Raw genomic sequence first — 72,089 nt, 5'->3', positions numbered from 1 at the left:
ACAGCCAAACGCAAAAGCAGCAAACATCTCGCTGTATGTCCCACATCCAAAGTGCCAAGAGAGAGCTTGCTCTCCCTGTCTTTGAGTACTGTTTTCACTGTCCCGGTTACCTCTTGGCTAACATTCTCTTCAGAGCTGCAGTGAAACCAGGAACCGCGTGGAGAAGGCACCCACACTGAAAGTGCCTGGAGGGAACATTGGGGCTTCTTCTCAGTGTCTCTGACATAGGGTTTCACTGTCCCGGGAAAGTCTCTGCTAAAACCGTGCAGAGCGCTGTGCCCAATATACAGAAACGTCTTGCGGTATCTCCTACAGGGAAAGTGCCAGGAGGGAATTGTGGAGCTTGTTCTCAGTGTCTCTGAGAATTGCTCTGATTATCCCTGTGACCTCTTTGCTAAGACTCTCCAGAGAGCCGTCCTCAAAACCAACACACATCTTGACATATCTCCCACATTGATCGCAGTGTCTCCAGAAACGGCATTCAAGGAGCCAGGACCTTTTCTCCCTACACTGTCCATTGAGTTGTCCTCAAAACCAATATACATCCTGCTATATCTCCCACATGGAAAGTGCCAGGAGGGAGAAGTGGGGATTATGTTTAGACTTTCTCGGAACTGCTTCAAATCAACTAGATATCTTTGTGCTGTAAATCTCCCAACAGCCAAACGCAAAAGCAGCAAACATCTCGCTGTATGTCCCACATCCAAAGTGCCAAGAGAGAGCTTGCTCTCCCTGTCTTTGAGTACTGTTTTCACTGTCCCGGTTACCTCTTGGCTAACATTCTCTTCAGAGCTGCAGTGAAACCAGGAACCGCGTGGAGAAGGCACCCACACTGAAAGTGCCTGGAGGGAACATTGGGGCTTCTTCTCAGTGTCTCTGACATAGGGTTTCACTGTGCCGGGAAAGTCTCTGCTAAAACCGTGCAGAGCGCTGTGCCCAATATACAGAAACGTCTTGCGGTATCTCCTACAGGGAAAGTGCCAGGAGGGAATTGTGGAGCTTGTTCTCAGTGTCTCTGAGAATTGCTCTGATTATCTGTGTGACCTCTTTGCTAAGACTCTCCAGAGAGCCGTCCTCAAAACCAACACACATCTTGACATATCTCCCACATTGATCGCAGTGTCTCCAGAAACGGCATTCAAGGAGCCAGGACCTTTTCTCCCTACACTGTCCATTGAGTTGTCCTCAAAACCAATATACATCCTGCTATATCTCCCACATGGAAAGTGCCAGGAGGGAGAAGTGGGGATTATGTTTAGACTTTCTCGGAACTGCTTCAAATCAACTAGATATCTTTGTGCTGTAAATCTCCCAACAGCCAAACGCAAAAGCAGCAAACATCTCGCTGTATGTCCCACATCCAAAGTGCCAAGAGAGAGCTTGCTCTCCCTGTCTTTGAGTACTGTTTTCACTGTCCCGGTTACCTCTTGGCTAACATTCTCTTCAGAGCTGCAGTGAAACCAGGAACCGCGTGGAGAAGGCACCCACACTGAAAGTGCCTGGAGGGAACATTGGGGCTTCTTCTCAGTGTCTCTGACATAGGGTTTCACTGTCCCGGGAAAGTCTCTGCTAACACCGTGCAGAGCGCTGTGCCCAATATACAGAAACGTCTTGCGGTATCTCCTACAGGGAAAGTGCCAGGAGGGAATTGTGGAGCTTGTTCTCAGTGTCTCTGAGAATTGCTCTGATTATCTGTGTGACCTCTTTGCTAAGACTCTCCAGAGAGCCGTCCTCAAAACCAACACACATCTTGACATATCTCCCACATTGATCGCAGTGTCTCCAGAAACGGCATTCAAGGAGCCAGGACCTTTTCTCCCTACACTGTCCATTGAGTTGTCCTCAAAACCAATATACATCCTGCTATATCTCCCACATGGAAAGTGCCAGGAGGGAGAAGTGGGGATTATGTTTAGACTTTCTCGGAACTGCTTCAAATCAACTAGATATCTTTGTGCTGTAAATCTCCCAACAGCCAAACGCAAAAGCAGCAAACATCTCGCTGTATGTCCCACATCCAAAGTGCCAAGAGAGAGCTTGCTCTCCCTGTCTTTGAGTACTGTTTTCACTGTCCCGGTTACCTCTTGGCTAACATTCTCTTCAGAGCTGCAGTGAAACCAGGAACCGCGTGGAGAAGGCACCCACACTGAAAGTGCCTGGAGGGAACATTGGGGCTTCTTCTCAGTGTCTCTGACATAGGGTTTCACTGTCCCGGGAAAGTCTCTGCTAAAACCGTGCAGAGCGCTGTGCCCAATATACAGAAACGTCTTGCGGTATCTCCTACAGGGAAAGTGCCAGGAGGGAATTGTGGAGCTTGTTCTCAGTGTCTCTGAGAATTGCTCTGATTATCTGTGTGACCTCTTTGCTAAGACTCTCCAGAGAGCCGTCCTCAAAACCAACACACATCTTGACATATCTCCCACATTGATCGCAGTGTCTCCAGAAACGGCATTCAAGGAGCCAGGACCTTTTCTCCCTACACTGTCCATTGAGTTGTCCTCAAAACCAATATACATCCTGCTATATCTCCCACATGGAAAGTGCCAGGAGGGAGAAGTGGGGATTATGTTTAGACTTTCTCGGAACTGCTTCAAATCAACTAGATATCTTTGTGCTGTAAATCTCCCAACAGCCAAACCCAAAAGCAGCAAACATCTCGCTGTATGTCCCACATCCAAAGTGCCAAGAGAGAGCTTGCTCTCCCTGTCTTTGAGTACTGTTTTCACTGTCCCGGTTACCTCTTTGCTAACATTCTCTTCAGAGCTGCAGTGAAACCAGGAACCGCGTGGAGAAGGCACCCACACTGAAAGTGCCTGGAGGGAACATTGGGGCTTCTTCTCAGTGTCTCTGACATAGGGTTTCACTGTGCCGGGAAAGTCTCTGCTAACACCGTGCAGAGCGCTGTGCCCAATATACAGAAACGTCTTGCGGTATCTCCTACAGGGAAAGTGCCAGGAGGGAATTGTGGAGCTTGTTCTCAGTGTCTCTGAGAATTGCTCTGATTATCTGTGTGACCTCTTTGCTAAGACTCTCCAGAGAGCCGTCCTCAAAACCAACACACATCTTGACATATCTCCCACATTGATCGCAGTGTCTCCAGAAACGGCATTCAAGGAGCCAGGACCTTTTCTCCCTACACTGTCCATTGAGTTGTCCTCAAAACCAATATACATCCTGCTATATCTCCCACATGGAAAGTGCCAGGAGGGAGAAGTGGGGATTATGTTTAGACTTTCTCGGAACTGCTTCAAATCAACTAGATATCTTTGTGCTGTAAATCTCCCAACAGCCAAACGCAAAAGCAGCAAACATCTCGCTGTATGTCCCACATCCAAAGTGCCAAGAGAGAGCTTGCTCTCCCTGTCTTTGAGTACTGTTTTCACTGTCCCGGTTACCTCTTGGCTAACATTCTCTTCAGAGCTGCAGTGAAACCAGGAACCGCGTGGAGAAGGCACCCACACTGAAAGTGCCTGGAGGGAACATTGGGGCTTCTTCTCAGTGTCTCTGACATAGGGTTTCACTGTGCCGGGAAAGTCTCTGCTAACACCGTGCAGAGCGCTGTGCCCAATATACAGAAACGTCTTGCGGTATCTCCTACAGGGAAAGTGCCAGGAGGGAATTGTGGAGCTTGTTCTCAGTGTCTCTGAGAATTGCTCTGATTATCTGTGTGACCTCTTTGCTAAGACTCTCCAGAGAGCCGTCCTCAAAACCAACACACATCTTGACATATCTCCCACATTGATCGCAGTGTCTCCAGAAACGGCATTCAAGGAGCCAGGACCTTTTCTCCCTACACTGTCCATTGAGTTGTCCTCAAAACCAATATACATCCTGCTATATCTCCCACATGGAAAGTGCCAGGAGGGAGAAGTGGGGATTATGTTTAGACTTTCTCGGAACTGCTTCAAATCAACTAGATATCTTTGTGCTGTAAATCTCCCAACAGCCAAACGCAAAAGCAGCAAACATCTCGCTGTATGTCCCACATCCAAAGTGCCAAGAGAGAGCTTGCTCTCCCTGTCTTTGAGTACTGTTTTCACTGTCCCGGTTACCTCTTGGCTAACATTCTCTTCAGAGCTGCAGTGAAACCAGGAACCGCGTGGAGAAGGCACCCACACTGAAAGTGCCTGGAGGGAACATTGGGGCTTCTTCTCAGTGTCTCTGACATAGGGTTTCACTGTGCCGGGAAAGTCTCTGCTAACACCGTGCAGAGCGCTGTGCCCAATATACAGAAACGTCTTGCGGTATCTCCTACAGGGAAAGTGCCAGGAGGGAATTGTGGAGCTTGTTCTCAGTGTCTCTGAGAATTGCTCTGATTATCTGTGTGACCTCTTTGCTAAGACTCTCCAGAGAGCCGTCCTCAAAACCAACACACGTCTTGACATATCTCCCACATTGATCGCAGTGTCTCCAGAAACGGCATTCAAGGAGCCAGGACCTTTTCTCCCTACACTGTCCATTGAGTTGTCCTCAAAACCAATATACATCCTGCTATATCTCCCACATGGAAAGTGCCAGGAGGGAGAAGTGGGGATTATGTTTAGACTTTCTCGGAACTGCTTCAAATCAACTAGATATCTTTGTGCTGTAAATCTCCCAACAGCCAAACGCAAAAGCAGCAAACATCTCGCTGTATGTCCCACATCCAAAGTGCCAAGAGAGAGCTTGCTCTCCCTGTCTTTGAGTACTGTTTTCACTGTCCCGGTTACCTCTTGGCTAACATTCTCTTCAGAGCTGCAGTGAAACCAGGAACCGTGTGGAGAAGGCACCCACACTGAAAGTGCCTGGAGGGAACATTGGGGCTTCTTCTCAGTGTCTCTGACATAGGGTTTCACTGTGCCGGGAAAGTCTGTGCTAACACCGTGCAGAGCGCTGTGCCCAATATACAGAAACGTCTTGCGGTATCTCCTACAGGGAAAGTGCCAGGAGGGAATTGTGGAGCTTGTTCTCAGTGTCTCTGAGAATTGCTCTGATTATCTGTGTGACCTCTTTGCTAAGACTCTCCAGAGAGCCGTCCTCAAAACCAACACACGTCTTGACATATCTCCCACATTGATCGCAGTGTCTCCAGAAACGGCATTCAAGGAGCCAGGACCTTTTCTCCCTACACTGTCCATTGAGTTGTCCTCAAAACCAATATACATCCTGCTATATCTCCCACATGGAAAGTGCCAGGAGGGAGAAGTGGGGATTATGTTTAGACTTTCTCGGAACTGCTTCAAATCAACTAGATATCTTTGTGCTGTAAATCTCCCAACAGCCAAACGCAAAAGCAGCAAACATCTCGCTGTATGTCCCACATCCAAAGTGCCAAGAGAGAGCTTGCTCTCCCTGTCTTTGAGTACTGTTTTCACTGTCCCGGTTACCTCTTGGCTAACATTCTCTTCAGAGCTGCAGTGAAACCAGGAACCGCGTGGAGAAGGCACCCACACTGAAAGTGCCTGGAGGGAACATTGGGGCTTCTTCTCAGTGTCTCTGACATAGGGTTTCACTGTCCCGGGAAAGTCTCTGCTAACACCCTGCAGAGCGCTGTGCCCAATATACAGAAACGTCTTGCGGTATCTCCTACAGGGAAAGTGCCAGGAGGGAATTGTGGAGCTTGTTCTCAGTGTCTCTGAGAATTGCTCTGATTATCTGTGTGACCTCTTTGCTAAGACTCTCCAGAGAGCCGTCCTCAAAACCAACACACATCTTGACATATCTCCCACATTGATCGCAGTGTCTCCAGAAACGGCATTCAAGGAGCCAGGACCTTTTCTCCCTACACTGTCCATTGAGTTGTCCTCAAAACCAATATACATCCTGCTATATCTCCCACATGGAAAGTGCCAGGAGGGAGAAGTGGGGATTATGTTTAGACTTTCTCGGAACTGCTTCAAATCAACTAGATATCTTTGTGCTGTAAATCTCCCAACAGCCAAACGCAAAAGCAGCAAACATCTCGCTGTATGTCCCACATCCAAAGTGCCAAGAGAGAGCTTGCTCTCCCTGTCTTTGAGTACTGTTTTCACTGTCCCGGTTACCTCTTGGCTAACATTCTCTTCAGAGCTGCAGTGAAACCAGGAACCGCGTGGAGAAGGCACCCACACTGAAAGTGCCTGGAGGGAACATTGGGGCTTCTTCTCAGTGTCTCTGACATAGGGTTTCACTGTGCCGGGAAAGTCTCTGCTAACACCGTGCAGAGCGCTGTGCCCAATATACAGAAACGTCTTGCGGTATCTCCTACAGGGAAAGTGCCAGGAGGGAATTGTGGAGCTTGTTCTCAGTGTCTCTGAGAATTGCTCTGATTATCTGTGTGACCTCTTTGCTAAGACTCTCCAGAGAGCCGTCCTCAAAACCAACACACGTCTTGACATATCTCCCACATTGATCGCAGTGTCTCCAGAAACGGCATTCAAGGAGCCAGGACCTTTTCTCCCTACACTGTCCATTGAGTTGTCCTCAAAACCAATATACATCCTGCTATATCTCCCACATGGAAAGTGCCAGGAGGGAGAAGTGGGGATTATGTTTAGACTTTCTCGGAACTGCTTCAAATCAACTAGATATCTTTGTGCTGTAAATCTCCCAACAGCCAAACGCAAAAGCAGCAAACATCTCGCTGTATGTCCCACATCCAAAGTGCCAAGAGAGAGCTTGCTCTCCCTGTCTTTGAGTACTGTTTTCACTGTCCCGGTTACCTCTTGGCTAACATTCTCTTCAGAGCTGCAGTGAAACCAGGAACCGTGTGGAGAAGGCACCCACACTGAAAGTGCCTGGAGGGAACATTGGGGCTTCTTCTCAGTGTCTCTGACATAGGGTTTCACTGTGCCGGGAAAGTCTGTGCTAACACCGTGCAGAGCGCTGTGCCCAATATACAGAAACGTCTTGCGGTATCTCCTACAGGGAAAGTGCCAGGAGGGAATTGTGGAGCTTGTTCTCAGTGTCTCTGAGAATTGCTCTGATTATCTGTGTGACCTCTTTGCTAAGACTCTCCAGAGAGCCGTCCTCAAAACCAACACACGTCTTGACATATCTCCCACATTGATCGCAGTGTCTCCAGAAACGGCATTCAAGGAGCCAGGACCTTTTCTCCCTACACTGTCCATTGAGTTGTCCTCAAAACCAATATACATCCTGCTATATCTCCCACATGGAAAGTGCCAGGAGGGAGAAGTGGGGATTATGTTTAGACTTTCTCGGAACTGCTTCAAATCAACTAGATATCTTTGTGCTGTAAATCTCCCAACAGCCAAACGCAAAAGCAGCAAACATCTCGCTGTATGTCCCACATCCAAAGTGCCAAGAGAGAGCTTGCTCTCCCTGTCTTTGAGTACTGTTTTCACTGTCCCGGTTACCTCTTGGCTAACATTCTCTTCAGAGCTGCAGTGAAACCAGGAACCGCGTGGAGAAGGCACCCACACTGAAAGTGCCTGGAGGGAACATTGGGGCTTCTTCTCAGTGTCTCTGACATAGGGTTTCACTGTCCCGGGAAAGTCTCTGCTAACACCCTGCAGAGCGCTGTGCCCAATATACAGAAACGTCTTGCGGTATCTCCTACAGGGAAAGTGCCAGGAGGGAATTGTGGAGCTTGTTCTCAGTGTCTCTGAGAATTGCTCTGATTATCTGTGTGACCTCTTTGCTAAGACTCTCCAGAGAGCCGTCCTCAAAACCAACACACATCTTGACATATCTCCCACATTGATCGCAGTGTCTCCAGAAACGGCATTCAAGGAGCCAGGACCTTTTCTCCCTACACTGTCCATTGAGTTGTCCTCAAAACCAATATACATCCTGCTATATCTCCCACATGGAAAGTGCCAGGAGGGAGAAGTGGGGATTATGTTTAGACTTTCTCGGAACTGCTTCAAATCAACTAGATATCTTTGTGCTGTAAATCTCCCAACAGCCAAACGCAAAAGCAGCAAACATCTCGCTGTATGTCCCACATCCAAAGTGCCAAGAGAGAGCTTGCTCTCCCTGTCTTTGAGTACTGTTTTCACTGTCCCGGTTACCTCTTGGCTAACATTCTCTTCAGAGCTGCAGTGAAACCAGGAACCGCGTGGAGAAGGCACCCACACTGAAAGTGCCTGGAGGGAACATTGGGGCTTCTTCTCAGTGTCTCTGACATAGGGTTTCACTGTGCCGGGAAAGTCTCTGCTAACACCGTGCAGAGCGCTGTGCCCAATATACAGAAACGTCTTGCGGTATCTCCTACAGGGAAAGTGCCAGGAGGGAATTGTGGAGCTTGTTCTCAGTGTCTCTGAGAATTGCTCTGATTATCTGTGTGACCTCTTTGCTAAGACTCTCCAGAGAGCCGTCCTCAAAACCAACACACATCTTGACATATCTCCCACATTGATCGCAGTGTCTCCAGAAACGGCATTCAAGGAGCCAGGACCTTTTCTCCCTACACTGTCCATTGAGTTGTCCTCAAAACCAATATACATCCTGCTATATCTCCCACATGGAAAGTGCCAGGAGGGAGAAGTGGGGATTATGTTTAGACTTTCTCGGAACTGCTTCCAATCAACTAGATATCTTTGTGCTGTAAATCTCCCAACAGCCAAACGCAAAAGCAGCAAACATCTCGCTGTATGTCCCACATCCAAAGTGCCAAGAGAGAGCTTGCTCTCCCTGTCTTTGAGTACTGTTTTCACTGTCCCGGTTACCTCTTTGCTAACATTCTCTTCAGAGCTGCAGTGAAACCAGGAACCGCGTGGAGAAGGCACCCACACTGAAAGTGCCTGGAGGGAACATTGGGGCTTCTTCTCAGTGTCTCTGACATAGGGTTTCACTGTGCCGGGAAAGTCTCTGCTAACACCGTGCAGAGCGCTGTGCCCAATATACAGAAACGTCTTGCGGTATCTCCTACAGGGAAAGTGCCAGGAGGGAATTGTGGAGCTTGTTCTCAGTGTCTCTGAGAATTGCTCTGATTATCTGTGTGACCTCTTTGCTAAGACTCTCCAGAGAGCCGTCCTCAAAACCAACACACATCTTGACATATCTCCCACATTGATCGCAGTGTCTCCAGAAACGGCATTCAAGCAGCCAGGACCTTTTCTCCCTACACTGTCCATTGAGTTGTCCTCAAAACCAATATACATCCTGCTATATCTCCCACATGGAAAGTGCCAGGAGGGAGAAGTGGGGATTATGTTTAGACTTTCTCGGAACTGCTTCAAATCAACTAGATATCTTTGTGCTGTAAATCTCCCAACAGCCAAACGCAAAAGCAGCAAACATCTCGCTGTACGTCCCACATCCAAAGTGCCAAGAGAGAGCTTGCTCTCCCTGTCTTTGAGTACTGTTTTCACTGTCCCGGTTACCTCTTTGCTAACATTCTCTTCAGAGCTGCAGTGAAACCAGGAACCGCGTGGAGAAGGCACCCACACTGAAAGCGCCTGGAGGGAACATTGGGGCTTCTTCTCAGTGTCTCTGACATAGGGTTTCACTGTCCCGGGAAAGTCTCTGCTAACACCCTGCAGAGCGCTGTGCCCAATATACAGAAACGTCTTGCGGTATCTCCTACAGGGAAAGTGCCAGGAGGGAATTGTGGAGCTTGTTCTCAGTGTCTCTGAGAATTGCTCTGATTATCTGTGTGACCTCTTTGCTAAGACTCTCCAGAGAGCCGTCCTCAAAACCAACACACGTCTTGACATATCTCCCACATTGATCGCAGTGTCTCCAGAAACGGCATTCAAGGAGCCAGGACCTTTTCTCCCTACACTGTCCATTGAGTTGTCCTCAAAACCAATATACATCCTGCTATATCTCCCACATGGAAAGTGCCAGGAGGGAGAAGTGGGGATTATGTTTAGACTTTCTCGGAACTGCTTCAAATCAACTAGATATCTTTGTGCTGTAAATCTCCCAACAGCCAAACGCAAAAGCAGCAAACATCTCGCTGTACGTCCCACATCCAAAGTGCCAAGAGAGAGCTTGATCTCCCTGTCTTTGAGTACTGTTTTCACTGTCCCGGTTACCTCTTTGCTAACATTCTCTTCAGAGCTGCAGTGAAACCAGGAACCGCATGGAGAAGGCACCCACACTGAAAGTGCCTGGAGGGAACATTGGGGCTTCTTCTCAGTGTCTCTGACATAGGGTTTCACTGTGCCGGGAAAGTCTCTGCTAACACCGTGCAGAGCGCTGTGCCCAATATACAGAAACGTCTTGCGGTATCTCCTACAGGGAAAGTGCCAGGAGGGAATTGTGGAGCTTGTTCTCAGTGTCTCTGAGAATTGCTCTGATTATCTGTGTGACCTCTTTGCTAAGACTCTCCAGAGAGCCGTCCTCAAAACCAACACACATCTTGACATATCTCCCACATTGATCGCAGTGTCTCCAGAAACGGCATTCAAGGAGCCAGGACCTTTTCTCCCTACACTGTCCATTGAGTTGTCCTCAAAACCAATATACATCCTGCTATATCTCCCACATGGAAAGTGCCAGGAGGGAGAAGTGGGGATTATGTTTAGACTTTCTCGGAACTGCTTCAAATCAACTAGATATCTTTGTGCTGTAAATCTCCCAACAGCCAAACGCAAAAGCAGCAAACATCTCGCTGTATGTCCCACATCCAAAGTGCCAAGAGAGAGCTTGCTCTCCCTGTCTTTGAGTACTGTTTTCACTGTCCCGGTTACCTCTTGGCTAACATTCTCTTCAGAGCTGCAGTGAAACCAGGAACCGCGTGGAGAAGGCACCCACACTGAAAGTGCCTGGAGGGAACATTGGGGCTTCTTCTCAGTGTCTCTGACATAGGGTTTCACTGTCCCGGGAAAGTCTCTGCTAACACCCTGCAGAGCGCTGTGCCCAATATACAGAAACGTCTTGCGGTATCTCCTACAGGGAAAGTGCCAGGAGGGAATTGTGGAGCTTGTTCTCAGTGTCTCTGAGAATTGCTCTGATTATCTGTGTGACCTCTTTGCTAAGACTCTCCAGAGAGCCGTCCTCAAAACCAACACACATCTTGACATATCTCCCACATTGATCGCAGTGTCTCCAGAAACGGCATTCAAGGAGCCAGGACCTTTTCTCCCTACACTGTCCATTGAGTTGTCCTCAAAACCAATATACATCCTGCTATATCTCCCACATGGAAAGTGCCAGGAGGGAGAAGTGGGGATTATGTTTAGACTTTCTCGGAACTGCTTCAAATCAACTAGATATCTTTGTGCTGTAAATCTCCCAACAGCCAAACGCAAAAGCAGCAAACATCTCGCTGTATGTCCCACATCCAAAGTGCCAAGAGAGAGCTTGCTCTCCCTGTCTTTGAGTACTGTTTTCACTGTCCCGGTTACCTCTTTGCTAACATTCTCTTCAGAGCTGCAGTGAAACCAGGAACCGCGTGGAGAAGGCACCCACACTGAAAGTGCCTGGAGGGAACATTGGGGCTTCTTCTCAGTGTCTCTGACATAGGGTTTCACTGTGCCGGGAAAGTCTCTGCTAACACCGTGCAGAGCGCTGTGCCCAATATACAGAAACGTCTTGCGGTATCTCCTACAGGGAAAGTGCCAGGAGGGAATTGTGGAGCTTGTTCTCAGTGTCTCTGAGAATTGCTCTGATTATCTGTGTGACCTCTTTGCTAAGACTCTCCAGAGAGCCGTCCTCAAAACCAACACACATCTTGACATATCTCCCACATTGATCGCAGTGTCTCCAGAAATGGCATTCAAGGAGCCAGGACCTTTTCTCCCTACACTGTCCATTGAGTTGTCCTCAAAACCAATATACATCCTGCTATATCTCCCACATGGAAAGTGCCAGGAGGGAGAAGTGGGGATTATGTTTAGACTTTCTCGGAACTGCTTCAAATCAACTAGATATCTTTGTGCTGTAAATCTCCCAACAGCCAAATGCAAAAGCAGCAAACATCTCGCTGTACGTCCCACATCCAAAGTGCCAAGAGAGAGCTTGCTCTCCCTGTCTTTGAGTACTGTTTTCACTGTCCCGGTTACCTCTTGGCTAACATTCTCTTCAGAGCTGCAGTGAAACCAGGAACCGCGTGGAGAAGGCACCCACACTGAAAGTGCCTGGAGGGAACATTGGGGCTTCTTCTCAGTGTCTCTGACATAGGGTTTCACTGTCCCGGGAAAGTCTCTGCTAACACCCTGCAGAGCGCTGTGCCCAATATACAGAAACGTCTTGCGGTATCTCCTACAGGGAAAGTGCCAGGAGGGAATTGTGGAGCTTGTTCTCAGTGTCTCTGAGAATTGCTCTGATTATCCCTGTGACCTCTTTGCTAAGACTCTCCAGAGAGCCGTCCTCAAAACCAACACACGTCTTGACATATCTCCCACATTGATCGCAGTGTCTCCAGAAACGGCATTCAAGGAGCCAGGACCTTTTCTCCCTACACTGTCCATTGAGTTGTCCTCAAAACCAATATACATCCTGCTATATCTCCCACATGGAAAGTGCCAGGAGGGAGAAGTGGGGATTATGTTTAGACTTTCTCGGAACTGCTTCAAATTAACTAGATATCTTTGTGCTGTAAATCTCCCAACAGCCAAACGCAAAAGCAGCAAACATCTCGCTGTATGTCCCACATCCAAAGTGCCAAGAGAGAGCTTGCTCTCCCTGTCTTTGAGTACTGTTTTCACTGTCCCGGTTACCTCTTGGCTAACATTCTCTTCAGAGCTGCAGTGAAACCAGGAACCGCGTGGAGAAGGCACCCACACTGAAAGTGCCTGGAGGGAACATTGGGGCTTCTTCTCAGTGTCTCTGACATAGGGTTTCACTGTGCCGGGAAAGTCTCTGCTAACACCCTGCAGAGCGCTGTGCCCAATATACAGAAACGTCTTGCGGTATCTCCTACAGGGAAAGTGCCAGGAGGGAATTGTGGAGCTTGTTCTCAGTGTCTCTGAGAATTGCTCTGATTATCCCTGTGACCTCTTTGCTAAGACTCTCCAGAGAGCCGTCCTCAAAACCAACACACGTCTTGACATATCTCCCACATTGATCGCAGTGTCTCCAGAAACGGCATTCAAGGAGCCAGGACCTTTTCTCCCTACACTGTCCATTGAGTTGTCCTCAAAACCAATATACATCCTGCTATATCTCCCACATGGAAAGTGCCAGGAGGGAGAAGTGGGGATTATGTTTAGACTTTCTCGGAACTGCTTCAAATTAACTAGATATCTTTGTGCTGTAAATCTCCCAACAGCCAAACGCAAAAGCAGCAAACATCTCGCTGTATGTCCCACATCCAAAGTGCCAAGAGAGAGCTTGCTCTCCCTGTCTTTGAGTACTGTTTTCACTGTCCCGGTTACCTCTTGGCTAACATTCTCTTCAGAGCTGCAGTGAAACCAGGAACCGCGTGGAGAAGGCACCCACACTGAAAGTGCCTGGAGGGAACACTGGGGCTTCTTCTCAGTGTCTCTGACATAGGGTTTCACTGTCCCGGGAAAGTCTCTGCTAACACCGTGCAGAGCGCTGTGCCCAATATACAGAAACGTCTTGCGGTATCTCCTACAGGGAAAGTGCCAGGAGGGAATTGTGGAGCTTGTTCTCAGTGTCTCTGAGAATTGCTCTGATTATCCCTGTGACCTCTTTGCTAAGACTCTCCAGAGAGCCGTCCTCAAAACCAACACACGTCTTGACATATCTCCCACATTGATCGCAGTGTCTCCAGAAACGGCATTCAAGGAGCCAGGACCTTTTCTCCCTACACTGTCCATTGAGTTGTCCTCAAAACCAATATACATCCTGCTATATCTCCCACATGGAAAGTGCCAGGAGGGAGAAGTGGGGATTATGTTTAGACTTTCTCGGAACTGCTTCAAATTAACTAGATATCTTTGTGCTGTAAATCTCCCAACAGCCAAACGCAAAAGCAGCAAACATCTCGCTGTATGTCCCACATCCAAAGTGCCAAGAGAGAGCTTGCTCTCCCTGTCTTTGAGTACTGTTTTCACTGTCCCGGTTACCTCTTTGCTAACATTCTCTTCAGAGCTGCAGTGAAACCAGGAACCGCGTGGAGAAGGCACCCACACTGAAAGTGCCTGGAGGGAACATTGGGGCTTCTTCTCAGTGTCTCTGACATAGGGTTTCACTGTCCCGGGAAAGTCTCTGCTAACACCGTGCAGAGCGCTGTGCCCAATATACAGAAACGTCTTGCGGTATCTCCTACAGGGAAAGTGCCAGGAGGGAATTGTGGAGCTTGTTCTCAGTGTCTCTGAGAATTGCTCTGATTATCTGTGTGACCTCTTTGCTAAGACTCTCCAGAGAGCCGTCCTCAAAACCAACACACATCTTGACATATCTCCCACATTGATCGCAGTGTCTCCAGAAATGGCATTCAAGGAGCCAGGACCTTTTCTCCCTACACTGTCCATTGAGTTGTCCTCAAAACCAATATACATCCTGCTATATCTCCCACATGGAAAGTGCCAGGAGGGAGAAGTGGGGATTATGTTTAGACTTTCTCGGAACTGCTTCAAATCAACTAGATATCTTTGTGCTGTAAATCTCCCAACAGCCAAACGCAAAAGCAGCAAACATCTCGCTGTATGTCCCACATCCAAAGTGCCAAGAGAGAGCTTGCTCTCCCTGTCTTTGAGTACTGTTTTCACTGTCCCGGTTACCTCTTTGCTAACATTCTCTTCAGAGCTGCAGTGAAACCAGGAACCGCGTGGAGAAGGCACCCACACTGAAAGTGCCTGGAGGGAACATTGGGGCTTCTTCTCAGTGTCTCTGACATAGGGTTTCACTGTCCCGGGAAAGTCTCTGCTAACACCGTGCAGAGCGCTGTGCCCAATATACAGAAACGTCTTGCGGTATCTCCTACAGGGAAAGTGCCAGGAGGGAATTTTGGAGCTTGTTCTCAGTGTCTCTGAGAATTGCTCTGATTATCCCTGTGACCTCTTTGCTAAGACTCTCCAGAGAGCCGTCCTCAAAACCAACACACATCTTGACATATCTCCCACATTGATCGCAGTGTCTCCAGAAATGGCATTCAAGGAGCCAGGACCTTTTCTCCCTACACTGTCCATTGAGTTGTCCTCAAAACCAATATACATCCTGCTATATCTCCCACATGGAAAGTGCCAGGAGGGAGAAGTGGGGATTATGTTTAGACTTTCTCGGAACTGCTTCAAATCAACTAGATATCTTTGTGCTGTAAATCTCCCAACAGCCAAACGCAAAAGCAGCAAACATCTCGCTGTATGTCCCACATCCAAAGTGCCAAGAGAGAGCTTGCTCTCCCTGTCTTTGAGTACTGTTTTCACTGTCCCGGTTACCTCTTTGCTAACATTCTCTTCAGAGCTGCAGTGAAACCAGGAACCGCGTGGAGAAGGCACCCACACTGAAAGTGCCTGGAGGGAACATTGGGGCTTCTTCTCAGTGTCTCTGACATAGGGTTTCACTGTCCCGGGAAAGTCTCTGCTAACACCCTGCAGAGCGCTGTGCCCAATATACAGAAACGTCTTGCGGTATCTCCTACAGGGAAAGTGCCAGGAGGGAATTGTCGAGCTTGTTCTCAGTGTCTCTGAGAATTGCTCTGATTATCCCTGTGACCTCTTTGCTAAGACTCTCCAGAGAGCCGTCCTCAAAACCAACACACATCTTGACATATCTCCCACATTGATCGCAGTGTCTCCAGAAATGGCATTCAAGGAGCCAGGACCTTTTCTCCCTACACTGTCCATTGAGTTGTCCTCAAAACCAATATACATCCTGCTATATCTCCCACATGGAAAGTGCCAGGAGGGAGAAGTGGGGATTATGTTTAGACTTTCTCGGAACTGCTTCAAATCAACTAGATATCTTTGTGCTGTAAATCTCCCAACAGCCAAACGCAAAAGCAGCAAACATCTCGCTGTATGTCCCACATCCAAAGTGCCAAGAGAGAGCTTGCTCTCCCTGTCTTTGAGTACTGTTTTCACTGTCCCGGTTACCTCTTTGCTAACATTCTCTTCAGAGCTGCAGTGAAACCAGGAACCGCGTGGAGAAGGCACCCACACTGAAAGTGCCTGGAGGGAACATTGGGGCTTCTTCTCAGTGTCTCTGACATAGGGTTTCACTGTGCCGGGAAAGTCTCTGCTAACACCGTGCAGAGCGCTGTGCCCAATATACAGAAACGTCTTGCGGTATCTCCTACAGGGAAAGTGCCAGGAGGGAATTGTGGAGCTTGTTCTCAGTGTCTCTGAGAATTGCTCTGATTATCCCTGTGACCTCTTTGCTAAGACTCTCCAGAGAGCCGTCCTCAAAACCAACACACGTCTTGACATATCTCCCACATTGATCGCAGTGTCTCCAGAAACGGCATTCAAGGAGCCAGGACCTTTTCTCCCTACACTGTCCATTGAGTTGTCCTCAAAACCAATATACATCCTGCTATATCTCCCACATGGAAAGTGCCAGGAGGGAGAAGTGGGGATTATGTTTAGACTTTCTCGGAACTGCTTCAAATCAACTAGATATCTTTGTGCTGTAAATCTCCCAACAGCCAAACGCAAAAGCAGCAAACATCTCGCTGTATGTCCCACATCCAAAGTGCCAAGAGAGAGCTTGCTCTCCCTGTCTTTGAGTACTGTTTGCACTGTCCCGGTTACCTCTTTGCTAACATTCTCTTCAGAGCTGCAGTGAAACCAGGAACCGCGTGGAGAAGGCACCCACACTGAAAGTGCCTGGAGGGAACACTGGGGCTTCTTCTCAGTGTCTCAGACATAGGGTTTCACTGTCCCGGGAAAGTCTCTGCTAACACCCTGCAGAGCGCTGTGCCCAATATACAGAAACGTCTTGCGGTATCTCCTACAGGGAAAGTGCCAGGAGGGAATTGTCGAGCTTGTTCTCAGTGTCTCTGAGAATTGCTCTGATTATCCCTGTGACCTCTTTGCTAAGACTCTCCAGAGAGCCGTCCTCAAAACCAACACACGTCTTGACATATCTCCCACATTGATCGCAGTGTCTCCAGAAACGGCATTCAAGGAGCCAGGACCTTTTCTCCCTACACTGTCCATTGAGTTGTCCTCAAAACCAATATACATCCTGCTATATCTCCCACATGGAAAGTGCCAGGAGGGAGAAGTGGGGATTATGTTTAGACTTTCTCGGAACTGCTTCAAATCAACTAGATATCTTTGTGCTGTAAATCTCCCAACAGCCAAACGCAAAAGCAGCAAACATCTCGCTGTACGTCCCACATCCAAAGTGCCAAGAGAGAGCTTGCTCTCCCTGTCTTTGAGTACTGTTTTCACTGTCCCGGTTACCTCTTTGCTAACATTCTCTTCAGAGCTGCAGTGAAACCAGGAACCGCGTGGAGAAGGCACCCACACTGAAAGTGCCTGGAGGGAACATTGGGGCTTCTTCTCAGTGTCTCTGACATAGGGTTTCACTGTCCCGGGAAAGTCTCTGCTAACACCCTGCAGAGCGCTGTGCCCAATATACAGAAACGTCTTGCGGTATCTCCTACAGGGAAAGTGCCAGGAGGGAATTGTGGAGCTTGTTCTCAGTGTCTCTGAGAATTGCTCTGATTATCCCTGTGACCTCTTTGCTAAGACTCTCCAGAGAGCCGTCCTCAAAACCAACACACGTCTTGACATATCTCCCACATTGATCGCAGTGTCTCCAGAAACGGCATTCAAGGAGCCAGGACCTTTTCTCCCTACACTGTCCATTGAGTTGTCCTCAAAACCAATATACATCCTGCTATATCTCCCACATGGAAAGTGCCAGGAGGGAGAAGTGGGGATTATGTTTAGACTTTCTCGGAACTGCTTCAAATCAACTAGATATCTTTGTGCTGTAAATCTCCCAACAGCCAAACGCAAAAGCAGCAAACATCTCGCTGTACGTCCCACATCCAACGTGCCAAGAGAGAGCTTGCTCTCCCTGTCTTTGAGTACTGTTTTCACTGTCCCGGTTACCTCTTTGCTAACATTCTCTTCAGAGCTGCAGTGAAACCAGGAACCGCGTGGAGAAGGCACCCACACTGAAAGTGCCTGGAGGGAACACTGGGGCTTCTTCTCAGTGTCTCTGACATAGGGTTTCACTGTGCCGGGAAAGTCTCTGCTAACACCGTGCAGAGCGCTGTGCCCAATATACAGAAACGTCTTGCGGTATCTCCTACAGGGAAAGTGCCAGGAGGGAATTGTGGAGCTTGTTCTCAGTGTCTCTGAGAATTGCTCTGATTATCTGTGTGACCTCTTTGCTAAGACTCTCCAGAGAGCCGTCCTCAAAACCAACACACATCTTGACATATCTCCCACATTGATCGCAGTGTCTCCAGAAACGGCATTCAAGGAGCCAGGACCTTTTCTCCCTACACTGTCCATTGAGTTGTCCTCAAAACCAATATACATCCTGCTATATCTCCCACATGGAAAGTGCCAGGAGGGAGAAGTGGGGATTATGTTTAGACTTTCTCGGAACTGCTTCAAATCAACTAGATATCTTTGTGCTGTAAATCTCCCAACAGCCAAACGCAAAAGCAGCAAACATCTCGCTGTACGTCCCACATCCAAAGTGCCAAGAGAGAGCTTGCTCTCCCTGTCTTTGAGTACTGTTTTCACTGTCCCGGTTACCTCTTTGCTAACATTCTCTTCAGAGCTGCAGTGAAACCAGGAACCGCGTGGAGAAGGCACCCACACTGAAAGTGCCTGGAGGGAACACTGGGGCTTCTTCTCAGTGTCTCTAACATAGGGTTTCACTGTCCCGGGAAAGTCTCTGCTAACACCCTGCAGAGCGCTGTGCCCAATATACAGAAACGTCTTGCGGTATCTCCTACAGGGAAAGTGCCAGGAGGGAATTGTCGAGCTTGTTCTCAGTGTCTCTGAGAATTGCTCTGATTATCTGTGTGACCTCTTTGCTAAGACTCTCCAGAGAGCCGTCCTCAAAACCAACACACATCTTGACATATCTCCCACATTGATCGCAGTGTCTCCAGAAACGGCATTCAAGGAGCCAGGACCTTTTCTCCCTACACTGTCCATTGAGTTGTCCTCAAAACCAATATACATCCTGCTATATCTCCCACATGGAAAGTGCCAGGAGGGAGAAGTGGGGATTATGTTTAGACTTTCTCGGAACTGCTTCAAATCAACTAGATATCTTTGTGCTGTAAATCTCCCAACAGCCAAACGCAAAAGCAGCAAACATCTCGCTGTACATCCCACATCCAAAGTGCCAAGAGAGAGCTTGCTCTCCCTGTCTTTGAGTACTGTTTTCACTGTCCCGGTTACCTCTTTGCTAACATTCTCTTCAGAGCTGCAGTGAAACCAGGAACCGCGTGGAGAAGGCACCCACACTGAAAGTGCCTGGAGGGAACATTGGGGCTTCTTCTCAGTGTCTCTGACATAGGGTTTCACTGTCCCGGGAAAGTCTCTGCTAACACCCTGCAGAGCGCTGTGCCCAATATACAGAAACGTCTTGCGGTATCTCCTACAGGGAAAGTGCCAGGAGGGAATTGTGGAGCTTGTTCTCAGTGTCTCTGAGAATTGCTCTGATTATCCCTGTGACCTCTTTGCTAAGACTCTCCAGAGAGCCGTCCTCAAAACCAACACACGTCTTGACATATCTCCCACATTGATCGCAGTGTCTCCAGAAACGGCATTCAAGGAGCCAGGACCTTTTCTCCCTACACTGTCCATTGAGTTGTCCTCAAAACCAATATACATCCTGCTATATCTCCCACATGGAAAGTGCCAGGAGGGAGAAGTGGGGATTATGTTTAGACTTTCTCGGAACTGCTTCAAATCAACTAGATATCTTTGTGCTGTAAATCTCCCAACAGCCAAACGCAAAAGCAGCAAACATCTCGCTGTACGTCCCACATCCAAAGTGCCAAGAGAGAGCTTGCTCTCCCTGTCTTTGAGTACTGTTTTCACTGTCCCGGTTACCTCTTGGCTAACATTCTCTTCAGAGCTGCAGTGAAACCAGGAACCGCGTGGAGAAGGCACCCACACTGAAAGTGCCTGGAGGGAACATTGGGGCTTCTTCTCAGTGTCTCTGACATAGGGTTTCACTGTCCCGGGAAAGTCTCTGCTAACACCCTGCAGAGCGCTGTGCCCAATATACAGAAACGTCTTGCGGTATCTCCTACAGGGAAAGTGCCAGGAGGGAATTGTGGAGCTTGTTCTCAGTGTCTCTGAGAATTGCTCTGATTATCCCTGTGACCTCTTTGCTAAGACTCTCCAGAGAGCCGTCCTCAAAACCAACACACGTCTTGACATATCTCCCACATTGATCGCAGTGTCTCCAGAAACGGCATTCAAGGAGCCAGGACCTTTTCTCCCTACACTGTCCATTGAGTTGTCCTCAAAACCAATATACATCCTGCTATATCTCCCACATGGAAAGTGCCAGGAGGGAGAAGTGGGGATTATGTTTAGACTTTCTCGGAACTGCTTCAAATCAACTAGATATCTTTGTGCTGTAAATCTCCCAACAGCCAAACGCAAAAGCAGCAAACATCTCGCTGTACGTCCCACATCCAAAGTGCCAAGAGAGAGCTTGCTCTCCCTGTCTTTGAGTACTGTTTTCACTGTCCCGGTTACCTCTTTGCTAACATTCTCTTCAGAGCTGCAGTGAAACCAGGAACCGCGTGGAGAAGGCACCCACACTGAAAGTGCCTGGAGGGAACACTGGGACTTCTTCTCAGTGTCTCTAACATAGGGTTTCACTGTCCCGGGAAAGTCTCTGCTAACACCCTGCAGAGCGCTGTGCCCAATATACAGAAACGTCTTGCGGTATCTCCTACAGGGAAAGTGCCAGGAGGGAATTGTCGAGCTTGTTCTCAGTGTCTCTGAGAATTGCTCTGATTATCTGTGTGACCTCTTTGCTAAGACTCTCCAGAGAGCCGTCCTCAAAACCAACACACATCTTGACATATCTCCCACATTGATCGCAGTGTCTCCAGAAACGGCATTCAAGGAGCCAGGACCTTTTCTCCCTACACTGTCCATTGAGTTGTCCTCAAAACCAATATACATCCTGCTATATCTCCCACATGGAAAGTGCCAGGAGGGAGAAGTGGGGATTATGTTTAGACTTTCTCGGAACTGCTTCAAATCAACTAGATATCTTTGTGCTGTAAATCTCCCAACAGCCAAACGCAAAAGCAGCAAACATCTCGCTGTACATCCCACATCCAAAGTGCCAAGAGAGAGCTTGCTCTCCCTGTCTTTGAGTACTGTTTTCACTGTCCCGGTTACCTCTTTGCTAACATTCTCTTCAGAGCTGCAGTGAAACCAGGAACCGCGTGGAGAAGGCACCCACACTGAAAGTGCCTGGAGGGAACATTGGGGCTTCTTCTCAGTGTCTCTGACATAGGGTTTCACTGTCCCGGGAAAGTCTCTGCTAACACCCTGCAGAGCGCTGTGCCCAATATACAGAAACGTCTTGCGGTATCTCCTACAGGGAAAGTGCCAGGAGGGAATTGTGGAGCTTGTTCTCAGTGTCTCTGAGAATTGCTCTGATTATCCCTGTGACCTCTTTGCTAAGACTCTCCAGAGAGCCGTCCTCAAAACCAACACACGTCTTGACATATCTCCCACATTGATCGCAGTGTCTCCAGAAACGGCATTCAAGGAGCCAGGACCTTTTCTCCCTACACTGTCCATTGAGTTGTCCTCAAAACCAATATACATCCTGCTATATCTCCCACATGGAAAGTGCCAGGAGGGAGAAGTGGGGATTATGTTTAGACTTTCTCGGAACTGCTTCAAATCAACTAGATATCTTTGTGCTGTAAATCTCCCAACAGCCAAACGCAAAAGCAGCAAACATCTCGCTGTACGTCCCACATCCAAAGTGCCAAGAGAGAGCTTGCTCTCCCTGTCTTTGAGTACTGTTTTCACTGTCCCGGTTACCTCTTTGCTAACATTCTCTTCAGAGCTGCAGTGAAACCAGGAACCGCGTGGAGAAGGCACCCACACTGAAAGTGCCTGGAGGGAACATTGGGGCTTCTTCTCAGTGTCTCTGACATAGGGTTTCACTGTCCCGGGAAAGTCTCTGCTAACACCCTGCAGAGCGCTGTGCCCAATATACAGAAACGTCTTGCGGTATCTCCTACAGGGAAAGTGCCAGGAGGGAATTGTCGAGCTTGTTCTCAGTGTCTCTGAGAATTGCTCTGATTATCCCTGTGACCTCTTTGCTAAGACTCTCCAGAGAGCCGTCCTCAAAACCAACACACGTCTTGACATATCTCCCACATTGATCGCAGTGTCTCCAGAAACGGCATTCAAGGAGCCAGGACCTTTTCTCCCTACACTGTCCATTGAGTTGTCCTCAAAACCAATATACATCCTGCTATATCTCCCACATGGAAAGTGCCAGGAGGGAGAAGTGGGGATTATGTTTAGACTTTCTCGGAACTGCTTCAAATCAACTAGATATCTTTGTGCTGTAAATCTCCCAACAGCCAAACGCAAAAGCAGCAAACATCTCGCTTTACGTCCCACATCCAAAGTGCCAAGAGAGAGCTTGCTCTCCCTGTCTTTGAGTACTGTTTGCACTGTCCCGGTTACCTCTTTGCTAACATCCTCTTCAGAGCTGCAGTGAAACCAGGAACCGCGTGGAGAAGGCACCCACACTGAAAGTGCCTGGAGGGAACACTGGGGCTTCTTCTCAGTGTCTCTGACATAGGGTTTCACTGTGCCGGGAAAGTCTCTGCTAACACCCTGCAGAGCGCTGTGCCCAATATACAGAAACGTCTTGCGGTATCTCCTACAGGGAAAGTGCCAGGAGGGAATTGTGGAGCTTGTTCTCAGTGTCTCTGAGAATTGCTCTGATTATCCCTGTGACCTCTTTGCTAAGACTCTCCAGAGAGCCGTCCTCAAAACCAACACACATCTTGACATATCTCCCACATTGATCGCAGTGTCTCCAGAAACGGCATTCAAGGAGCCAGGACCTTTTCTCCCTACACTGTCCATTGAGTTGTCCTCAAAACCAATATACATCCTGCTATATCTCCCACATGGAAAGTGCCAGGAGGGAGAAGTGGGGATTATGTTTAGACTTTCTCGGAACTGCTTCAAATCAACTAGATATCTTTGTGCTGTAAATCTCCCAACAGCCAAACGCAAAAGCAGCAAACATCTCGCTGTACGTCCCACATCCAAAGTGCCAAGAGAGAGCTTGCTCTCCCTGTCTTTGAGTACTGTTTGCACTGTCCCGGTTACCTCTTTGCTAACATTCTCTTCAGAGCTGCAGTGAAACCAGGAACCGCGTGGAGAAGGCACCCACACTGAAAGTGCCTGGAGGGAACATTGGGGCTTCTTCTCAGTGTCTCTGACATAGGGTTTCACTGTCCCGGGAAAGTCTCTGCTAACACCCTGCAGAGCGCTGTGCCCAATATACAGAAACGTCTTGCGGTATCTCCTACAGGGAAAGTGCCAGGAGGGAATTGTGGAGCTTGTTCTCAGTGTCTCTGAGAATTGCTCTGATTATCCCTGTGACCTCTTTGCTAAGACTCTCCAGAGAGCCGTCCTCAAAACCAACACACGTCTTGACATATCTCCCACATTGATCGCAGTGTCTCCAGAAACGGCATTCAAGGAGCCAGGACCTTTTCTCCCTACACTGTCCATTGAGTTGTCCTCAAAACCAATATACATCCTGCTATATCTCCCACATGGAAAGTGCCAGGAGGGAGAAGTGGGGATTATGTTTAGACTTTCTCGGAACTGCTTCAAATCAACTAGATATCTTTGTGCTGTAAATCTCCCAACAGCCAAACGCAAAAGCAGCAAACATCTCGCTTTACGTCCCACATCCAAAGTGCCAAGAGAGAGCTTGCTCTCCCTGTCTTTGAGTACTGTTTGCACTGTCCCGGTTACCTCTTTGCTAACATCCTCTTCAGAGCTGCAGTGAAACCAGGAACCGCGTGGAGAAGGCACCCACACTGAAAGTGCCTGGAGGGAACACTGGGGCTTCTTCTCAGTGTCTCTGACATAGGGTTTCACTGTGCCGGGAAAGTCTCTGCTAACACCCTGCAGAGCGCTGTGCCCAATATACAGAAACGTCTTGCGGTATCTCCTACAGGGAAAGTGCCAGGAGGGAATTGTGGAGCTTGTTCTCAGTGTCTCTGAGAATTGCTCTGATTATCTGTGTGACCTCTTTGCTAAGACTCTCCAGAGAGCCGTCCTCAAAACCAACACACATCTTGACATATCTCCCACATTGATCGCAGTGTCTCCAGAAACGGCATTCAAGGAGCCAGGACCTTTTCTCCCTACACTGTCCATTGAGTTGTCCTCAAAACCAATATACATCCTGCTATATCTCCCACATGGAAAGTGCCAGGAGGGAGAAGTGGGGATTATGTTTAGACTTTCTCGGAACTGCTTCAAATCAACTAGATATCTTTGTGCTGTAAATCTCCCAACAGCCAAACGCAAAAGCAGCAAACATCTCGCTGTATGTCCCACATCCAAAGTGCCAAGAGAGAGCTTGCTCTCCCTGTCTTTGAGTACTGTTTGCACTGTCCCGGTTACCTCTTTGCTAACATTCTCTTCAGAGCTGCAGTGAAACCAGGAACCGCGTGGAGAAGGCACCCACACTGAAAGTGCCTGGAGGGAACACTGGGGCTTCTTCTCAGTGTCTCTAACATAGGGTTTCACTGTCCCGGGAAAGTCTCTGCTAACACCCTGCAGAGCGCTGTGCCCAATATACAGAAACGTCTTGCGGTATCTCCTACAGGGAAAGTGCCAGGAGGGAATTGTCGAGCTTGTTCTCAGTGTCTCTGAGAATTGCTCTGATTATCCCTGTGACCTCTTTGCTAAGACTCTCCAGAGAGCCGTCCTCAAAACAAACACACATCTTGACATATCTCCCACATTGATCGCAGTGTCTCCAGAAACGGCATTCAAGGAGCCAGGACCTTTTCTCCCTACACTGTCCATTGAGTTGTCCTCAAAACCAATATACATCCTGCTATATCTCCCACATGGAAAGTGCCAGGAGGGAGAAGTGGGGATTATGTTTAGACTTTCTCGGAACTGCTTCAAATCAACTAGATATCTTTGTGCTGTAAATCTCCCAACAGCCAAACGCAAAAGCAGCAAACATCTCGCTGTACGTCCCACATCCAAAGTGCCAAGAGAGAGCTTGCTCTCCCTGTCTTTGAGTACTGTTTGCACTGTCCCGGTTACCTCTTTGCTAACATTCTCTTCAGAGCTGCAGTGAAACCAGGAACCGCGTGGAGAAGGCACCCACACTGAAAGTGCCTGGAGGGAACACTGGGGCTTCTTCTCAGTGTCTCTGACATAGGGTTTCACTGTCCCGGGAAAGTCTCTGCTAACACCCTGCAGAGCGCTGTGCCCAATATACAGAAACGTCTTGCGGTATCTCCTACAGGGAAAGTGCCAGGAGGGAATTGTGGAGCTTGTTCTCAGTGTCTCTGAGAATTGCTCTGATTATCCCTGTGACCTCTTTGCTAAGACTCTCCAGAGAGCCGTCCTCAAAACCAACACACGTCTTGACATATCTCCCACATTGATCGCAGTGTCTCCAGAAACGGCATTCAAGGAGCCAGGACCTTTTCTCCCTACACTGTCCATTGAGTTGTCCTCAAAACCAATATACATCCTGCTATATCTCCCACATGGAAAGTGCCAGGAGGGAGAAGTGGGGATTATGTTTAGACTTTCTCGGAACTGCTTCAAATCAACTAGATATCTTTGTGCTGTAAATCTCCCAACAGCCAAACGCAAAAGCAGCAAACATCTCGCTGCATGTCCCACATCCAAAGTGCCAAGAGAGAGCTTGCTCTCCCTGTCTTTGAGTACTGTTTTCACTGTCCCGGTTACCTCTTTGCTAACATTCTCTTCAGAGCTGCAGTGAAACCAGGAACCGCGTGGAGAAGGCACCCACACTGAAAGTGCCTGGAGGGAACACTGGGGCTTCTTCTCAGTGTCTCTGACATAGGGTTTCACTGTGCTGGGAAAGTCTCTGCTAACACCCTGCAGAGCGCTGTGCCCAATATACAGAAACGTCTTGCGGTATCTCCTACAGGGAAAGTGCCAGGAGGGAATTGTGGAGCTTGTTCTCAGTGTCTCTGAGAATTGCTCTGATTATCCCTGTGACCTCTTTGCTAAGACTCTCCAGAGAGCCATCCTCAAAACCAACACACATCTTGACATATCTCCCACATTGATCGCAGTGTCTCCAGAAACGGCATTCAAGGAGCCAGGACCTTTTCTCCCTACACTGTCCATTGAGTTGTCCTCAAAACCAATATACATCCTGCTATATCTCCCACATGGAAAGTGCCAGGAGGGAGAAGTGGGGATTATGTTTAGACTTTCTCGGAACTGCTTCAAATCAACTAGATATCTTTGTGCTGTAAATCTCCCAACAGCCAAACGCAAAAGCAGCAAACATCTCGCTGTACGTCCCACATCCAAAGTGCCAAGAGAGAGCTTGCTCTCCCTGTCTTTGAGTACTGTTTTCACTGTCCCGGTTACCTCTTGGCTAACATTCTCTTCAGAGCTGCAGTGAAACCAGGAACCGCGTGGAGAAGGCACCCACACTGAAAGTGCCTGGAGGGAACACTGGGGCTTCTTCTCAGTGTCTCTGACATAGGGTTTCACTGTCCCGGGAAAGTCTCTGCTAACACCCTGCAGAGCGCTGTGCCCAATATACAGAAACGTCTTGCGGTATCTCCTACAGGGAAAGTGCCAGGAGGGAATTGTGGAGCTTGTTCTCAGTGTCTCTGAGAATTGCTCTGATTATCCCTGTGACCTCTTTGCTAAGACTCTCCAGAGAGCCGTCCTCAAAACCAACACACATCTTGACATATCTCCCACATTGATCGCAGTGTCTCCAGAAACGGCATTCAAGGAGCCAGGACCTTTTCTCCCTACACTGTCCATTGAGTTGTCCTCAAAACCAATATACATCCTGCTATATCTCCCACATGGAAAGTGCCAGGAGGGAGAAGTGGGGATTATGTTTAGACTTTCTCGGAACTGCTTCAAATCAACTAGATATCTTTGTGCTGTAAATCTCCCAACAGCCAAACGCAAAAGCAGCAAACATCTCGCTGTACGTCCCACATCCAAAGTGCCAAGAGAGAGCTTGCTCTCCCTGTCTTTGAGTACTGTTTTCACTGTCCCGGTTACCTCTTGGCTAACATTCTCTTCAGAGCTGCAGTGAAACCAGGAACCGCGTGGAGAAGGCACCCACACTGAAAGTGCCTGGAGGGAACACTGGGGCTTCTTCTCAGTGTCTCTGACATAGGGTTTCACTGTCCCGGGAAAGTCTCTGCTAACACCCTGCAGAGCGCTGTGCCCAATATACAGAAACGTCTTGCGGTATCTCCTACAGGGAAAGTGCCAGGAGGGAATTGTGGAGCTTGTTCTCAGTGTCTCTGAGAATTGCTCTGATTATCCCTGTGACCTCTTTGCTAAGACTCTCCAGAGAGCCGTCCTCAAAACAAACACACATCTTGACATATCTCCCACATTGATCGCAGTGTCTCCAGAAACGGCATTCAAGGAGCCAGGACCTTTTCTCCCTACACTGTCCATTGAGTTGTCCTCAAAACCAATATACATCCTGCTATATCTCCCACATGGAAAGTGCCAGGAGGGAGAAGTGGGGATTATGTTTAGACTTTCTCGGAACTGCTTCAAATCAACTAGATATCTTTGTGCTGTAAATCTCCCAACAGCCAAACGCAAAAGCAGCAAACATCTCGCTGTACGTCCCACATCCAAAGTGCCAAGAGAGAGCTTGCTCTCCCTGTCTTTGAGTACTGTTTTCACTGTCCCGGTTACCTCTTTGCTAACATTCTCTTCAGAGCTGCAGTGAAACCAGGAACCGCGTGGAGAAGGCACCCACACTGAAAGTGCCTGGAGGGAACATTGGGGCTTCTTCTCAGTGTCTCTGACAAAGGGTTTCACTGTCCCGGGAAAGTCTCTGCTAACACCCTGCAGAGCGCTGTGCCCAATATACAGAAACGTCTTGCGGTATCTCCTACAGGGAAAGTGCCAGGAGGGAATTGTGGAGCTTGTTCTCAGTGTCTCTGAGAATTGCTCTGATTATCCCTGTGACCTCTTTGCTAAGACTCTCCAGAGAGCCGTCCTCAAAACCAACACACGTCTTGACATATCTCCCACATTGATCGCAGTGTCTCCAGAAACGGCATTCAAGGAGCCAGGACCTTTTCTCCCTACACTGTCCATTGAGTTGTCCTCAAAACCAATATACATCCTGCTATATCTCCCACATGGAAAGTGCCAGGAGGGAGAAGTGGGGATTATGTTTAGACTTTCTCGGAACTGCTTCAAATCAACTAGATATCTTTGTGCTGTAAATCTCCCAACAGCCAAACGCTAAAGCAGCAAACATCTCGCTGTACGTCCCACATCCAAAGTGCCAAGAGAGAGCTTGCTCTCCCTGTCTTTGAGTACTGTTTTCACTGTCCCGGTTACCTCTTTGCTAACATTCTCTTCAGAGCTGCAGTGAAACCAGGAACCGCGTGGAGAAGGCACCCACACTGAAAGTGCCTGGAGGGAACACTGGGGCTTCTTCTCAGTGTCTCTGACATAGGGTTTCACTGTGCCGGGAAAGTCTCTGCTAACACCCTGCAGAGCGCTGTGCCCAATATACAGAAACGTCTTGCGGTATCTCCTACAGGGAAAGTGCCAGGAGGGAATTGTGGAGCTTGTTCTCAGTGTCTCTGAGAATTGCTCTGATTATCCCTGTGACCTCTTTGCTAAGACTCTCCAGGGAGCCGTCCTCAAAACAAACACACATCTTGACATATCTCCCACATTGATCGCAGTGTCTCCAGAAACGGCATTCAAGGAGCCAGGACCTTTTCTCCCTACACTGTCCATTGAGTTGTCCTCAAAACCAATATACATCCTGCTATATCTCCCACATGGAAAGTGCCAGGAGGGAGAAGTGGGGATTATGTTTAGACTTTCTCGGAACTGCTTCAAATCAACTAGATATCTTTGTGCTGTAAATCTCCCAACAGCCAAACGCAAAAGCAGCAAACATCTCGCTGTACGTCCCACATCCAAAGTGCCAAGAGAGAGCTTGCTCTCCCTGTCTTTGAGTACTGTTTTCACTGTCCCGGTTACCTCTTTGCTAACATTCTCTTCAGAGCTGCAGTGAAACCAGGAACCGCGTGGAGAAGGCACCCACACTGAAAGTGCCTGGAGGGAACACTGGGGCTTCTTCTCAGTGTCTCTGACATAGGGTTTCACTGTCCCGGGAAAGTCTCTGCTAACACCCTGCAGAGCGCTGTGCCCAATATACAGAAACGTCTTGCGGTATCTCCTACAGGGAAAGTGCCAGGAGGGAATTGTGGAGCTTGTTCTCAGTGTCTCTGAGAATTGCTCTGATTATCTGTGTGACCTCTTTGCTAAGACTCTCCAGAGAGCCGTCCTCAAAACCAACACACATCTTGACATATCTCCCACATTGATCGCAGTGTCTCCAGAAACGGCATTCAAGGAGCCAGGACCTTTTCTCCCTACACTGTCCATTGAGTTGTCCTCAAAACCAATATACATCCTGCTATATCTCCCACATGGAAAGTGCCAGGAGGGAGAAGTGGGGATTATGTTTAGACTTTCTCGGAACTGCTTCAAATCAACTAGATATCTTTGTGCTGTAAATCTCCCAACAGCCAAACGCAAAAGCAGCAAACATCTCGCTGTATGTCCCACATCCAAAGTGCCAAGAGAGAGCTTGCTCTCCCTGTCTTTGAGTACTGTTTGCACTGTCCCGGTTACCTCTTTGCTAACATTCTCTTCAGAGCTGCAGTGAAACCAGGAACCGCGTGGAGAAGGCACCCACACTGAAAGTGCCTGGAGGGAACACTGGGGCTTCTTCTCAGTGTCTCTGACATAGGGTTTCACTGTCCCGGGAAAGTCTCTGCTAACACCCTGCAGAGCGCTGTGCCCAATATACAGAAACGTCTTGCGGTATCTCCTACAGGGAAAGTGCCAGGAGGGAATTGTGGAGCTTGTTCTCAGTGTCTCTGAGAATTGCTCTGATTATCCCTGTGACCTCTTTGCTAAGACTCTCCAGAGAGCCATCCTCAAAATCAACACACGTCTTGACATATCTCCCACATTGATCGCAGTGTCTCCAGAAACGGCATTCAAGGAGCCAGGACCTTTTCTCCCTACACTGTCCATTGAGTTGTCCTCAAAACCAATATACATCCTGCTATATCTCCCACATGGAAAGTGCCAGGAGGGAGAAGTGGGGATTATGTTTAGACTTTCTCGGAACTGCTTCAAATCAACTAGATATCTTTGTGCTGTAAATCTCCCAACAGCCAAACGCAAAAGCAGCAAACATCTCGCTGTACGTCCCACATCCAAAGTGCCAAGAGAGAGCTTGCTCTCCCTGTCTTTGAGTACTGTTTTCACTGTCCCGGTTACCTCTTGGCTAACATTCTCTTCAGAGCTGCAGTGAAACCAGGAACCGCGTGGAGAAGGCACCCACACTGAAAGTGCCTGGAGGGAACACTGGGGCTTCTTCTCAGTGTCTCTGACATAGGGTTTCACTGTCCCGGGAAAGTCTCTGCTAACACCCTGCAGAGCGCTGTGCCCAATATACAGAAACGTCTTGCGGTATCTCCTACAGGGAAAGTGCCAGGAGGGAATTGTCGAGCTTGTTCTCAGTGTCTCTGAGAATTGCTCTGATTATCTGTGTGACCTCTTTGCTAAGACTCTCCAGAGAGCCGTCCTCAAAAAAAACACACATCTTGACATATCTCCCACATTGATCGCAGTGTCTCCAGAAACGGCATTCAAGGAGCCAGGACCTTTTCTCCCTACACTGTCCATTGAGTTGTCCTCAAAACCAATATACATCCTGCTATATCTCCCACATGGAAAGTGCCAGGAGGGAGAAGTGGGGATTATGTTTAGACTTTCTCGGAACTGCTTCAAATCAACTAGATATCTTTGTGCTGTAAATCTCCCAACAGCCAAACGCAAAAGCAGCAAACATCTCGCTGTACGTCCCACATCCAAAGTGCCAAGAGAGAGCTTGCTCTCCCTGTCTTTGAGTACTGTTTTCACTGTCCCGGTTACCTCTTTGCTAACATTCTCTTCAGAGCTGCAGTGAAACCAGGAACCGCGTGGAGAAGGCACCCACACTGAAAGTGCCTGGAGGGAACACTGGGGCTTCTTCTCAGTGTCTCTGACATAGGGTTTCACTGTCCCGGGAAAGTCTCTGCTAACACCCTGCAGAGCGCTGTGCCCAATATACAGAAACGTCTTGCGGTATCTCCTACAGGGAAAGTGCCAGGAGGGAATTGTGGAGCTTGTTCTCAGTGTCTCTGAGAATTGCTCTGATTATCCCTGTGACCTCTTTGCTAAGACTCTCCAGAGAGCCGTCCTCAAAACCAACACACGTCTTGACATATCTCCCACATTGATCGCAGTGTCTCCAGAAACGGCATTCAAGGAGCCAGGACCTTTTCTCCCTACACTGTCCATTGAGTTGTCCTCAAAACCAATATACATCCTGCTATATCTCCCACATGGAAAGTGCCAGGAGGGAGAAGTGGGGATTATGTTTAGACTTTCTCGGAACTGCTTCAAATCAACTAGATATCTTTGTGCTGTAAATCTCCCAACAGCCAAACGCAAAAGCAGCAAACATCTCGCTGTACGTCCCACATCCAAAGTGCCAAGAGAGAGCTTGCTCTCCCTGTCTTTGAGTACTGTTTTCACTGTCCCGGTTACCTCTTTGCTAACATTCTCTTCAGAGCTGCAGTGAAACCAGGAACCGCGTGGAGAAGGCACCCACACTGAAAGTGCCTGGAGGGAACACTGGGGCTTCTTCTCAGTGTCTCTGACATAGGGTTTCACTGTCCCGGGAAAGTCTCTGCTAACACCCTGCAGAGCGCTGTGCCCAATATACAGAAACGTCTTGCGGTATCTCCTACAGGGAAAGTGCCAGGAGGGAATTGTGGAGCTTGTTCTCAGTGTCTCTGAGAATTGCTCTGATTATCTGTGTGACCTCTTTGCTAAGACTCTCCAGAGAGCCGTCCTCAAAACCAACACACATCTTGACATATCTCCCACATTGATCGCAGTGTCTCCAGAAACGGCATTCAAGGAGCCAGGACCTTTTCTCCCTACACTGTCCATTGAGTTGTCCTCAAAACCAATATACATCCTGCTATATCTCCCACATGGAAAGTGCCAGGAGGGAGAAGTGGGGATTATGTTTAGACTTTCTCGGAACTGCTTCAAATCAACTAGATATCTTTGTGCTGTAAATCTCCCAACAGCCAAACGCAAAAGCAGCAAACATCTCGCTGTACGTCCCACATCCAAAGTGCCAAGAGAGAGCTTGCTCTCCCTGTCTTTGAGTACTGTTTTCACTGTCCCGGTTACCTCTTTGCTAACATTCTCTTCAGAGCTGCAGTGAAACCAGGAACCGCGTGGAGAAGGCACCCACACTGAAAGTGCCTGGAGGGAACACTGGGGCTTCTTCTCAGTGTCTCTGACATAGGGTTTCACTGTCCCGGGAAAGTCTCTGCTAACACCCTGCAGAGCGCTGTGCCCAATATACAGAAACGTCTTGCGGTATCTCCTACAGGGAAAGTGCCAGGAGGGAATTGTGGAGCTTGTTCTCAGTGTCTCTGAGAATTGCTCTGATTATCCCTGTGACCTCTTTGCTAAGACTCTCCAGAGAGCCGTCCTCAAAACCAACACACGTCTTGACATATCTCCCACATTGATCGCAGTGTCTCCAGAAACGGCATTCAAGGAGCCAGGACCTTTTCTCCCTACACTGTCCATTGAGTTGTCCTCAAAACCAATATACATCCTGCTATATCTCCCACATGGAAAGTGCCAGGAGGGAGAAGTGGGGATTATGTTTAGACTTTCTCGGAACTGCTTCAAATCAACTAGATATCTTTGTGCTGTAAATCTCCCAACAGCCAAACGCAAAAGCAGCAAACATCTCGCTGTACGTCCCACATCCAAAGTGCCAAGAGAGAGCTTGCTCTCCCTGTCTTTGAGTACTGTTTTCACTGTCCCGGTTACCTCTTTGCTAACATTCTCTTCAGAGCTGCAGTGAAACCAGGAACCGCGTGGAGAAGGCACCCACACTGAAAGTGCCTGGAGGGAACACTGGGGCTTCTTCTCAGTGTCTCTGACATAGGGTTTCACTGTCCCGGGAAAGTCTCTGCTAACACCCTGCAGAGCGCTGTGCCCATTATACAGAAACGTCTTGCGGTATCTCCTACAGGGAAAGTGCCAGGAGGGAATTGTGGAGCTTGTTCTCAGTGTCTCTGAGAATTGCTCTGATTATCTGTGTGACCTCTTTGCTAAGACTCTCCAGAGAGCCGTCCTCAAAACAAACACACATCTTGACATATCTCCCACATTGATCGCAGTGTCTCCAGAAACGGCATTCAAGGAGCCAGGACCTTTTCTCCCTACACTGTCCATTGAGTTGTCCTCAAAACCAATATACATCCTGCTATATCTCCCACATGGAAAGTGCCAGGAGGGAGAAGTGGGGATTATGTTTAGACTTTCTCGGAACTGCTTCAAATCAACTAGATATCTTTGTGCTGTAAATCTCCCAACAGCCAAACGCAAAAGCAGCAAACATCTCGCTGTACGTCCCACATCCAAAGTGCCAAGAGAGAGCTTGCTCTCCCTGTCTTTGAGTACTGTTTTCACTGTCCCGGTTACCTCTTTGCTAACATTCTCTTCAGAGCTGCAGTGAAACCAGGAACCGCGTGGAGAAGGCACCCACACTGAAAGTGCCTGGAGGGAACACTGGGGCTTCTTCTCAGTGTCTCTGACATAGGGTTTCACTGTGCCGGGAAAGTCTCTGCTAACACCGTGCAGAGCGCTGTGCCCAATATACAGAAACGTCTTGCGGTATCTCCTACAGGGAAAGTGCCAGGAGGGAATTGTGGAGCTTGTTCTCAGTGTCTCTGAGAATTGCTCTGATTATCTGTGTGACCTCTTTGCTAAGACTCTCCAGAGAGCCGTCCTCAAAACAAACACACATCTTGACATATCTCCCACATTGATCGCAGTGTCTCCAGAAACGGCATTCAAGGAGCCAGGACCTTTTCTCCCTACACTGTCCATTGAGTTGTCCTCAAAACCAATATACATCCTGCTATATCTCCCACATGGAAAGTGCCAGGAGGGAGAAGTGGGGATTATGTTTAGACTTTCCCGGAACTGCTTCAAATCAACTAGATATCTTTGTGCTGTAAATCTCCCAACAGCCAAACGCAAAAGCAGCAAACATCTCGCTGTATGTCCCACATCCAAAGTGCCAAGAGAGAGCTTGCTCTCCCTGTCTTTGAGTACTGTTTTCACTGTCCCGGTTACCTCTTTGCTAACATTCTCTTCAGAGCTGCAGTGAAACCAGGAACCGCGTGGAGAAGGCACCCACACTGAAAGTGCCTGGAGGGAACACTGGGGCTTCTTCTCAGTGTCTCTGACATAGGGTTTCACTGTGCCGGGAAAGTCTCTGCTAACACCCTGCAGAGCGCTGTGCCCAATATACAGAAACGTCTTGCGGTATCTCCTACAGGGAAAGTGCCAGGAGGGAATTGTGGAGCTTGTTCTCAGTGTCTCTGAGAATTGCTCTGATTATCCCTGTGACCTCTTTGCTAAGACTCTCCAGAGAGCCGTCCTCAAAACAAACACACATCTTCACATATCTCCCACATTGATCGCAGTGTCTCCAGAAACGGCATTCAAGGAGCCAGGACCTTTTCTCCCTACACTGTCCATTGAGTTGTCCTCAAAACCAATATACATCCTGCTATATCTCCCACATGGAAAGTGCCAGGAGGGAGAAGTGGGGATTATGTTTAGACTTTCTCGGAACTGCTTCAAATCAACTAGATATCTTTGTGCTGTAAATCTCCCAACAGCCAAACGCAAAAGCAGCAAACATCTCGCTGTACGTCCCACATCCAAAGTGCCAAGAGAGAGCTTGCTCTCCCTGTCTTTGAGTACTGTTTTCACTGTCCCGGTTACCTCTTTGCTAACATTCTCTTCAGAGCTGCAGTGAAACCAGGAACCGCGTGGAGAAGGCACCCACACTGAAAGTGCCTGGAGGGAACACTGGGGCTTCTTCTCAGTGTCTCTGACATAGGGTTTCACTGTCCCGGGAAAGTCTCTGCTAACACCCTGCAGAGCGCTGTGCCCAATATACAGAAACGTCTTGCGGTATCTCCTACAGGGAAAGTGCCAGGAGGGAATTGTGGAGCTTGTTCTCAGTGTCTCTGAGAATTGCTCTGATTATCCCTGTGACCTCTTTGCTAAGACTCTCCAGAGAGCCGTCCTCAAAACAAACACACATCTTGACATATCTCCCACATTGATCGCAGTGTCTCCAGAAACGGCATTCAAGGAGCCAGGACCTTTTCTCCCTACACTGTCCATTGAGTTGTCCTCAAAACCAATATACATCCTGCTATATCTCCCACATGGAAAGTGCCAGGAGGGAGAAGTGGGGATTATGTTTAGACTTTCTCGGAACTGCTTCAAATCAACTAGATATCTTTGTGCTGTAAATCTCCCAACAGCCAAACGCAAAAGCAGCAAACATCTCGCTGTACGTCCCACATCCAAAGTGCCAAGAGAGAGCTTGCTCTCCCTGTCTTTGAGTACTGTTTTCACTGTCCCGGTTACCTCTTTGCTAACATTCTCTTCAGAGCTGCAGTGAAACCAGGAACCGCGTGGAGAAGGCACCCACACTGAAAGTGCCTGGAGGGAACATTGGGGCTTCTTCTCAGTGTCTCTGACATAGGGTTTCACTGTCCCGGGAAAGTCTCTGCTAACACCCTGCAGAGCGCTGTGCCCAATATACAGAAACGTCTTGCGGTATCTCCTACAGGGAAAGTGCCAGGAGGGAATTGTGGAGCTTGTTCTCAGTGTCTCTGAGAATTGCTCTGATTATCCCTGTGACCTCTTTGCTAAGACTCTCCAGAGAGCCGTCCTCAAAACCAACACACGTCTTGACATATCTCCCACATTGATCGCAGTGTCTCCAGAAACGGCATTCAAGGAGCCAGGACCTTTTCTCCCTACACTGTCCATTGAGTTGTCCTCAAAACCAATATACATCCTGCTATATCTCCCACATGGAAAGTGCCAGGAGGGAGAAGTGGGGATTATGTTTAGACTTTCTCGGAACTGCTTCAAATCAACTAGATATCTTTGTGCTGTAAATCTCCCAACAGCCAAACGCAAAAGCAGCAAACATCTCGCTGTATGTCCCACATCCAAAGTGCCAAGAGAGAGCTTGCTCTCCCTGTCTTTGAGTACTGTTTTCACTGTCCCGGTTACCTCTTTGCTAACATTCTCTTCAGAGCTGCAGTGAAACCAGGAACCGCGTGGAGAAGGCACCCACACTGAAAGTGCCTGGAGGGAACACTGGGGCTTCTTCTCAGTGTCTCTGACATAGGGTTTCACTGTGCTGGGAAAGTCTCTGCTAACACCGTGCAGAGCGCTGTGCCCAATATACAGAAACGTCTTGCGGTATCTCCTACAGGGAAAGTGCCAGGAGGGAATTGTGGAGCTTGTTCTCAGTGTCTCTGAGAATTGCTCTGATTATCCCTGTGACCTCTTTGCTAAGACTCTCCAGAGAGCCATCCTCAAAACCAACACACATCTTGACATATCTCCCACATTGATCGCAGTGTCTCCAGAAACGGCATTCAAGGAGCCAGGACCTTTTCTCCCTACACTGTCCATTGAGTTGTCCTCAAAACCAATATACATCCTGCTATATCTCCCACATGGAAAGTGCCAGGAGGGAGAAGTGGGGATTATGTTTAGACTTTCTCGGAACTGCTTCAAATCAACTAGATATCTTTGTGCTGTAAATCTCCCAACAGCCAAACGCAAAAGCAGCAAACATCTCGCTGTACGTCCCACATCCAAAGTGGCAAGAGAGAGCTTGCTCTCCCTGTCTTTGAGTACTGTTTTCACTGTCCCGGTTACCTCTTGGCTAACATTCTCTTCAGAGCTGCAGTGAAACCAGGAACCGCGTGGAGAAGGCACCCACACTGAAAGTGCCTGGAGGGAACACTGGGGCTTCTTCTCAGTGTCTCTGACATAGGGTTTCACTGTCCCGGGAAAGTCTCTGCTAACACCCTGCAGAGCGCTGTGCCCAATATACAGAAACGTCTTGCGGTATCTCCTACAGGGAAAGTGCCAGGAGGGAATTGTGGAGCTTGTTCTCAGTGTCTCTGAGAATTGCTCTGATTATCTGTGTGACCTCTTTGCTAAGACTCTCCAGAGAGCCGTCCTCAAAACAAACACACATCTTGACATATCTCCCACATTGATCGCAGTGTCTCCAGAAACGGCATTCAAGGAGCCAGGACCTTTTCTCCCTACACTGTCCATTGAGTTGTCCTCAAAACCAATATACATCCTGCTATATCTCCCACATGGAAAGTGCCAGGAGGGAGAAGTGGGGATTATGTTTAGACTTTCTCGGAACTGCTTCAAATCAACTAGATATCTTTGTGCTGTAAATCTCCCAACAGCCAAACGCAAAAGCAGCAAACATCTCGCTGTACGTCCCACATCCAAAGTGGCAAGAGAGAGCTTGCTCTCCCTGTCTTTGAGTACTGTTTTCACTGTCCCGGTTACCTCTTTGCTAACATTCTCTTCAGAGCTGCAGTGAAACCAGGAACCGCGTGGAGAAGGCACCCACACTGAAAGTGCCTGGAGGGAACATTGGGGCTTCTTCTCAGTGTCTCTGACAAAGGGTTTCACTGTCCCGGGAAAGTCTCTGCTAACACCCTGCAGAGCGCTGTGCCCAATATACAGAAACGTCTTGCGGTATCTCCTACAGGGAAAGTGCCAGGAGGGAATTGTGGAGCTTGTTCTCAGTGTCTCTGAGAATTGCTCTGATTATCCCTGTGACCTCTTTGCTAAGACTCTCCAGAGAGCCGTCCTCAAAACCAACACACGTCTTGACATATCTCCCACATTGATCGCAGTGTCTCCAGAAACGGCATTCAAGGAGCCAGGACCTTTTCTCCCTACACTGTCCATTGAGTTGTCCTCAAAACCAATATACATCCTGCTATATCTCCCACATGGAAAGTGCCAGGAGGGAGAAGTGGGGATTATGTTTAGACTTTCTCGGAACTGCTTCAAATCAACTAGATATCTTTGTGCTGTAAATCTCCCAACAGCCAAACGCAAAAGCAGCAAACATCTCGCTGTACGTCCCACATCCAAAGTGCCAAGAGAGAGCTTGCTCTCCCTGTCTTTGAGTACTGTTTTCACTGTCCCGGTTACCTCTTTGCTAACATTCTCTTCAGAGCTGCAGTGAAACCAGGAACCGCGTGGAGAAGGCACCCACACTGAAAGTGCCTGGAGGGAACACTGGGGCTTCTTCTCAGTGTCTCTGACATAGGGTTTCACTGTGCCGGGAAAGTCTCTGCTAACACCCTGCAGAGCGCTGTGCCCGATATACAGAAACGTCTTGCGGTATCTCCTACAGGGAAAGTGCCAGGAGGGAATTGTGGAGCTTGTTCTCAGTGTCTCTGAGAATTGCTCTGATTATCCCTGTGACCTCTTTGCTAAGACTCTCCAGGGAGCCGTCCTCAAAACAAACACACATCTTGACATATCTCCCACATTGATCGCAGTGTCTCCAGAAACGGCATTCAAGGAGCCAGGACCTTTTCTCCCTACACTGTCCATTGAGTTGTCCTCAAAACCAATATACATCCTGCTATATCTCCCACATGGAAAGTGCCAGGAGGGAGAAGTGGGGATTATGTTTAGACTTTCTCGGAACTGCTTCAAATCAACTAGATATCTTTGTGCTGTAAATCTCCCAACAGCCAAACGCAAAAGCAGCAAACATCTCGCTGTACGTCCCACATCCAAAGTGCCAAGAGAGAGCTTGCTCTCCCTGTCTTTGAGTACTGTTTTCACTGTCCCGGTTACCTCTTGGCTAACATTCTCTTCAGAGCTGCAGTGAAACCAGGAACCGCGTGGAGAAGGCACCCACACTGAAAGTGCCTGGAGGGAACACTGGGGCTTCTTCTCAGTGTCTCTGACATAGGGTTTCACTGTCCCGGGAAAGTCTCTGCTAACACCGTGCAGAGCGCTGTGCCCAATATACAGAAACGTCTTGCGGTATCTCCTACAGGGAAAGTGCCAGGAGGGAATTGTGGAGCTTGTTCTCAGTGTCTCTGAGAATTGCTCTGATTATCCCTGTGACCTCTTTGCTAAGACTCTCCAGAGAGCCGTCCTCAAAACAAACACACATCTTGACATATCTCCCACATTGATCGCAGTGTCTCCAGAAACGGCATTCAAGGAGCCAGGACCTTTTCTCCCTACACTGTCCATTGAGTTGTCCTCAAAACCAATATACATCCTGCTATATCTCCCACATGGAAAGTGCCAGGAGGGAGAAGTGGGGATTATGTTTAGACTTTCTCGGAACTGCTTCAAATCAACTAGATATCTTTGTGCTGTAAATCTCCCAACAGCCAAACGCAAAAGCAGCAAACATCTCGCTGTACGTCCCACATCCAAAGTGCCAAGAGAGAGCTTGCTCTCCCTGTCTTTGAGTACTGTTTTCACTGTCCCGGTTACCTCTTGGCTAACATTCTCTTCAGAGCTGCAGTGAAACCAGGAACCGCGTGGAGAAGGCACCCACACTGAAAGTGCCTGGAGGGAACATTGGGGCTTCTTCTCAGTGTCTCTGACATAGGGTTTCACTGTCCCGGGAAAGTCTCTGCTAACACCGTGCAGAGCGCTGTGCCCAATATACAGAAACGTCTTGCGGTATCTCCTACAGGGAAAGTGCCAGGAGGGAATTGTGGAGCTTGTTCTCAGTGTCTCTGAGAATTGCTCTGATTATCCCTGTGACCTCTTTGCTAAGACTCTCCAGAGAGCCGTCCTCAAAACCAACACACGTCTTGACATATCTCCCACATTGATCGCAGTGTCTCCAGAAACGGCATTCAAGGAGCCAGGACCTTTTCTCCCTACACTGTCCATTGAGTTGTCCTCAAAACCAATATACATCCTGCTATATCTCCCACATGGAAAGTGCCAGGAGGGAGAAGTGGGGATTATGTTTAGACTTTCTCGGAACTGCTTCAAATCAACTAGATATCTTTGTGCTGTAAATCTCCCAACAGCCAAACGCAAAAGCAGCAAACATCTCGCTGTACGTCCCACATCCAAAGTGCCAAGAGAGAGCTTGCTCTCCCTGTCTTTGAGTACTGTTTTCACTGTCCCGGTTACCTCTTGGCTAACATTCTCTTCAGAGCTGCAGTGAAACCAGGAACCGCGTGGAGAAGGCACCCACACTGAAAGTGCCTGGAGGGAACATTGGGGCTTCTTCTCAGTGTCTCTGACATAGGGTTTCACTGTCCCGGGAAAGTCTCTGCTAACACCGTGCAGAGCGCTGTGCCCAATATACAGAAACGTCTTGCGGTATCTCCTACAGGGAAAGTGCCAGGAGGGAATTGTGGAGCTTGTTCTCAGTGTCTCTGAGAATTGCTCTGATTATCCCTGTGACCTCTTTGCTAAGACTCTCCAGAGAGCCGTCCTCAAAACCAACACACGTCTTGACATATCTCCCACATTGATCGCAGTGTCTCCAGAAACGGCATTCAAGGAGCCAGGACCTTTTCTCCCTACACTGTCCATTGAGTTGTCCTCAAAACCAATATACATCCTGCTATATCTCCCACATGGAAAGTGCCAGGAGGGAGAAGTGGGGATTATGTTTAGACTTTCTCGGAACTGCTTCAAATCAACTAGATATCTTTGTGCTGTAAATCTCCCAACAGCCAAACGCAAAAGCAGCAAACATCTCGCTGTACGTCCCACATCCAAAGTGCCAAGAGAGAGCTTGCTCTCCCTGTCTTTGAGTACTGTTTTCACTGTCCCGGTTACCTCTTTGCTAACATTCTCTTCAGAGCTGCAGTGAAACCAGGAACCGCGTGGAGAAGGCACCCACACTGAAAGTGCCTGGAGGGAACACTGGGGCTTCTTCTCAGTGTCTCTGACATAGGGTTTCACTGTCCCGGGAAAGTCTCTGCTAACACCCTGCAGAGCGCTGTGCCCAATATACAGAAACGTCTTGCGGTATCTCCTACAGGGAAAGTGCCAGGAGGGAATTGTGGAGCTTGTTCTCAGTGTCTCTGAGAATTGCTCTGATTATCCCTGTGACCTCTTTGCTAAGACTCTCCAGGGAGCCGTCCTCAAAACAAACACACATCTTGACATATCTCCCACATTGATCGCAGTGTCTCCAGAAACGGCATTCAAGGAGCCAGGACCTTTTCTCCCTACACTGTCCATTGAGTTGTCCTCAAAACCAATATACATCCTGCTATATCTCCCACATGGAAAGTGCCAGGAGGGAGAAGTGGGGATTATGTTTAGACTTTCTCGGAACTGCTTCAAATCAACTAGATATCTTTGTGCTGTAAATCTCCCAACAGCCAAACGCAAAAGCAGCAAACATCTCGCTGTACGTCCCACATCCAAAGTGCCAAGAGAGAGCTTGCTCTCCCTGTCTTTGAGTACTGTTTTCACTGTCCCGGTTACCTCTTTGCTAACATTCTCTTCAGAGCTGCAGTGAAACCAGGAACCGCGTGGAGAAGGCACCCACACTGAAAGTGCCTGGAGGGAACATTGGGGCTTCTTCTCAGTGTCTCTGACATAGGGTTTCACTGTGCCGGGAAAGTCTCTGCTAACACCGTGCAGAGCGCTGTGCCCAATATACAGAAACGTCTTGCGGTATCTCCTACAGGGAAAGTGCCAGGAGGGAATTGTGGAGCTTGTTCTCAGTGTCTCTGAGAATTGCTCTGATTATCCCTGTGACCTCTTTGCTAAGACTCTCCAGAGAGCCGTCCTCAAAACCAACACACGTCTTGACATATCTCCCACATTGATCGCAGTGTCTCCAGAAACGGCATTCAAGGAGCCAGGACCTTTTCTCCCTACACTGTCCATTGAGTTGTCCTCAAAACCAATATACATCCTGCTATATCTCCCACATGGAAAGTGCCAGGAGGGAGAAGTGGGGATTATGTTTAGACTTTCTCGGAACTGCTTCAAATCAACTAGATATCTTTGTGCTGTAAATCTCCCAACAGCCAAACGCAAAAGCAGCAAACATCTCGCTGTACGTCCCACATCCAAAGTGCCAAGAGAGAGCTTGCTCTCCCTGTCTTTGAGTACTGTTTGCACTGTCCCGGTTACCTCTTTGCTAACATTCTCTTCAGAGCTGCAGTGAAACCAGGAACCGCGTGGAGAAGGCACCCACACTGAAAGTGCCTGGAGGGAACACTGGGGCTTCTTCTCAGTGTCTCTGACATAGGGTTTCACTGTCCCGGGAAAGTCTCTGCTAACACCCTGCAGAGCGCTGTGCCCAATATACAGAAACGTCTTGCGGTATCTCCTACAGGGAAAGTGCCAGGAGGGAATTGTGGAGCTTGTTCTCAGTGTCTCTGAGAATTGCTCTGATTATCCCTGTGACCTCTTTGCTAAGACTCTCCAGAGAGCCGTCCTCAAAACAAACACACATCTTGACATATCTCCCACATTGATCGCAGTGTCTCCAGAAACGGCATTCAAGGAGCCAGGACCTTTTCTCCCTACACTGTCCATTGAGTTGTCCTCAAAACCAATATACATCCTGCTATATCTCCCACATGGAAAGTGCCAGGAGGGAGAAGTGGGGATTATGTTTAGACTTTCTCGGAACTGCTTCAAATCAACTAGATATCTTTGTGCTGTAAATCTCCCAACAGCCAAACGCAAAAGCAGCAAACATCTCGCTGTACGTCCCACATCCAAAGTGCCAAGAGAGAGCTTGCTCTCCCTGTCTTTGAGTACTGTTTTCACTGTCCCGGTTACCTCTTTGCTAACATTCTCTTCAGAGCTGCAGTGAAACCAGGAACCGCGTGGAGAAGGCACCCACACTGAAAGTGCCTGGAGGGAACACTGGGGCTTCTTCTCAGTGTCTCTGACATAGGGTTTCACTGTCCCGGGAAAGTCTCTGCTAACACCCTGCAGAGCGCTGTGCCCAATATACAGAAACGTCTTGCGGTATCTCCTACAGGGAAAGTGCCAGGAGGGAATTGTGGAGCTTGTTCTCAGTGTCTCTGAGAATTGCTCTGATTATCCCTGTGACCTCTTTGCTAAGACTCTCCAGAGAGCCGTCCTCAAAACCAACACACGTCTTGACATATCTCCCACATTGATCGCAGTGTCTCCAGAAACGGCATTCAAGGAGCCAGGACCTTTTCTCCCTACACTGTCCATTGAGTTGTCCTCAAAACCAATATACATCCTGCTATATCTCCCACATGGAAAGTGCCAGGAGGGAGAAGTGGGGATTATGTTTAGACTTTCTCGGAACTGCTTCAAATCAACTAGATATCTTTGTGCTGTAAATCTCCCAACAGCCAAACGCAAAAGCAGCAAACATCTCGCTGTACGTCCCACATCCAAAGTGCCAAGAGAGAGCTTGCTCTCCCTGTCTTTGAGTACTGTTTTCACTGTCCCGGTTACCTCTTTGCTAACATTCTCTTCAGAGCTGCAGTGAAACCAGGAACCGCGTGGAGAAGGCACCCACACTGAAAGTGCCTGGAGGGAACACTGGGGCTTCTTCTCAGTGTCTCTGACATAGGGTTTCACTGTGCCGGGAAAGTCTCTGCTAACACCCTGCAGAGCGCTGTGCCCAATATACAGAAACGTCTTGCGGTATCTCCTACAGGGAAAGTGCCAGGAGGGAATTGTCGAGCTTGTTCTCAGTGTCTCTGAGAATTGCTCTGATTATCCCTGTGACCTCTTTGCTAAGACTCTCCAGAGAGCCGTCCTCAAAACCAACACACGTCTTGACATATCTCCCACATTGATCGCAGTGTCTCCAGAAACGGCATTCAAGCAGCCAGGACCTTTTCTCCCTACACTGTCCATTGAGTTGTCCTCAAAACCAATATACATCCTGCTATATCTCCCACATGGAAAGTGCCAGGAGGGAGAAGTGGGGATTATGTTTAGACTTTCTCGGAACTGCTTCAAATCAACTAGATATCTTTGTGCTGTAAATCTCCCAACAGCCAAACGCAAAAGCAGCAAACATCTCGCTGTACGTCCCACATCCAAAGTGCCAAGAGAGAGCTTGCTCTCCCTGTCTTTGAGTACTGTTTTCACTGTCCCGGTTACCTCTTTGCTAACATTCTCTTCAGAGCTGCAGTGAAACCAGGAACCGCGTGGAGAAGGCACCCACACTGAAAGTGCCTGGAGGGAACACTGGGGCTTCTTCTCAGTGTCTCTAACATAGGGTTTCACTGTCCCGGGAAAGTCTCTGCTAACACCCTGCAGAGCGCTGTGCCCAATATACAGAAACGTCTTGCGGTATCTCCTACGGGGAAAGTGCCAGGAGGGAATTGTGGAGCTTGTTCTCAGTGTCTCTGAGAATTGCTCTGATTATCCCTGTGACCTCTTTGCTAAGACTCTCCAGAGAGCCGTCCTCAAAACAAACACACATCTTGACATATCTCCCACATTGATCGCAGTGTCTCCAGAAACGGCATTCAAGGAGCCAGGACCTTTTCTCCCTACACTGTCCATTGAGTTGTCCTCAAAACCAATATACATCCTGCTATATCTCCCACATGGAAAGTGCCAGGAGGGAGAAGTGGGGATTATGTTTAGACTTTCTCGGAACTGCTTCAAATCAACTAGATATCTTTGTGCTGTAAATCTCCCAACAGCCAAGCGCAAAAGCAGCAAACATCTCGCTGTACGTCCCACATCCAAAGTGCCAAGAGAGAGCTTGCTCTCCCTGTCTTTGAGTACTGTTTTCACTGTCCCGGTTACCTCTTTGCTAACATTCTCTTCAGAGCTGCAGTGAAACCAGGAACCGCGTGGAGAAGGCACCCACACTGAAAGTGCCTGGAGGGAACACTGGGGCTTCTTCTCAGTGTCTCTGACATAGGGTTTCACTGTGCCGGGAAAGTCTCTGCTAACACCCTGCAGAGCGCTGTGCCCAATATACAGAAACGTCTTGCGGTATCTCCTACAGGGAAAGTGCCAGGAGGGAATTGTGGAGCTTGTTCTCAGTGTCTCTGAGAATTGCTCTGATTATCCCTGTGACCTCTTTGCTAAGACTCTCCAGAGAGCCGTCCTCAAAACCAACACACGTCTTGACATATCTCCCACATTGATCGCAGTGTCTCCAGAAACGGCATTCAAGGAGCCAGGACCTTTTCTCCCTACACTGTCCATTGAGTTGTCCTCAAAACCAATATACATCCTGCTATATCTCCCACATGGAAAGTGCCAGGAGGGAGAAGTGGGGATTATGTTTAGACTTTCTCGGAACTGCTTCAAATCAACTAGATATCTTTGTGCTGTAAATCTCCCAACAGCCAAACGCAAAAGCAGCAAACATCTCGCTGTACGTCCCACATCCAAAGTGCCAAGAGAGAGCTTGCTCTCCCTGTCTTTGAGTACTGTTTTCACTGTCCCGGTTACCTCTTTGCTAACATTCTCTTCAGAGCTGCAGTGAAACCAGGAACCGCGTGGAGAAGGCACCCACACTGAAAGTGCCTGGAGGGAACACTGGGGCTTCTTCTCAGTGTCTCTGACATAGGGTTTCACTGTCCCGGGAAAGTCTCTGCTAACACCCTGCAGAGCGCTGTGCCCAATATACAGAAACGTCTTGCGGTATCTCCTACAGGGAAAGTGCCAGGAGGGAATTGTGGAGCTTGTTCTCAGTGTCTCTGAGAATTGCTCTGATTATCCCTGTGACCTCTTTGCTAAGACTCTCCAGAGAGCCGTCCTCAAAACCAACACACGTCTTGACATATCTCCCACATTGATCGCAGTGTCTCCAGAAAGGGCATTCAAGCAGCCAGGACCTTTTCTCCCTACACTGTCCATTGAGTTGTCCTCAAAACCAATATACATCCTGCTATATCTCCCACATGGAAAGTGCCAGGAGGGAGAAGTGGGGATTATGTTTAGACTTTCTCGGAGCTGCTTCAAATCAACTAGATATCTTTGTGCTGTAAATCTCCCAAGAGCCAAACGCAAAAGCAGCAAACATCTCGCTGTACGTCCCACATCCAAAGTGCCAAGAGAGAGCTTGCTCTCCCTGTCTTTGAGTACTGTTTTCACTGTCCCGGTTACCTCTTGGCTAACATTCTCTTCAGAGCTGCAGTGAAACCAGGAACCGCGTGGAGAAGGCACCCACACTGAAAGTGCCTGGAGGGAACACTGGGGCTTCTTCTCAGTGTCTCTGACATAGGGTTTCACTGTCCCGGGAAAGTCTCTGCTAACACCCTGCAGAGCGCTGTGCCCAATATACAGAAACGTCTTGCGGTATCTCCTACAGGGAAAGTGCCAGGAGGGAATTGTGGAGCTTGTTCTCAGTGTCTCTGAGAATTGCTCTGATTATCCCTGTGACCTCTTTGCTAAGACTCTCCAGAGAGCCGTCCTCAAAACCAACACACATCTTGACATATCTCCCACATTGATCGCAGTGTCTCCAGAAACGGCATTCAAGGAGCCAGGACCTTTTCTCCCTACACTGTCCATTGAGTTGTCCTCAAAACCAATATACATCCTGCTATATCTCCCACATGGAAAGTGCCAGGAGGGAGAAGTGGGGATTATGTTTAGACTTTCCCGGAACTGCTTCAAATCAACTAGATATCTTTGTGCTGTAAATCTCCCAACAGCCAAACGCAAAAGCAGCAAACATCTCGCTGTACGTCCCACATCCAAAGTGCCAAGAGAGAGCTTGCTCTCCCTGTCTTTGAGTACTGTTTTCACTGTCCCGGTTACCTCTTTGCTAACATTCTCTTCAGAGCTGCAGTGAAACCAGGAACCGCGTGGAGAAGGCACCCACACTGAAAGTGCCTGGAGGGAACACTGGGGCTTCTTCTCAGTGTCTCTGACATAGGGTTTCACTGTGCCGGGAAAGTCTCTGCTAACACCGTGCAGAGCGCTGTGCCCAATATACAGAAACGTCTTGCGGTATCTCCTACAGGGAAAGTGCCAGGAGGGAATTGTGGAGCTTGTTCTCAGTGTCTCTGAGAATTGCTCTGATTATCCGTGTGACCTCTTTGCTAAGACTCTCCAGAGAGCCGTCCTCAAAACCAACACACGTCTTGACATATCTCCCACATTGATCGCAGTGTCTCCAGAAACGGCATTCAAGCAGCCAGGACCTTTTCTCCCTACACTGTCCATTGAGTTGTCCTCAAAACCAATATACATCCTGCTATATCTCCCACATGGAAAGTGCCAGGAGGGAGAAGTGGGGATTATGTTTAGACTTTCTCGGAACTGCTTCAAATCAACTAGATATCTTTGTGCTGTAAATCTCCCAACAGCCAAACGCAAAAGCAGCAAACATCTCGCTGTACGTCCCACATCCAAAGTGCCAAGAGAGAGCTTGCTCTCCCTGTCTTTGAGTACTGTTTTCACTGTCCCGGTTACCTCTTTGCTAACATTCTCTTCAGAGCTGCAGTGAAACCAGGAACCGCGTGGAGAAGGCACCCACACTGAAAGTGCCTGGAGGGAACATTGGGGCTTCTTCTCAGTGTCTCTGACATAGGGTTTCACTGTCCCGGGAAAGTCTCTGCTAACACCGTGCAGAGCGCTGTGCCCATTATACAGAAACGTCTTGCGGTATCTCCTACAGGGAAAGTGCCAGGAGGGAATTGTGGAGCTTGTTCTCAGTGTCTCTGAGAATTGCTCTGATTATCTGTGTGACCTCTTTGCTAAGACTCTCCAGAGAGCCGTCCTCAAAACAAACACACGTCTTGACATATCTCCCACATTGATCGCAGTGTCTCCAGAAACGGCATTCAAGCAGCCAGGACCTTTTCTCCCTACACTGTCCATTGAGTTGTCCTCAAAACCAATATACATCCTGCTATATCTCCCACATGGAAAGTGCCAGGAGGGAGAAGTGGGGATTATGTTTAGACTTTCCCGGAACTGCTTCAAATGAACTAGATATCTTTGTGCTGTAAATCTCCCAACAGCCAAACGCAAAAGCAGCAAACATCTCGCTGTACGTCCCACATCCAAAGTGCCAAGAGAGAGCTTGCTCTCCCTGTCTTTGAGTACTGTTTTCACTGTCCCGGTTACCTCTTTGCTAACATTCTCTTCAGAGCTGCAGTGAAACCAGGAACCGCGTGGAGAAGGCACCCACACTGAAAGTGCCTGGAGGGAACACTGGGGCTTCTTCTCAGTGTCTCTGACATAGGGTTTCACTGTCCCGGGAAAGTCTCTGCTAACACCCTGCAGAGCGCTGTGCCCAATATACAGAAACGTCTTGCGGTATCTCCTACAGGGAAAGTGCCAGGAGGGAATTGTGGAGCTTGTTCTCAGTGTCTCTGAGAATTGCTCTGATTATCCCTGTGACCTCTTTGCTAAGACTCTCCAGAGAGCCGTCCTCAAAACCAACACACGTCTTGACATATCTCCCACATTGATCGCAGTGTCTCCAGAAAGGGCATTCAAGGAGCCAGGACCTTTTCTCCCTACACTGTCCATTGAGTTGTCCTCAAAACCAATATACATCCTGCTATATCTCCCACATGGAAAGTGCCAGGAGGGAGAAGTGGGGATTATGTTTAGACTTTCTCGGAACTGCTTCAAATCAACTAGATATCTTTGTGCTGTAAATCTCCCAACAGCCAAACGCAAAAGCAGCAAACATCTCGCTGTACGTCCCACATCCAAAGTGCCAAGAGAGAGCTTGCTCTCCCTGTCTTTGAGTACTGTTTTCACTGTCCCGGTTACCTCTTTGCTAACATTCTCTTCAGAGCTGCAGTGAAACCAGGAACCGCGTGGAGAAGGCACCCACACTGAAAGTGCCTGGAGGGAACACTGGGGCTTCTTCTCAGTGTCTCTGACATAGGGTTTCACTGTGCCGGGAAAGTCTCTGCTAACACCCTGCAGAGCGCTGTGCCCAATATACAGAAACGTCTTGCGGTATCTCCTACAGGGAAAGTGCCAGGAGGGAATTGTGGAGCTTGTTCTCAGTGTCTCTGAGAATTGCTCTGATTATCCCTGTGACCTCTTTGCTAAGACTCTCCAGAGAGCCGTCCTCAAAACCAACACACGTCTTGACATATCTCCCACATTGATCGCAGTGTCTCCAGAAAGGGCATTCAAGCAGCCAGGACCTTTTCTCCCTACACTGTCCATTGAGTTGTCCTCAAAACCAATATACATCCTGCTATATCTCCCACATGGAAAGTGCCAGGAGGGAGAAGTGGGGATTATGTTTAGACTTTCTCGGAACTGCTTCAAATCAACTAGATATCTTTGTGCTGTAAATCTCCCAACAGCCAAACGCAAAAGCAGCAAACATCTCGCTGTACGTCCCACATCCAAAGTGCCAAGAGAGAGCTTGCTCTCCCTGTCTTTGAGTACTGTTTTCACTGTCCCGGTTACCTCTTTGCTAACATTCTCTTCAGAGCTGCAGTGAAACCAGGAACCGCGTGGAGAAGGCACCCACACTGAAAGTGCCTGGAGGGAACACTGGGGCTTCTTCTCAGTGTCTCTGACATAGGGTTTCACTGTCCCGGGAAAGTCTCTGCTAACACCGTGCAGAGCGCTGTGCCCAATATACAGAAACGTCTTGCGGTATCTCCTACAGGGAAAGTGCCAGGAGGGAATTGTGGAGCTTGTTCTCAGTGTCTCTGAGAATTGCTCTGATTATCCCTGTGACCTCTTTGCTAAGACTCTCCAGAGAGCCGTCCTCAAAACCAACACACGTCTTGACATATCTCCCACATTGATCGCAGTGTCTCCAGAAACGGCATTCAAGGAGCCAGGACCTTTTCTCCCTACACTGTCCATTGAGTTGTCCTCAAAACCAATATACATCCTGCTATATCTCCCACATGGAAAGTGCCAGGAGGGAGAAGTGGGGATTATGTTTAGACTTTCTCGGAACTGCTTCAAATCAACTAGATATCTTTGTGCTGTAAATCTCCCAACAGCCAAACGCAAAAGCAGCAAACATCTCGCTGTACGTCCCACATCCAAAGTGCCAAGAGAGAGCTTGCTCTCCCTGTCTTTGAGTACTGTTTTCACTGTCCCGGTTACCTCTTTGCTAACATTCTCTTCAGAGCTGCAGTGAAACCAGGAACCGCGTGGAGAAGGCACCCACACTGAAAGTGCCTGGAGGGAACACTGGGGCTTCTTCTCAGTGTCTCTGACATAGGGTTTCACTGTCCCGGGAAAGTCTCTGCTAACACCCTGCAGAGCGCTGTGCCCAATATACAGAAACGTCTTGCGGTATCTCCTACAGGGAAAGTGCCAGGAGGGAATTGTGGAGCTTGTTCTCAGTGTCTCTGAGAATTGCTCTGATTATCCGTGTGACCTCTTTGCTAAGACTCTCCAGAGAGCCGTCCTCAAAACCAACACACGTCTTGACATATCTCCCACATTGATCGCAGTGTCTCCAGAAACGGCATTCAAGCAGCCAGGACCTTTTCTCCCTACACTGTCCATTGAGTTGTCCTCAAAACCAATATACATCCTGCTATATCTCCCACATGGAAAGTGCCAGGAGGGAGAAGTGGGGATTATGTTTAGACTTTCTCGGAACTGCTTCAAATCAACTAGATATCTTTGTGCTGTAAATCTCCCAACAGCCAAACGCAAAAGCAGCAAACATCTCGCTGTACGTCCCACATCCAAAGTGCCAAGAGAGAGCTTGCTCTCCCTGTCTTTGAGTACTGTTTTCACTGTCCCGGTTACCTCTTTGCTAACATTCTCTTCAGAGCTGCAGTGAAACCAGGAACCGCGTGGAGAAGGCACCCACACTGAAAGTGCCTGGAGGGAACACTGGGGCTTCTTCTCAGTGTCTCTGACATAGGGTTTCACTGTCCCGGGAAAGTCTCTGCTAACACCCTGCAGAGCGCTGTGCCCAATATACAGAAACGTCTTGCGGTATCTCCTACGGGGAAAGTGCCAGGAGGGAATTGTGGAGCTTGTTCTCAGTGTCTCTGAGAATTGCTCTGATTATCTGTGTGACCTCTTTGCTAAGACTCTCCAGAGAGCCGTCCTCAAAACAAACACACATCTTGACATATCTCCCACATTGATCGCAGTGTCTCCAGAAACGGCATTCAAGGAGCCAGGACCTTTTCTCCCTACACTGTCCATTGAGTTGTCCTCAAAACCAATATACATCCTGCTATATCTCCCACATGGAAAGTGCCAGGAGGGAGAAGTGGGGATTATGTTTAGACTTTCTCGGAACTGCTTCAAATCAACTAGATATCTTTGTGCTGTAAATCTCCCAACAGCCAAACGCAAAAGCAGCAAACATCTCGCTGTACGTCCCACATCCAAAGTGCCAAGAGAGAGCTTGCTCTCCCTGTCTTTGAGTACTGTTTTCACTGTCCCGGTTACCTCTTTGCTAACATTCTCTTCAGAGCTGCAGTGAAACCAGGAACCGCGTGGAGAAGGCACCCACACTGAAAGTGCCTGGAGGGAACACTGGGGCTTCTTCTCAGTGTCTCTGACATAGGGTTTCACTGTGCCGGGAAAGTCTCTGCTAACACCCTGCAGAGCGCTGTGCCCAATATACAGAAACGTCTTGCGGTATCTCCTACAGGGAAAGTGCCAGGAGGGAATTGTGGAGCTTGTTCTCAGTGTCTCTGAGAATTGCTCTGATTATCCCTGTGACCTCTTTGCTAAGACTCTCCAGAGAGCCGTCCTCAAAACCAACACACGTCTTGACATATCTCCCACATTGATCGCAGTGTCTCCAGAAACGGCATTCAAGGAGCCAGGACCTTTTCTCCCTACACTGTCCATTGAGTTGTCCTCAAAACCAATATACATCCTGCTATATCTCCCACATGGAAAGTGCCAGGAGGGAGAAGTGGGGATTATGTTTAGACTTTCTCGGAACTGCTTCAAATCAACTAGATATCTTTGTGCTGTAAATCTCCCAACAGCCAAACGCAAAAGCAGCAAACATCTCGCTGTACGTCCCACATCCAAAGTGCCAAGAGAGAGCTTGCTCTCCCTGTCTTTGAGTACTGTTTTCACTGTCCCGGTTACCTCTTTGCTAACATTCTCTTCAGAGCTGCAGTGAAACCAGGAACCGCGTGGAGAAGGCACCCACACTGAAAGTGCCTGGAGGGAACACTGGGGCTTCTTCTCAGTGTCTCTGACATAGGGTTTCACTGTCCCGGGAAAGTCTCTGCTAACACCCTGCAGAGCGCTGTGCCCAATATACAGAAACGTCTTGCGGTATCTCCTACAGGGAAAGTGCCAGGAGGGAATTGTGGAGCTTGTTCTCAGTGTCTCTGAGAATTGCTCTGATTATCCCTGTGACCTCTTTGCTAAGACTCTCCAGAGAGCCGTCCTCAAAACCAACACACGTCTTGACATATCTCCCACATTGATCGCAGTGTCTCCAGAAAGGGCATTCAAGCAGCCAGGACCTTTTCTCCCTACACTGTCCATTGAGTTGTCCTCAAAACCAATATACATCCTGCTATATCTCCCACATGGAAAGTGCCAGGAGGGAGAAGTGGGGATTATGTTTAGACTTTCTCGGAGCTGCTTCAAATCAACTAGATATCTTTGTGCTGTAAATCTCCCAAGACCCAAACGCAAAAGCAGCAAACATCTCGCTGTACGTCCCACATCCAAAGTGCCAAGAGAGAGCTTGCTCTCCCTGTCTTTGAGTACTGTTTTCACTGTCCCGGTTACCTCTTTGCTAACATTCTCTTCAGAGCTGCAGTGAAACCAGGAACCGCGTGGAGAAGGCACCCACACTGAAAGTGCCTGGAGGGAACACTGGGGCTTCTTCTCAGTGTCTCTGACATAGGGTTTCACTGTCCCGGGAAAGTCTCTGCTAACACCCTGCAGAGCGCTGTGCCCAATATACAGAAACGTCTTGCGGTATCTCCTACAGGGAAAGTGCCAGGAGGGAATTGTGGAGCTTGTTCTCAGTGTCTCTGAGAATTGCTCTGATTATCCCTGTGACCTCTTTGCTAAGACTCTCCAGAGAGCCGTCCTCAAAACCAACACACGTCTTGACATATCTCCCACATTGATCGCAGTGTCTCCAGAAACGGCATTCAAGGAGCCAGGACCTTTTCTCCCTACACTGTCCATTGAGTTGTCCTCAAAACCAATATACATCCTGCTATATCTCCCACATGGAAAGTGCCAGGAGGGAGAAGTGGGGATTATGTTTAGACTTTCTCGGAACTGCTTCAAATCAACTAGATATCTTTGTGCTGTAAATCTCCCAACAGCCAAACGCAAAAGCAGCAAACATCTCGCTGTACGTCCCACATCCAAAGTGCCAAGAGAGAGCTTGCTCTCCCTGTCTTTGAGTACTGTTTTCACTGTCCCGGTTACCTCTTTGCTAACATTCTCTTCAGAGCTGCAGTGAAACCAGGAACCGCGTGGAGAAGGCACCCACACTGAAAGTGCCTGGAGGGAACATTGGGGCTTCTTCTCAGTGTCTCTGACATAGGGTTTCACTGTGCCGGGAAAGTCTCTGCTAACACCGTGCAGAGCGCTGTGCCCATTATACAGAAACGTCTTGCGGTATCTCCTACAGGGAAAGTGCCAGGAGGGAATTGTGGAGCTTGTTCTCAGTGTCTCTGAGAATTGCTCTGATTATCTGTGTGACCTCTTTGCTAAGACTCTCCAGAGAGCCGTCCTCAAAACAAACACACATCTTGACATATCTCCCACATTGATCGCAGTGTCTCCAGAAACGGCATTCAAGGAGCCAGGACCTTTTCTCCCTACACTGTCCATTGAGTTGTCCTCAAAACCAATATACATCCTGCTATATCTCCCACATGGAAAGTGCCAGGAGGGAGAAGTGGGGATTATGTTTAGACTTTCCCGGAACTGCTTCAAATCAACTAGATATCTTTGTGCTGTAAATCTCCCAACAGCCAAACGCAAAAGCAGCAAACATCTCGCTGTACGTCCCACATCCAAAGTGCCAAGAGAGAGCTTGCTCTCCCTGTCTTTGAGTACTGTTTTCACTGTCCCGGTTACCTCTTTGCTAACATTCTCTTCAGAGCTGCAGTGAAACCAGGAACCGCGTGGAGAAGGCACCCACACTGAAAGTGCCTGGAGGGAACACTGGGGCTTCTTCTCAGTGTCTCTGACATAGGGTTTCACTGTCCCGGGAAAGTCTCTGCTAACACCCTGCAGAGCGCTGTGCCCAATATACAGAAACGTCTTGCGGTATCTCCTACAGGGAAAGTGCCAGGAGGGAATTGTGGAGCTTGTTCTCAGTGTCTCTGAGAATTGCTCTGATTATCCCTGTGACCTCTTTGCTAAGACTCTCCAGAGAGCCGTCCTCAAAACCAACACACGTCTTGACATATCTCCCACATTGATCGCAGTGTCTCCAGAAACGGCATTCAAGCAGCCAGGACCTTTTCTCCCTACACTGTCCATTGAGTTGTCCTCAAAACCAATATACATCCTGCTATATCTCCCACATGGAAAGTGCCAGGAGGGAGAAGTGGGGATTATGTTTAGACTTTCTCGGAACTGCTTCAAATCAACTAGATATCTTTGTGCTGTAAATCTCCCAACAGCCAAACGCAAAAGCAGCAAACATCTCGCTGTACGTCCCACATCCAAAGTGCCAAGAGAGAGCTTGCTCTCCCTGTCTTTGAGTACTGTTTTCACTGTCCCGGTTACCTCTTTGCTAACATTCTCTTCAGAGCTGCAGTGAAACCAGGAACCGCGTGGAGAAGGCACCCACACTGAAAGTGCCTGGAGGGAACACTGGGGCTTCTTCTCAGTGTCTCTGACATAGGGTTTCACTGTCCCGGGAAAGTCTCTGCTAACACCCTGCAGAGCGCTGTGCCCAATATACAGAAACGTCTTGCGGTATCTCCTACGGGGAAAGTGCCAGGAGGTAATTGTGGAGCTTGTTCTCAGTGTCTCTGAGAATTGCTCTGATTATCCGTGTGACCTCTTTGCTAAGACTCTCCAGAGAGCCGTCCTCAAAACAAACACACGTCTTGACATATCTCCCACATTGATCGCAGTGTCTCCAGAAACGGCATTCAAGGAGCCAGGACCTTTTCTCCCTACACTGTCCATTGAGTTGTCCTCAAAACCAATATACATCCTGCTATATCTCCCACATGGAAAGTGCCAGGAGGGAGAAGTGGGGATTATGTTTAGACTTTCTCGGAACTGCTTCAAATCAACTAGATATCTTTGTGCTGTAAATCTCCCAACAGCCAAACGCAAAAGCAGCAAACATCTCGCTGTACGTCCCACATCCAAAGTGCCAAGAGAGAGCTTGCTCTCCCTGTCTTTGAGTACTGTTTGCACTGTCCCGGTTACCTCTTTGCTAACATTCTCTTCAGAGCTGCAGTGAAACCAGGAACCGCGTGGAGAAGGCACCCACACTGAAAGTGCCTGGAGGGAACACTGGGGCTTCTTCTCAGTGTCTCTGACATAGGGTTTCACTGTGCCGGGAAAGTCTCTGCTAACACCCTGCAGAGCGCTGTGCCCAATATACAGAAACGTCTTGCGGTATCTCCTACAGGGAAAGTGCCAGGAGGGAATTGTGGAGCTTGTTCTCAGTGTCTCTGAGAATTGCTCTGATTATCCCTGTGACCTCTTTGCTAAGACTCTCCAGAGAGCCGTCCTCAAAACCAACACACGTCTTGACATATCTCCCACATTGATCGCAGTGTCTCCAGAAACGGCATTCAAGGAGCCAGGACCTTTTCTCCCTACACTGTCCATTGAGTTGTCCTCAAAACCAATATACATCCTGCTATATCTCCCACATGGAAAGTGCCAGGAGGGAGAAGTGGGGATTATGTTTAGACTTTCTCGGAACTGCTTCAAATCAACTAGATATCTTTGTGCTGTAAATCTCCCAACAGCCAAACGCAAAAGCAGCAAACATCTCGCTGTACGTCCCACATCCAAAGTGCCAAGAGAGAGCTTGCTCTCCCTGTCTTTGAGTACTGTTTTCACTGTCCCGGTTACCTCTTTGCTAACATTCTCTTCAGAGCTGCAGTGAAACCAGGAACCGCGTGGAGAAGGCACCCACACTGAAAGTGCCTGGAGGGAACACTGGGGCTTCTTCTCAGTGTCTCTGACATAGGGTTTCACTGTCCCGGGAAAGTCTCTGCTAACACCCTGCAGAGCGCTGTGCCCAATATACAGAAACGTCTTGCGGTATCTCCTACAGGGAAAGTGACAGGAGGGAATTGTGGAGCTTGTTCTCAGTGTCTCTGAGAATTGCTCTGATTATCCCTGTGACCTCTTTGCTAAGACTCTCCAGAGAGCCGTCCTCAAAACCAACACACGTCTTGACATATCTCCCACATTGATCGCAGTGTCTCCAGAAAGGGCATTCAAGCAGCCAGGACCTTTTCTCCCTACACTGTCCATTGAGTTGTCCTCAAAACCAATATACATCCTGCTATATCTCCCACATGGAAAGTGCCAGGAGGGAGAAGTGGGGATTATGTTTAGACTTTCTCGGAACTGCTTCAAATCAACTAGATATCTTTGTGCTGTAAATCTCCCAAGAGCCAAACGCAAAAGCAGCAAACATCTCGCTGTACGTCCCACATCCAAAGTGCCAAGAGAGAGCTTGCTCTCCCTGTCTTTGAGTACTGTTTTCACTGTCCCGGTTACCTCTTTGCTAACATTCTCTTCAGAGCTGCAGTGAAACCAGGAACCGCGTGGAGAAGGCACCCACACTGAAAGTGCCTGGAGGGAACACTGGGGCTTCTTCTCAGTGTCTCTGACATAGGGTTTCACTGTCCCGGGAAAGTCTCTGCTAACACCCTGCAGAGCGCTGTGCCCAATATACAGAAACGTCTTGCGGTATCTCCTACAGGGAAAGTGCCAGGAGGGAATTGTCGAGCTTGTTCTCAGTGTCTCTGAGAATTGCTCTGATTATCCCTGTGACCTCTTTGCTAAGACTCTCCAGAGAGCCGTCCTCAAAACCAACACACGTCTTGACATATCTCCCACATTGATCGCAGTGTCTCCAGAAAGGGCATTCAAGGAGCCAGGACCTTTTCTCCCTACACTGTCCATTGAGTTGTCCTCAAAACCAATATACATCCTGCTATATCTCCCACATGGAAAGTGCCAGGAGGGAGAAGTGGGGATTATGTTTAGACTTTCCCGGAACTGCTTCAAATCAACTAGATATCTTTGTGCTGTAAATCTCCCAACAGCCAAACGCAAAAGCAGCAAACATCTCGCTGTACGTCCCACATCCAAAGTGCCAAGAGAGAGCTTGCTCTCCCTGTCTTTGAGTACTGTTTTCACTGTCCCGGTTACCTCTTTGCTAACATTCTCTTCAGAGCTGCAGTGAAACCAGGAACCGCGTGGAGAAGGCACCCACACTGAAAGTGCCTGGAGGGAACATTGGGGCTTCTTCTCAGTGTCTCTGACATAGGGTTTCACTGTGCCGGGAAAGTCTCTGCTAACACCGTGCAGAGCGCTGTGCCCATTATACAGAAACGTCTTGCGGTATCTCCTACAGGGAAAGTGCCAGGAGGGAATTGTGGAGCTTGTTCTCAGTGTCTCTGAGAATTGCTCTGATTATCTGTGTGACCTCTTTGCTAAGACTCTCCAGAGAGCCGTCCTCAAAACAAACACACATCTTGACATATCTCCCACATTGATCGCAGTGTCTCCAGAAACGGCATTCAAGGAGCCAGGACCTTTTCTCCCTACACTGTCCATTGAGTTGTCCTCAAAACCAATATACATCCTGCTATATCTCCCACATGGAAAGTGCCAGGAGGGAGAAGTGGGGATTATGTTTAGACTTTCCCGGAACTGCTTCAAATCAACTAGATATCTTTGTGCTGTAAATCTCCCAACAGCCAAACGCAAAAGCAGCAAACATCTCGCTGTACGTCCCACATCCAAAGTGCCAAGAGAGAGCTTGCTCTCCCTGTCTTTGAGTACTGTTTTCACTGTCCCGGTTACCTCTTTGCTAACATTCTCTTCAGAGCTGCAGTGAAACCAGGAACCGCGTGGAGAAGGCACCCACACTGAAAGTGCCTGGAGGGAACACTGGGGCTTCTTCTCAGTGTCTCTGACATAGGGTTTCACTGTCCCGGGAAAGTCTCTGCTAACACCCTGCAGAGCGCTGTGCCCAATATACAGAAACGTCTTGCGGTATCTCCTACAGGGAAAGTGCCAGGAGGGAATTGTGGAGCTTGTTCTCAGTGTCTCTGAGAATTGCTCTGATTATCCCTGTGACCTCTTTGCTAAGACTCTCCAGAGAGCCGTCCTCAAAACCAACACACGTCTTGACATATCTCCCACATTGATCGCAGTGTCTCCAGAAAGGGCATTCAAGCAGCCAGGACCTTTTCTCCCTACACTGTCCATTGAGTTGTCCTCAAAACCAATATACATCCTGCTATATCTCCCACATGGAAAGTGCCAGGAGGGAGAAGTGGGGATTATGTTTAGACTTTCTCGGAACTGCTTCAAATCAACTAGATATCTTTGTGCTGTAAATCTCCCAACAGCCAAACGCAAAAGCAGCAAACATCTCGCTGTACGTCCCACATCCAAAGTGCCAAGAGAGAGCTTGCTCTCCCTGTCTTTGAGTACTGTTTTCACTGTCCCGGTTACCTCTTTGCTAACATTCTCTTCAGAGCTGCAGTGAAACCAGGAACCGCGTGGAGAAGGCACCCACACTGAAAGTGCCTGGAGGGAACACTGGGGCTTCTTCTCAGTGTCTCTGACATAGGGTTTCACTGTCCCGGGAAAGTCTCTGCTAACACCGTGCAGAGCGCTGTGCCCAATATACAGAAACGTCTTGCGGTATCTCCTACAGGGAAAGTGCCAGGAGGGAATTGTGGAGCTTGTTCTCAGTGTCTCTGAGAATTGCTCTGATTATCCCTGTGACCTCTTTGCTAAGACTCTCCAGAGAGCCGTCCTCAAAACCAACACACGTCTTGACATATCTCCCACATTGATCGCAGTGTCTCCAGAAACGGCATTCAAGGAGCCAGGACCTTTTCTCCCTACACTGTCCATTGAGTTGTCCTCAAAACCAATATACATCCTGCTATATCTCCCACATGGAAAGTGCCAGGAGGGAGAAGTGGGGATTATGTTTAGACTTTCTCGGAACTGCTTCAAATCAACTAGATATCTTTGTGCTGTAAATCTCCCAACAGCCAAACGCAAAAGCAGCAAACATCTCGCTGTACGTCCCACATCCAAAGTGCCAAGAGAGAGCTTGCTCTCCCTGTCTTTGAGTACTGTTTTCACTGTCCCGGTTACCTCTTTGCTAACATTCTCTTCAGAGCTGCAGTGAAACCAGGAACCGCGTGGAGAAGGCACCCACACTGAAAGTGCCTGGAGGGAACATTGGGGCTTCTTCTCAGTGTCTCTGACATAGGGTTTCACTGTCCCGGGAAAGTCTCTGCTAACACCCTGCAGAGCGCTGTGCCCAATATACAGAAACGTCTTGCGGTATCTCCTACAGGGAAAGTGCCAGGAGGGAATTGTGGAGCTTGTTCTCAGTGTCTCTGAGAATTGCTCTGATTATCCGTGTGACCTCTTTGCTAAGACTCTCCAGAGAGCCGTCCTCAAAACCAACACACGTCTTGACATATCTCCCACATTGATCGCAGTGTCTCCAGAAACGGCATTCAAGCAGCCAGGACCTTTTCTCCCTACACTGTCCATTGAGTTGTCCTCAAAACCAATATACATCCTGCTATATCTCCCACATGGAAAGTGCCAGGAGGGAGAAGTGGGGATTATGTTTAGACTTTCTCGGAACTGCTTCAAATCAACTAGATATCTTTGTGCTGTAAATCTCCCAACAGCCAAACGCAAAAGCAGCAAACATCTCGCTGTACGTCCCACATCCAAAGTGCCAAGAGAGAGCTTGCTCTCCCTGTCTTTGAGTACTGTTTTCACTGTCCCGGTTACCTCTTTGCTAACATTCTCTTCAGAGCTGCAGTGAAACCAGGAACCGCGTGGAGAAGGCACCCACACTGAAAGTGCCTGGAGGGAACACTGGGGCTTCTTCTCAGTGTCTCTGACATAGGGTTTCACTGTCCCGGGAAAGTCTCTGCTAACACCCTGCAGAGCGCTGTGCCCAATATACAGAAACGTCTTGCGGTATCTCCTACAGGGAAAGTGCCAGGAGGGAATTGTCGAGCTTGTTCTCAGTGTCTCTGAGAATTGCTCTGATTATCCCTGTGACCTCTTTGCTAAGACTCTCCAGAGAGCCGTCCTCAAAACCAACACACGTCTTGACATATCTCCCACATTGATCGCAGTGTCTCCAGAAAGGGCATTCAAGCAGCCAGGACCTTTTCTCCCTACACTGTCCATTGAGTTGTCCTCAAAACCAATATACATCCTGCTATATCTCCCACATGGAAAGTGCCAGGAGGGAGAAGTGGGGATTATGTTTAGACTTTCTCGGAACTGCTTCAAATCAACTAGATATCTTTGTGCTGTAAATCTCCCAACAGCCAAACGCAAAAGCAGCAAACATCTCGCTGTACGTCCCACATCCAAAGTGCCAAGAGAGAGCTTGCTCTCCCTGTCTTTGAGTACTGTTTTCACTGTCCCGGTTACCTCTTTGCTAACATTCTCTTCAGAGCTGCAGTGAAACCAGGAACCGCGTGGAGAAGGCACCCACACTGAAAGTGCCTGGAGGGAACACTGGGGCTTCTTCTCAGTGTCTCTGACATAGGGTTTCACTGTCCCGGGAAAGTCTCTGCTAACACCGTGCAGAGCGCTGTGCCCAATATACAGAAACGTCTTGCGGTATCTCCTACAGGGAAAGTGCCAGGAGGGAATTGTGGAGCTTGTTCTCAGTGTCTCTGAGAATTGCTCTGATTATCCCTGTGACCTCTTTGCTAAGACTCTCCAGAGAGCCGTCCTCAAAACCAACACACGTCTTGACATATCTCCCACATTGATCGCAGTGTCTCCAGAAACGGCATTCAAGGAGCCAGGACCTTTTCTCCCTACACTGTCCATTGAGTTGTCCTCAAAACCAATATACATCCTGCTATATCTCCCACATGGAAAGTGCCAGGAGGGAGAAGTGGGGATTATGTTTAGACTTTCTCGGAACTGCTTCAAATCAACTAGATATCTTTGTGCTGTAAATCTCCCAACAGCCAAACGCAAAAGCAGCAAACATCTCGCTGTACGTCCCACATCCAAAGTGCCAAGAGAGAGCTTGCTCTCCCTGTCTTTGAGTACTGTTTTCACTGTCCCGGTTACCTCTTTGCTAACATTCTCTTCAGAGCTGCAGTGAAACCAGGAACCGCGTGGAGAAGGCACCCACACTGAAAGTGCCTGGAGGGAACATTGGGGCTTCTTCTCAGTGTCTCTGACATAGGGTTTCACTGTCCCGGGAAAGTCTCTGCTAACACCCTGCAGAGCGCTGTGCCCAATATACAGAAACGTCTTGCGGTATCTCCTACAGGGAAAGTGCCAGGAGGGAATTGTGGAGCTTGTTCTCAGTGTCTCTGAGAATTGCTCTGATTATCCGTGTGACCTCTTTGCTAAGACTCTCCAGAGAGCCGTCCTCAAAACCAACACACGTCTTGACATATCTCCCACATTGATCGCAGTGTCTCCAGAAACGGCATTCAAGGAGCCAGGACCTTTTCTCCCTACACTGTCCATTGAGTTGTCCTCAAAACCAATATACATCCTGCTATATCTCCCACATGGAAAGTGCCAGGAGGGAGAAGTGGGGATTATGTTTAGACTTTCTCGGAACTGCTTCAAATCAACTAGATATCTTTGTGCTGTAAATCTCCCAACAGCCAAACGCAAAAGCAGCAAACATCTCGCTGTACGTCCCACATCCAAAGTGCCAAGAGAGAGCTTGCTCTCCCTGTCTTTGAGTACTGTTTTCACTGTCCCGGTTACCTCTTTGCTAACATTCTCTTCAGAGCTGCAGTGAAACCAGGAACCGCGTGGAGAAGGCACCCACACTGAAAGTGCCTGGAGGGAACACTGGGGCTTCTTCTCAGTGTCTCTGACATAGGGTTTCACTGTGCCGGGAAAGTCTCTGCTAACACCCTGCAGAGCGCTGTGCCCAATATACAGAAACGTCTTGCGGTATCTCCTACAGGGAAAGTGCCAGGAGGGAATTGTGGAGCTTGTTCTCAGTGTCTCTGAGAATTGCTCTGATTATCCCTGTGACCTCTTTGCTAAGACTCTCCAGAGAGCCGTCCTCAAAACCAACACACGTCTTGACATATCTCCCACATTGATCGCAGTGTCTCCAGAAAGGGCATTCAAGGAGCCAGGACCTTTTCTCCCTACACTGTCCATTGAGTTGTCCTCAAAACCAATATACATCCTGCTATATCTCCCACATGGAAAGTGCCAGGAGGGAGAAGTGGGGATTATGTTTAGACTTTCTCGGAACTGCTTCAAATCAACTAGATATCTTTGTGCTGTAAATCTCCCAACAGCCAAACGCAAAAGCAGCAAACATCTCGCTGTACGTCCCACATCCAAAGTGCCAAGAGAGAGCTTGCTCTCCCTGTCTTTGAGTACTGTTTTCACTGTCCCGGTTACCTCTTTGCTAACATTCTCTTCAGAGCTGCAGTGAAACCAGGAACCGCGTGGAGAAGGCACCCACACTGAAAGTGCCTGGAGGGAACACTGGGGCTTCTTCTCAGTGTCTCTGACATAGGGTTTCACTGTGCCGGGAAAGTCTCTGCTAACACCCTGCAGAGCGCTGTGCCCAATATACAGAAACGTCTTGCGGTATCTCCTACAGGGAAAGTGCCAGGAGGGAATTGTGGAGCTTGTTCTCAGTGTCTCTGAGAATTGCTCTGATTATCCGTGTGACCTCTTTGCTAAGACTCTCCAGAGAGCCGTCCTCAAAACCAACACACGTCTTGACATATCTCCCACATTGATCGCAGTGTCTCCAGAAAGGGCATTCAAGCAGCCAGGACCTTTTCTCCCTACACTGTCCATTGAGTTGTCCTCAAAACCAATATACATCCTGCTATATCTCCCACATGGAAAGTGCCAGGAGGGAGAAGTGGGGATTATGTTTAGACTTTCTCGGAACTGCTTCAAATCAACTAGATATCTTTGTGCTGTAAATCTCCCAACAGCCAAACGCAAAAGCAGCAAACATCTCGCTGTACGTCCCACATCCAAAGTGCCAAGAGAGAGCTTGCTCTCCCTGTCTTTGAGTACTGTTTTCACTGTCCCGGTTACCTCTTTGCTAACATTCTCTTCAGAGCTGCAGTGAAACCAGGAACCGCGTGGAGAAGGCACCCACACTGAAAGTGCCTGGAGGGAACACTGGGGCTTCTTCTCAGTGTCTCTGACATAGGGTTTCACTGTCCCGGGAAAGTCTCTGCTAACACCCTGCAGAGCGCTGTGCCCAATATACAGAAACGTCTTGCGGTATCTCCTACAGGGAAAGTGCCAGGAGGGAATTGTGGAGCTTGTTCTCAGTGTCTCTGAGAATTGCTCTGATTATCCCTGTGACCTCTTTGCTAAGACTCTCCAGAGAGCCGTCCTCAAAACCAACACACGTCTTGACATATCTCCCACATTGATCGCAGTGTCTCCAGAAACGGCATTCAAGGAGCCAGGACCTTTTCTCCCTACACTGTCCATTGAGTTGTCCTCAAAACCAATATACATCCTGCTATATCTCCCACATGGAAAGTGCCAGGAGGGAGAAGTGGGGATTATGTTTAGACTTTCTCGGAACTGCTTCAAATCAACTAGATATCTTTGTGCTGTAAATCTCCCAACAGCCAAACGCAAAAGCAGCAAACATCTCGCTGTACGTCCCACATCCAAAGTGCCAAGAGAGAGCTTGCTCTCCCTGTCTTTGAGTACTGTTTTCACTGTCCCGGTTACCTCTTTGCTAACATTCTCTTCAGAGCTGCAGTGAAACCAGGAACCGCGTGGAGAAGGCACCCACACTGAAAGTGCCTGGAGGGAACACTGGGGCTTCTTCTCAGTGTCTCTGACATAGGGTTTCACTGTCCCGGGAAAGTCTCTGCTAACACCCTGCAGAGCGCTGTGCCCAATATACAGAAACGTCTTGCGGTATCTCCTACAGGGAAAGTGCCAGGAGGGAATTGTCGAGCTTGTTCTCAGTGTCTCTGAGAATTGCTCTGATTATCCCTGTGACCTCTTTGCTAAGACTCTCCAGAGAGCCGTCCTCAAAACCAACACACGTCTTGACATATCTCCCACATTGATCGCAGTGTCTCCAGAAACGGCATTCAAGGAGCCAGGACCTTTTCTCCCTACACTGTCCATTGAGTTGTCCTCAAAACCAATATACATCCTGCTATATCTCCCACATGGAAAGTGCCAGGAGGGAGAAGTGGGGATTATGTTTAGACTTTCTCGGAACTGCTTCAAATCAACTAGATATCTTTGTGCTGTAAATCTCCCAACAGCCAAACGCAAAAGCAGCAAACATCTCGCTGTACGTCCCACATCCAAAGTGCCAAGAGAGAGCTTGCTCTCCCTGTCTTTGAGTACTGTTTGCACTGTCCCGGTTACCTCTTTGCTAACATTCTCTTCAGAGCTGCAGTGAAACCAGGAACCGCGTGGAGAAGGCACCCACACTGAAAGTGCCTGGAGGGAACACTGGGGCTTCTTCTCAGTGTCTCTGACATAGGGTTTCACTGTCCCGGGAAAGTCTCTGCTAACACCCTGCAGAGCGCTGTGCCCAATATACAGAAACGTCTTGCGGTATCTCCTACAGGGAAAGTGCCAGGAGGGAATTGTGGAGCTTGTTCTCAGTGTCTCTGAGAATTGCTCTGATTATCCCTGTGACCTCTTTGCTAAGACTCTCCAGAGAGCCGTCCTCAAAACAAACACACATCTTGACATATCTCCCACATTGATCGCAGTGTCTCCAGAAACGGCATTCAAGGAGCCAGGACCTTTTCTCCCTACACTGTCCATTGAGTTGTCCTCAAAACCAATATACATCCTGCTATATCTCCCACATGGAAAGTGCCAGGAGGGAGAAGTGGGGATTATGTTTAGACTTTCTCGGAACTGCTTCAAATCAACTAGATATCTTTGTGCTGTAAATCTCCCAACAGCCAAACGCAAAAGCAGCAAACATCTCGCTGTACGTCCCACATCCAAAGTGCCAAGAGAGAGCTTGCTCTCCCTGTCTTTGAGTACTGTTTTCACTGTCCCGGTTACCTCTTTGCTAACATTCTCTTCAGAGCTGCAGTGAAACCAGGAACCGCGTGGAGAAGGCACCCACACTGAAAGTGCCTGGAGGGAACACTGGGGCTTCTTCTCAGTGTCTCTGACATAGGGTTTCACTGTGCCGGGAAAGTCTCTGCTAACACCCTGCAGAGCGCTGTGCCCAATATACAGAAACGTCTTGCGGTATCTCCTACAGGGAAAGTGCCAGGAGGGAATTGTGGAGCTTGTTCTCAGTGTCTCTGAGAATTGCTCTGATTATCCCTGTGACCTCTTTGCTAAGACTCTCCAGAGAGCCGTCCTCAAAACCAACACACGTCTTGACATATCTCCCACATTGATCGCAGTGTCTCCAGAAACGGCATTCAAGGAGCCAGGACCTTTTCTCCCTACACTGTCCATTGAGTTGTCCTCAAAACCAATATACATCCTGCTATATCTCCCACATGGAAAGTGCCAGGAGGGAGAAGTGGGGATTATGTTTAGACTTTCTCGGAACTGCTTCAAATCAACTAGATATCTTTGTGCTGTAAATCTCCCAACAGCCAAACGCAAAAGCAGCAAACATCTCGCTGTACGTCCCACATCCAAAGTGCCAAGAGAGAGCTTGCTCTCCCTGTCTTTGAGTACTGTTTGCACTGTCCCGGTTACCTCTTTGCTAACATTCTCTTCAGAGCTGCAGTGAAACCAGGAACCGCGTGGAGAAGGCACCCACACTGAAAGTGCCTGGAGGGAACACTGGGGCTTCTTCTCAGTGTCTCTGACATAGGGTTTCACTGTCCCGGGAAAGTCTCTGCTAACACCCTGCAGAGCGCTGTGCCCAATATACAGAAACGTCTTGCGGTATCTCCTACAGGGAAAGTGCCAGGAGGGAATTGTGGAGCTTGTTCTCAGTGTCTCTGAGAATTGCTCTGATTATCTGTGTGACCTCTTTGCTAAGACTCTCCAGAGAGCCGTCCTCAAAACAAACACACATCTTGACATATCTCCCACATTGATCGCAGTGTCTCCAGAAACGGCATTCAAGGAGCCAGGACCTTTTCTCCCTACACTGTCCATTGAGTTGTCCTCAAAACCAATATACATCCTGCTATATCTCCCACATGGAAAGTGCCAGGAGGGAGAAGTGGGGATTATGTTTAGACTTTCTCGGAACTGCTTCAAATCAACTAGATATCTTTGTGCTGTAAATCTCCCAACAGCCAAACGCAAAAGCAGCAAACATCTCGCTGTACGTCCCACATCCAAAGTGCCAAGAGAGAGCTTGCTCTCCCTGTCTTTGAGTACTGTTTTCACTGTCCCGGTTACCTCTTTGCTAACATTCTCTTCAGAGCTGCAGTGAAACCAGGAACCGCGTGGAGAAGGCACCCACACTGAAAGTGCCTGGAGGGAACACTGGGGCTTCTTCTCAGTGTCTCTGACATAGGGTTTCACTGTCCCGGGAAAGTCTCTGCTAACACCCTGCAGAGCGCTGTGCCCAATATACAGAAACGTCTTGCGGTATCTCCTACAGGGAAAGTGCCAGGAGGGAATTGTGGAGCTTGTTCTCAGTGTCTCTGAGAATTGCTCTGATTATCCCTGTGACCTCTTTGCTAAGACTCTCCAGAGAGCCGTCCTCAAAACCAACACACGTCTTGACATATCTCCCACATTGATCGCAGTGTCTCCAGAAACGGCATTCAAGGAGCCAGGACCTTTTCTCCCTACACTGTCCATTGAGTTGTCCTCAAAATCAATATACATCCTGCTATATCTCCCACATGGAAAGTGCCAGGAGGGAGAAGTGGGGATTATGTTTAGACTTTCTCGGAACTGCTTCAAATCAACTAGATATCTTTGTGCTGTAAATCTCCCAACAGCCAAACGCAAAAGCAGCAAACATCTCGCTGTACGTCCCACATCCAAAGTGCCAAGAGAGAGCTTGCTCTCCCTGTCTTTGAGTACTGTTTTCACTGTCCCGGTTACCTCTTTGCTAACATTCTCTTCAGAGCTGCAGTGAAACCAGGAACCGCGTGGAGAAGGCACCCACACTGAAAGTGCCTGGAGGGAACACTGGGGCTTCTTCTCAGTGTCTCTGACATAGGGTTTCACTGTCCCGGGAAAGTCTCTGCTAACACCCTGCAGAGCGCTGTGCCCAATATACAGAAACGTCTTGCGGTATCTCCTACAGGGAAAGTGCCAGGAGGGAATTGTGGAGCTTGTTCTCAGTGTCTCTGAGAATTGCTCTGATTATCTGTGTGACCTCTTTGCTAAGACTCTCCAGAGAGCCGTCCTCAAAACAAACACACATCTTGACATATCTCCCACATTGATCGCAGTGTCTCCAGAAACGGCATTCAAGCAGCCAGGACCTTTTCTCCCTACACTGTCCATTGAGTTGTCCTCAAAACCAATATACATCCTGCTATATCTCCCACATGGAAAGTGCCAGGAGGGAGAAGTGGGGATTATGTTTAGACTTTCTCGGAACTGCTTCAAATCAACTAGATATCTTTGTGCTGTAAATCTCCCAACAGCCAAACGCAAAAGCAGCAAACATCTCGCTGTACGTCCCACATCCAAAGTGCCAAGAGAGAGCTTGCTCTCCCTGTCTTTGAGTACTGTTTTCACTGTCCCGGTTACCTCTTTGCTAACATTCTCTTCAGAGCTGCAGTGAAACCAGGAACCGCGTGGAGAAGGCACCCACACTGAAAGTGCCTGGAGGGAACACTGGGGCTTCTTCTCAGTGTCTCTAACATAGGGTTTCACTGTCCCGGGAAAGTCTCTGCTAACACCCTGCAGAGCGCTGTGCCCAATATACAGAAACGTCTTGCGGTATCTCCTACGGGGAAAGTGCCAGGAGGGAATTGTGGAGCTTGTTCTCAGTGTCTCTGAGAATTGCTCTGATTATCCCTGTGACCTCTTTGCTAAGACTCTCCAGAGAGCCGTCCTCAAAACAAACACACATCTTGACATATCTCCCACATTGATCGCAGTGTCTCCAGAAACGGCATTCAAGGAGCCAGGACCTTTTCTCCCTACACTGTCCATTGAGTTGTCCTCAAAACCAATATACATCCTGCTATATCTCCCACATGGAAAGTGCCAGGAGGGAGAAGTGGGGATTATGTTTAGACTTTCCCGGAACTGCTTCAAATCAACTAGATATCTTTGTGCTGTAAATCTCCCAACAGCCAAGCGCAAAAGCAGCAAACATCTCGCTGTACGTCCCACATCCAAAGTGCCAAGAGAGAGCTTGCTCTCCCTGTCTTTGAGTACTGTTTTCACTGTCCCGGTTACCTCTTTGCTAACATTCTCTTCAGAGCTGCAGTGAAACCAGGAACCGCGTGGAGAAGGCACCCACACTGAAAGTGCCTGGAGGGAACACTGGGGCTTCTTCTCAGTGTCTCTGACATAGGGTTTCACTGTCCCGGGAAAGTCTCTGCTAACACCCTGCAGAGCGCTGTGCCCAATATACAGAAACGTCTTGCGGTATCTCCTACAGGGAAAGTGCCAGGAGGGAATTGTGGAGCTTGTTCTCAGTGTCTCTGAGAATTGCTCTGATTATCCCTGTGACCTCTTTGCTAAGACTCTCCAGAGAGCCGTCCTCAAAACCAACACACGTCTTGACATATCTCCCACATTGATCGCAGTGTCTCCAGAAACGGCATTCAAGCAGCCAGGACCTTTTCTCCCTACACTGTCCATTGAGTTGTCCTCAAAACCAATATACATCCTGCTATATCTCCCACATGGAAAGTGCCAGGAGGGAGAAGTGGGGATTATGTTTAGACTTTCTCGGAGCTGCTTCAAATCAACTAGATATCTTTGTGCTGTAAATCTCCCAAGAGCCAAACGCAAAAGCAGCAAACATCTCGCTGTACGTCCCACATCCAAAGTGCCAAGAGAGAGCTTGCTCTCCCTGTCTTTGAGTACTGTTTTCACTGTCCCGGTTACCTCTTGGCTAACATTCTCTTCAGAGCTGCAGTGAAACCAGGAACCGCGTGGAGAAGGCACCCACACTGAAAGTGCCTGGAGGGAACACTGGGGCTTCTTCTCAGTGTCTCTGACATAGGGTTTCACTGTCCCGGGAAAGTCTCTGCTAACACCCTGCAGAGCGCTGTGCCCAATATACAGAAACGTCTTGCGGTATCTCCTACAGGGAAAGTGCCAGGAGGGAATTGTGGAGCTTGTTCTCAGTGTCTCTGAGAATTGCTCTGATTATCCCTGTGACCTCTTTGCTAAGACTCTCCAGAGAGCCGTCCTCAAAACCAACACACGTCTTGACATATCTCCCACATTGATCGCAGTGTCTCCAGAAACGGCATTCAAGCAGCCAGGACCTTTTCTCCCTACACTGTCCATTGAGTTGTCCTCAAAACCAATATACATCCTGCTATATCTCCCACATGGAAAGTGCCAGGAGGGAGAAGTGGGGATTATGTTTAGACTTTCTCGGAACTGCTTCAAATCAACTAGATATCTTTGTGCTGTAAATCTCCCAACAGCCAAACGCAAAAGCAGCAAACATCTCGCTGTACGTCCCACATCCAAAGTGCCAAGAGAGAGCTTGCTCTCCCTGTCTTTGAGTACTGTTTTCACTGTCCCGGTTACCTCTTTGCTAACATTCTCTTCAGAGCTGCAGTGAAACCAGGAACCGCGTGGAGAAGGCACCCACACTGAAAGTGCCTGGAGGGAACATTGGGGCTTCTTCTCAGTGTCTCTGACATAGGGTTTCACTATGCCAGGAAAGTCTCTGCTAACACCGTGCAGAGCGCTGTGCCCATTATACAGAAACGTCTTGCGGTATCTCCTACAGGGAAAGTGCCAGGAGGGAATTGTGGAGCTTGTTCTCAGTGTCTCTGAGAATTGCTCTGATTATCTGTGTGACCTCTTTGCTAAGACTCTCCAGAGAGCCGTCCTCAAAACCAACACACATCTTGACATATCTCCCACATTGATCGCAGTGTCTCCAGAAACGGCATTCAAGGAGCCAGGACCTTTTCTCCCTACACTGTCCATTGAGTTGTCCTCAAAACCAATATACATCCTGCTATATCTCCCACATGGAAAGTGCCAGGAGGGAGAAGTGGGGATTATGTTTAGACTTTCCCGGAACTGCTTCAAATCAACTAGATATCTTTGTGCTGTAAATCTCCCAACAGCCAAACGCAAAAGCAGCAAACATCTCGCTGTACGTCCCACATCCAAAGTGCCAAGAGAGAGCTTGCTCTCCCTGTCTTTGAGTACTGTTTTCACTGTCCCGGTTACCTCTTTGCTAACATTCTCTTCAGAGCTGCAGTGAAACCAGGAACCGCGTGGAGAAGGCACCCACACTGAAAGTGCCTGGAGGGAACACTGGGGCTTCTTCTCAGTGTCTCTGACATAGGGTTTCACTGTGCCGGGAAAGTCTCTGCTAACACCGTGCAGAGCGCTGTGCCCAATATACAGAAACGTCTTGCGGTATCTCCTACAGGGAAAGTGCCAGGAGGGAATTGTGGAGCTTGTTCTCAGTGTCTCTGAGAATTGCTCTGATTATCCGTGTGACCTCTTTGCTAAGACTCTCCAGAGAGCCGTCCTCAAAACCAACACACGTCTTGACATATCTCCCACATTGATCGCAGTGTCTCCAGAAACGGCATTCAAGCAGCCAGGACCTTTTCTCCCTACACTGTCCATTGAGTTGTCCTCAAAACCAATATACATCCTGCTATATCTCCCACATGGAAAGTGCCAGGAGGGAGAAGTGGGGATTATGTTTAGACTTTCTCGGAACTGCTTCAAATCAACTAGATATCTTTGTGCTGTAAATCTCCCAACAGCCAAACGCAAAAGCAGCAAACATCTCGCTGTACGTCCCACATCCAAAGTGCCAAGAGAGAGCTTGCTCTCCCTGTCTTTGAGTACTGTTTTCACTGTCCCGGTTACCTCTTTGCTAACATTCTCTTCAGAGCTGCAGTGAAACCAGGAACCGCGTGGAGAAGGCACCCACACTGAAAGTGCCTGGAGGGAACATTGGGGCTTCTTCTCAGTGTCTCTGACATAGGGTTTCACTGTCCCGGGAAAGTCTCTGCTAACACCGTGCAGAGCGCTGTGCCCATTATACAGAAACGTCTTGCGGTATCTCCTACAGGGAAAGTGCCAGGAGGGAATTGTGGAGCTTGTTCTCAGTGTCTCTGAGAATTGCTCTGATTATCTGTGTGACCTCTTTGCTAAGACTCTCCAGAGAGCCGTCCTCAAAACAAACACACGTCTTGACATATCTCCCACATTGATCGCAGTGTCTCCAGAAACGGCATTCAAGCAGCCAGGACCTTTTCTCCCTACACTGTCCATTGAGTTGTCCTCAAAACCAATATACATCCTGCTATATCTCCCACATGGAAAGTGCCAGGAGGGAGAAGTGGGGATTATGTTTAGACTTTCCCGGAACTGCTTCAAATGAACTAGATATCTTTGTGCTGTAAATCTCCCAACAGCCAAACGCAAAAGCAGCAAACATCTCGCTGTACGTCCCACATCCAAAGTGCCAAGAGAGAGCTTGCTCTCCCTGTCTTTGAGTACTGTTTTCACTGTCCCGGTTACCTCTTTGCTAACATTCTCTTCAGAGCTGCAGTGAAACCAGGAACCGCGTGGAGAAGGCACCCACACTGAAAGTGCCTGGAGGGAACACTGGGGCTTCTTCTCAGTGTCTCTGACATAGGGTTTCACTGTCCCGGGAAAGTCTCTGCTAACACCCTGCAGAGCGCTGTGCCCAATATACAGAAACGTCTTGCGGTATCTCCTACAGGGAAAGTGCCAGGAGGGAATTGTGGAGCTTGTTCTCAGTGTCTCTGAGAATTGCTCTGATTATCCGTGTGACCTCTTTGCTAAGACTCTCCAGAGAGCCGTCCTCAAAACCAACACACGTCTTGACATATCTCCCACATTGATCGCAGTGTCTCCAGAAAG

The sequence above is a fragment of the Chroicocephalus ridibundus genome, chromosome 5 (assembly GCF_963924245.1).
Source record: "Chroicocephalus ridibundus chromosome 5, bChrRid1.1, whole genome shotgun sequence".
Classification (NCBI taxonomy): Eukaryota; Metazoa; Chordata; class Aves; order Charadriiformes; family Laridae; genus Chroicocephalus; species Chroicocephalus ridibundus.
Note: the sequence above shows the minus strand (reverse complement) of the source record.